Genomic DNA, 51,319 nt, shown 5'->3' with positions numbered 1-51,319 from the left:
GTTTGCCCTTTGAAAGAGAAATTGCTTCATGTCACTTTCATCAAAACCAAAGCTATGGAGATCATTACATCTTTCTCTTCCTGGTTCTGAAGATCTGTTAGATGGATTGCAGGAGAACGAGTCTGTGAATAGCAAAGTTCATCCGGTTGCGTTTCGCAACGTATGAGAAGCACAGTGGAAGGCTTGGAAATACGAAAAAGAAAGTATAATTGCATCCTCACTACCCTGTGTTGTTGCTCTACAGCCTTAATAATAATAATAATAATAATAATAATAATAATAATAATGACATCTATGTACACAACACTACAAAGAACAGGCTTGCCAATTTCAAACTCAATGCCATTCCTATGTTTCCTTGTTTTCCTTCTCCTGCTGCCTCTGGAATTGCTGCTTCCTCGTTACCCTTGTCCATTATTCACCAACCTGGTGCACTTTGTATGAGAGGTCTCTACTGGCAAGGGGGTTACAGTCTGAAATAAATATCGGGAAACAATAAGGTAACAATAAGGTAATACAGACTAGGACAGACAGTAAGGCAGGCATCCCCAAACTTGGCCCTCCAGATGTTTTGGGACTGCAACTCCCATCATCCCTGACCAACAGTTCTGTTAGCTAGGGATGATGGGAGTTGTAGTCCCAAAACATCTGGAGGGCCGAGCTTGGGGATGCCTGCAATAAGGTATACAGACAAGGACTTTGTCAACCTGGTGCCCTCCAGATGTTTTGGACTATAACTCCCACCAGTCCTAACCAGTGCTATGTGTGGCTGATAGGAGTTGTAGTCCAAAACATCTGGAGGGCAGCTGGTTGTCCAGTGCTAGTCTGGGGAGATGGGGGAGCAATAATTCCAGAGGCCAGAGGAAGCAGGGAGGGCTTTATATGAGTTCACATGGAGGATTTCTTTTTAGAAAGGTGTATATTATAACTATCAATTGTCTTGGCAACTACACAGTTATTGAAATAACCAAATCCTTTCCCCTAGTGTCATCCCTATTTTGAGCACTCGCTTTGGTTAGAATATCCTTTCAAACTCTGAATCATAGTGCTGTGTTTGCTGAATATCACATTGTAAATATCACGAAAACAGTGTGGCAAGGGCTCCACGCTGCTATTATTATCTTGGCAGTCCTGCGAGGAGCTAAGCATACTTTGCTGCATTTCTTCTTTGAGCCCCGGGGGTGGGGTGGGGGGAAGGAACACAAAGTGTTCTGTATGTTTTTCAGCTCTTGCAGAAGAGTTGCTGCAGATGTGAGCAGAACAAAACTTCCTGTTGTGGTTATCAGGTATCAGAAAATCCCTCATTATCCCCGCTTGGCATTTGCTCTGTTCTAAAAACTAGCCCACAAGTTGAAAACTTGCTGCCTAAGCAATTAAAGGCAAATGTAATGGGGGCAATGTCTGAGCTCAGTCCGAGCCTTTCATCACCTAATAGCTTCCGCAGGGTGCTTAATTAGTTTCTGAGCATTAGACCAGCAGCAATCCTTAACTTCTGCCCTTCCGAGTCACAACTTAACTCTCCCACCCAAAACACACACAGAGAACCACCCTCAGACTACTTCTTTGACTACCTATCAGTCATTTTGGGTGCAGGAATTACAGTATAGTGCTCATGTATACAACACATAATACTTTAATACTCCTATGAAGAAGCACTTTCTTTTCTCTCTCTCAAACCTTCAGCCTCATTGGATGTCCATGAGTTCTAGAATTATGAGAGAGGCAGGAGAAAACTTTTCTCTATCCACTTTCTCTATGCCTTGTATAATTTTATAAACTTCTGTCATGTCACTTTTTATGTGCCTTTTCTCTAAATTAAAAAGTCATGAACGTTGCAACTGTTCTTCCTAGAGGAGCGGCTTTATCCCCTTAGTCATTTTAATCGCCCTTTTCTGAATAGGTACTGCCATGTTTAGCAGTACACACTTCTTTCAGCGTCCTGATAGCAAGCAATTTTTTTTTGGCAAACCTTTAAGAAAGTACATCATAAAAGATTGACTTCAGTGTGTAATGAATCTTCATTGCCCCTGGTTCCCTAAAGTCCAAGTCCAATCTGCCAAGTTAGTGGGGAAATCCTCAATGTCGTCATGTCCCCAATGCAAAATCCTTAGGTTCTTTAGAGCCAAGCATATGGCAGATTATAGGGATATTGCTACTGGTGTTATTCTTCTCTGGGAAATTAACAGCACTAATATAAAGTGCTACTTTCTTAGCTTACATTAAAAGTAACGGCGGGGGGGGGGAGGTGGAAGAGGCAGATGCAAAAGTGATGACTGAGGATTTGCAGAAAACAAAACAAAACTCAGCAGCCCAATAAACTGTGTGTTTTATTATTTGGTATTCATCACATAAAAACAACACAAATGAAAAGGCCTGACCTTTTCACTGGCGGCAGCAAAGCTCTGACAATAGTCAATAGTTACAGCTAATAGTGGTGCAATTTAAGGACTGCTATGTAATGATCAGGACTGCAGCACAAAATCTGGAGTCTCCTGCAAGAGACCTTTCGGGGCCCATCATGCCAACTGAGCAATTCTTTTTACTGTCCTTTTATTTATTAAACTGTACGTTTTATGCAGCAACGGAATTTATATATTTGTGTAAATCCATGTTAGTGAGGCATGCCATCGCCTCTCCATGGCCGTTGCTGCTGGCCTCCTACCTTGGACAGCTCATAGTGGCTGCTGGAGAGCAGAGCACAACAATTCTTGTAGGTTTTCTTGTTTAAAAAATGCATTGTGTGTCTGCATCTAATCTTGCCCCCTTCTAAAATTTATTTATTGGTGTGTGTTTTTCTTTTTGTAAATCTACCAGAGAATAAAATAAAAACAAATCAGGATTAAGAGGAGGGTATGTGTGCTGTGTCCCTTTGGCATAGTGGTAGTTAGACTCATCCTTCTTCTGACAGGAAATGCTCTGTGGTGGGGGAACAAAAATGGGGGGCTGAGGAGGATCAGTTGGGAGAGAATGAGAAACGTCCCTATTTTCATCTGAGGAACATTGGAGGGTGTGAAGTAGGCCTGGGTCTGGTCACCGCATGCATGAGTTCCATGATGGAAGAAAGGTGGGATATAAATGTAAGGGAACAGGTTAAATAAATTAACTAGTCTTACATTCTCAAACATTTTTTCTACCCAACTCATGAAGTTCAGCATCCTGGAAATGTTGCTTTCTATTGAAGAAATTTGTTAAGCCAAATATTCTTGGGACACAGTAGATCTGAGATGTATTTATTAAGATTTGTGAAAAATTGGGAAGGGCCATAGCTCAGTAACAAAGCATGCAGAAAGCCCAAGTTTCCATCCTTAACATCTCTGGGGTAAAGCTGGGAGAGACGCCTGCCTGAAATCCTGGAGAGTCGCTGTAGACAATACTAAGCCAGATGGGCAGACTCAGTATAAGGCAGGTACCATTGAAACTTCTTTCCATATGTACCACAGAGACAGATGTTTGAGAACTGCTTGTGGATGAATACAGGTGTTTGGGAATGCTGCAGACAAACAGCTGTGTGAAAATGAATTCAAGACTACCAATTGAATTATATGGATATATACTTGGAAGTAAGGCCCATTTTTGCTTGGGGAGGGTTACTAACTATTGCAGTTATTAATATTGCGCAGTTTGGAGCAACTGGATGCACAAAAACTTACTCCTTTTGGAATGAAATGTTGGCCAGACCCATTATATTGTTCAAAACTTTACTTGCAGAACTTTCTTCAAAACAGAACAAAAACATCAAAGATACACCCAAATAATTCCCTAGAATATCTTGTGCTGTCCAGCACAGGTTCAGCATCTTAGAAATAAAATATACTTCCAAACAGACCTAGAAGCAGAAGTCTCTCTTTCTACAGCCTCCATTTTGCCCTGAGCTGTATCCACTCCCTTCAGGAGAGTCGTTTACACATCCTCGCGGTCACAGAGTACAAAGACTCAGCCACCACCCTTCCAAGATGGCAAATTTGCAATTCAATAGCTCTCATATGATCTCATGTGACACTCATGTGTTAGCTACTTAAGAACAACAACAGTTAATTATCAAACCAGTAGAGAGCTCAGAGAGCCCTTCTCGCTTTTCTTTAGGTTCAGTGGAATCTTCCAGTTAAACCCTTTCAGCAATACACATAGGCATTCTCCATTTTAGTGTCAATTAAACAATTATACTTAACAGTAACATGCATAACATTGGGCTGCATATATCTGTAAGTATACGTTTGTAAACATTTGACTCCCCACTCCATCCCTCTCTCCCCCCCCCCTCTCTCTCATAGTTGGTGGAGCGTAGGGAAGAACTGCTGCAAGAACTGTACCTCTTTTCTGTTGATATTTTGTCCCAGTACTGGGATTGTCTAAACCTGCTCTTCAGAGAATCAGATTAATTCAGGAAACCAGAGCAAGAGAGGCAAATGAAGCTGAGGAGGCTGCTTTGCTTTAGCTGATGGCATGAACACCCTGCTAAATCACCTGCGCCCTGCGCTTCACCTGCTTAAATGCTCCAGGGTTGCAAAAACACACTAACCTTTTGGAGGATATTGTGGCATTAAGGAGACTTAAAAAAAAAGTTGGGGGAGAAATGTCAAATGTAACATGATGTGCTGATGTTACCAGGCCTCTAATGCCATCCAGCTGCAACTCTCAAGCCTGGGGAAATGCAAAAACACATTTCATAACACTTTTGGGGGGTCTTGCTAGACCCTCTTTCTTTTATAATGAACGCATATACACCATACAACTAGATGCTTCTTCCTTATCCTTGTTTTTCAACCCCACACTTCAAATGCCCATCATTTTCCCTGTGGGTAGAAGCTGATAGTAGCTATTTCAGGACCTGCACATCTGGTGCCTCATAAAGGGATGCACCAGAACCATCAGAAATGTTTAAAACAGTGTTTAGACCAAATACCCACAATTAATTCAGGTGCTGAGAGAGAGAGAGAGACCAATTAAAATTAACGGTGGGGCCAAACCAGCAGATGTTCCATTGCCTCTGCTGACTGTATGGAGGCAATCAGAGGGCATGTATCTGGTTTAAAAAACATGCAAGCTTCCAGAAAGATTTTCTAAAGAATACACTTTGATGAAGCTTCATAGCTCCTTGCTTGACATTGACTTTTCCATTTTGAAAGGCCCAGATAGGATGTTTACATGTGCATGAAATGTTATTCTAGCACAGGGGGGTCCCAAACTGCAATCTGTGGACCACCAGTGGCAGACTAGCTTCATTTAGGTGATCCACAACATGGCTGAGGATTTGTGGTTAAATACGGGACACAGAATTAAGTATGCACATTGATTTTTAATTGTCTTTTAATGCTTCAATTATTTTTTCTACTGTATTTTATTGTATTGCACTTCTAATTCTATGGAATTCAAATTGTAATACAATAAAATATAATATATAAGAAATAAAAGCAGCAATAAAAAATCATACAGCATCTGGCACAGCACATTACAACTGCTGAAACAGGCGGAAAAATAATTAAGGGATCAAGTTGTTTGTGGGAAAACAAAAAGTTTGGGAGCTACTGTTTTCAATTTAAGGGGGAAAAGCTTCTTACTGCCACAGTTAAGGCACTCAACAAAAAGCACACACATTGATTTTGAAACTCAAGATGCTTGCCTTAACATCCACACCATGTAAGCAGTACAGTCTACAATTTCACATAATGTGTTCCTTGAGAAGGAACCCACCATTTTCCTTGGACTTTAAGCCCCAAATAGATAACCTGGAGTTATTCATAATTTTATAATGAACAAAATATTTACTTACTGATTGCATTCATATCTACCCTTTTCTCCCAGGGGTTCAAAATGGTGCACATAGTTCTCCACATTCATTAATCCCCACAACAACCCTGGGGGTAGTTTAGGCTGAGAGGCAATGATTAAGCTCAAGGGCACCCTAGTAAGCTTCATGGCTGAGTGGCAATTTGTACCCTGGTCTCCCAAGCCATAGTGTGACACTCTAACCCCCACCCTACACCCACACTTAGTCTCAGTTTGTATAATGAAACCATGCTGGGAAAGGTACACACATTAACTAATTCTTGCACTGTGCAAAAGCACACACACATTGTGGAGTTTTGCAGTAGGTGTTGTAGATTGTGGTGTGAGGTGGTGGGATGGAAACATAAAACTTTTCTCCTTTTATATGAAGTCTGCAGTTACCTTGAGTGTTAAAGCATCCAACTTGGCTGGCCCAACTTGCATGAGATTTAAAGTTTAGGATTCCTAGATCAGTCTATCCTTTGTATATTGAAAGATCACTTCCTTGCGTTTCTTCTGCATGTTAAGTAGTCATTGTTCTATGGAAGACTTCAAACAAATATGGCGGTGGCTTGTTGGCAGGTTGGGGAAGCAATGGTATCCTCATGGTGGAGGTGTTGTGTTTGCCAGGATGGTGATGGTTGGGATGAAGCAGCCACAGCAAGAGTAATAAAATGCTGGGATGGGAGCCATGTAAGTGTTTTTGCTCAGTGGACTTACATTTCAGCTTTGTAAAAGTCCAAGGTTTTTACACACACCTCCAATCAAGAGGCATTTTGACAGGTCAAGCACCCATTCCAGCCAGACAAAAGCACTTGAAGAAGAGGTGGCACAGGTCCAGGAAGAGGTAAGGTCTGGGGAAGAATCCTAAGGGTCAAAGAGAAAGGACCAGAGAGTCACATTTCATCCCTGTGCCTGAGGATGCCTGCCCCCAGACAAGGTGATCAAAAGCTCTCATCTAACTCCATAAAAATACCCAACTGCAGAAAACATGGTAGTTTTGATATGGAAGGAGGCAAACAAAATAGGTGAAGAGTCACCTCTGTTAAATTATTACTGACTTCTGACCGTTGTTGAATCCAAAGGTGTCTCTGCTTACCTAGATAAAGATAAGGGGGTCCATTGGTGGCAGTGCAAAATATGGATACTCTGCTCTTGTTCTTGAGTACTAAACGTCTCCCCTGAAGGTGACAAGCATGGAATTGGAATTGTGGAATGCCAAGCATTCCGATTAGTCTCTAGGACTGACTGCTGAGGCCAGTCTTGTTTCGGCTGCTGTCTTCCAACAAAGTGGGACTTGCATACAGTGGCACCTCAGGTTACAAACACTTCGGGTTACAAACACTTTGGGTTACAGACTCCGCTAACCCAGAAGTAGTACCTCGGGTTAAAAACTTTACCTCAGGATGAGAACAGAAATCGTGCAGCAGCGGCATAGTGGCAATGGGAGGCCCCATTAGCTAAAGTGGTACCTCAGGTTAAGAACAGTTTCTGGTTAAGAACGGACCTCTGGAACGAATTAAGTACTTAACCAGAGGTACCACTGTATATGCCTCTTGGTGTAGATTGGCTTATGCAACCCAGGGGAAAAACAATGGCCGATCTGTTTACTCCTGTACTACAAAGTGCTGAATAAGTTCTCTCTAAATCAGTTGCTATAATGTGTACTTATTGCCATAGTCAAAGCACAGAGTGGGTGGGCGGACCAGATGCAAGAAAACGATGTCGCTGATCTCCAACTGTCTTGAGGTCATTCCAAGGAAGTTTTGCAGCAGTTGATCATTAACTTAATTCAGTGATAAATTAGAATGTGTGTTCTATCCTGCTAAGATAGTAAAAAATGACTTCTCCTCCCTTTGTTCACAGCTGCAACTGGTAGAAAGAGAAATTAATATTGCTACAAAAAAAGTGGAGCTGGATAGAAGCCAAAAACACTAGGTAAGAGCAATATCTCCTTTATCTGTGACTATGATAGAACAAGAGATTTGTAGAATTGGTTTAGCACAGTATATTCACACACACACACACACACACACACACACACACACACACACACACTTTTCCTGCAGCTATTATATGATAATCTGATCATCTGAAACTTCAGTTATGCATTGACTGTCATGAATAGAACAAACAAAGCACCATATTTGATTCCTTCAGTCACTGTAAGATGCTGAAGTGTCAAGGCCTGTCAGAGTGAGCCGATTTTTGAGAATTTGAAATGCCATTCCTCTAAACCACACTTATTTACTAGGGAGTAAGTTCCATTGAACACACTGGGATATGCTTCTGAGCCCTCGACAATCTCTAATCCTTTCTGCAACAATGACATGTTCCTCAGGGTGGTTTGCAGTGAAATTCTAAGGTGCAAGCGCCTACTCACATGATGCACTTTCACAACCAGGTGTCCCAATCACATGGTGCGCCTAATCATAAACGTGTTTGTGCTCTGAAATTTCACTGCAGACAATCACACACAACACATAGTCATTGCAGAAAGCATTAGAGATGTTGGGGGCAAGGCTAAAAGTGTCTCCCCACTCCTGTCAACACAGCAAGACCCTGCACATGTATGAACAGAGTTCACAGGGTGTTCCACTTGTGTTCAAGTGATGCAAATTAAAGCCCATTGCAGACCTGACCCCCTCATCAACACAGGGAAGGTTGGGGACTGAGAGACTGAAGATGGTTTTTAGTTTGGAATAGTTGTCTACTATTGTGACTAGCAAAAAACAAAACAAAACAAAAACACAATTACAATGTTTACCTCTATACCACACTGCTCCTCTTGTGGATTTTCTTGCACGTTCACTGGTTTTTCTGCATTGTCAACATGGTTCTGCAGAATTCCTTAATAGGGGAAGTTTGTTTGTGTTAGTCAAAGTATGCACAGGGAGTGCATACCAGCCCCTAGAGAGCCATGCGAATCAGTTTGGTTTCTGTATTCCAACCCCTGGACATGGAGAGAGGTTTGGATGTGAAGGTCAAAGTTATGCTGTCCAGTTGGAGATCTAGATTTTTGTTTGTTTGTTTTTTTGCTGTTGATGAGTCAGTGAAGTTAATTAGTGCATTGATGCAAGCTGCTGTAATTTCCTGATACGGAGTAATCTAAAGCCTTTGCTATCCTTGAGGGGCTAATAAGGGGTTATTGAGTCTACTAAACAACTTAAGCTTTTAGAATAAAGTAGACAATCAGTAATTCAACATCAGGACTTAATTTGAACAGGACTCAGAACTGACCTGGTTTTCAGTGCCAGAACAACCTAGGCATGAGAAGCAACAATAAAGAAAATAGCATATTTGAGCATATAAAGAGTACATTTATTTTGTTCAATAGGAATCTGTATAAGTCTTGACAAAGACCATCCTGACATTTCTGAAATTTTGAGCTCAGAAATATATTTTTGTTAAAAAAAGAAATTGAGGGTTTTTTTACAACTCATTTTTTTAAATAAAAAAACACCAGAAGAACAGCACCTTGAGGTTATTATTATTATTGCTGTCTTTGTATTCCCATTGGTAAGCATCCCAAATTCTTTGTCCTATAAAGCGACTGGTCAGCTTACTGGGAGTGAACTCAGTGGGACTTAGGTTTGAGTAACCATGTATAGGACTGCACTATAACACTAAGAGGCCATCTAATGAAACAGGCTGGTGTTAGCTAGAGAGTTGCTCTCCTTCTTTGCTTAGTCCCGTTTATATTATACTAGTTATACTAGTTTTAGGATCACAACCTGTAGTCGCCAGAATGGGGCATGCATGTTTGAACTACTGTAACACACTCTATGTGGGGCTACCTTTGAAAGTGACTCAGAAACTACAACGAATCCAGAATGTGGCAGCTAGACCAGGAGCGCCCACTGGAACTATATAACACTGATCCTAAAGGATCTTCATTGGCTCCCAGTATGTTTCTGAGCACAATGCACAGTTAATGCTCTCCTGTAAAGCCCTTTAAAGCACAGGAGAAAAAGTATTCCTTGCACAAAGCTGGGAATGAAATCTCCAGTAATAGGTACTTCCTACAAGGTAGTTCATCTTTCACATCTGCTAACATTGTGCCACTTATGCTGCGAACCCAGAGTCTTTCCTTTAGCAATCCTGATGGGCTCACATCTGAGACATCTGAAAACTGAAAGCCTTACAGCACAATCTTATACATGCCTACTGAGAAATAAGCCCCATCGAATTCAGTGAGATTTTCTTCCAGGGAAATGTGCATAGGACCTCAGCCTTTCGGTTAACAATGGAATGCAAGAGTCTTTGAATGGCCTTGCTTATACACCACCAAAGGCGTGTATGGGGTGCAGCACTCATCTTGTTTCAGGCTGAGGGAGCCGGCGTTTGTCCACAGAGAGCTTTCTGGATCATGTGACTAGCATGACTAAACCGCTTCTGGCACAATGGAACACCGTGATGGAAGCCAGAGCACACAGAAACACTTTTTACCTTCACGCTGCTTATCTACTTGCACTGGTGTGCTTTTGAACTGCTAGGTTGGCAGAAGCTGGGACAGAGCAATGGGAGCTCACTCCGTTGTGGGGATTCGAACCACTGACCTTCCAATCGGCAAGCTCCAGAGGCTCAGTGGTTTTGACCACAGCGCCACTTGCATCCTAGGTAGCCCTGCTCCATAGGCCAAGAAATGCTGGTTTAGATTAAAAATCTAGTCTCTTTTAACTTGAAGGATTTTCATCCAGGGGTAGAATTGAAGGCTTTAAGATATATGACTGCAATTGATTCCTAACCTGTTTCTCAGTTTGTAAACCTGTGGGCCCAGGACACAAGGTGTTCTCAAATACCTACGAAACATGCATCTGTTCAAAAAATTGAATGTAGCATGACTCATATAGAGCAGTAGAAGTTCCAGGACTGCTACTGTACTTTACGTTTCTGAATCACAGCCTGCACAAAAGAAAATATTGAAACGCCACTGTTTTATGTCAGAAAAAATGAGAGTTCTTCCAAAGCACTCTATGGAGTAACCTGCTCTGAAGCAACCTGCTTGGCAGGGTTATTATTTCTGTCTTTTATGATCTGCAGATGGTTTTCACTGCACATAAAGCATACTGATCTTAGAGTATCAGATCAGAGAATACCTTTAGGTCTCCAACAGCTACAACAGTGTTAATAATTTGGAAGTACACACTTAAGCAAAGTATAACTGCTATGATGATCTAGGCTGTCTTCCTTTTCTTTTCTTTTCTTTTCTTTTTTAGGTCAGATAACTGAAGTCACTCTTGCTATAATGTTGAACATGAAATATATTTAGGTTCTATGCACATACATATGTCATATACTAGTATGTCAAAGCATCATAGGTTCTTCCGTACTGAAGAGCACGCAAACAACCAAGATTATAGCAGGTGGCTAGGTAGCTTGGCCAGAACAGAGCAGCTATCCCTTGCTGGTTTGAAGGCCACACGGAGGACTGGCCACCCCTCTGAGTGCATGCACACAGCCATTCTCATGTGCACACCTCCACATACAGCAGATACACACATGCAGTGGGGGGGGGGGTTGGAAACAAACTCAGCAGACATTTAACAGCACACACACATATACACAGCAGCAGCAAGACAATGCTGGTTTCTCTGTGTCTTGTTCCCAGAGCTGTTTACTGCAATGTCAGATGGAGAAGTCCTTTTAAAAGCAAGAAGAGGTGCTCGGTTGAGAGACTGAAGGTGTTTTAGATGCCCCAAGGCCTATTGTGGAAGAGGAGAAAGCAGAAAATAGGTTAATATTGGCTTTTTTAAAAAAGGCTATATTGGGGGGAGTTTGGGGAGGACGCAAAAAGCCTGCAGCCTAGCCTACAAGCACCAGATTTAGGGCAGTGCAGGCAGTTTCCCTGCACCAGGCACTGAGCTGAGGGATGCAAAATTGAGAAGATCCATAATTTGAGAAGATCCATTTGAAGGCACCAAATTTTGGCCATGCGCAGGGTGCCATATTATGAAAGATTACCAAAGTCCATCCCTCAGCCAACCCTGATGTGAATCAAAATACTGAAAAGAAGATGAATACAAGATTTTTTAAAATATGTTTTATTTTACAGATAGCATATAGCTACCTACCTACCTATCTCTGACCTTCTTGGGATTCTGATTCTAAACCAGAAGCAGAAATAACTTACCAAAACTTTTCATAACTTGCCTGTGGATGCTGGCTCCCTCTCTCCCCTTGTTAGAATGTTTCATCAAAATGGAAGTTGGCAAAGTGTGCTGCACTCTTTGGAAGTAATGAAAAAAGATGTCAAAGCTTGTTAAGGTCAGTGAGCAAAACAGTGTGGATTGCATAGCATTATGAAATTATTAATTTAAAAATTTATATATGAATAAAAGCATCTGGTGAATGAGTAAGAGTAATTTCTTTCACTTGGCTAATTTAAATGCCAGCTGTCTCTGTCCTCAACCATATTTTCCTCATAAAAGCTTTTACAGAGTGTCTGCTTATGAAAATGCAGAATTTATGGAGAGTGCAAGGGCTAGGTAGGTATACACAGATTTCTTTATAAGGGTATATCAGTTGATTGAAAAATTAAATGTTAAATTTGCAAAATGTCTGAAGGATATCTTTTGTCTCACTTTTGGGAAACACATGGGTTTGGAAAATTAAAGCATTCCACACGGGAATTAATCAGATCTTTTTTATTTCCTTTATAGTTATCAAGCTCCAGGGCACATTTTGGGGAACATTTATGTCCATTTGGAATATTGACCGATTCAATTATGTAGTTCACCTAGTCAGAACCAGTGCAAGGGCTCCTACTGGTGCAATGGGGCATTCCTTCCTCTCCTCTCCCTGTGTGCCTTCACAACCCCCCATCCCAACTGGCTATGGTGAGAGCAAGAGGGAGGGACCGGGAGGTAGCTGGGTTGAGCAGTCAAAAATGCTTGCATGGGCAGAACATTTTAGCATGACATTGGGTTCTTCTGATTGTGTGATGCCTTCTTATGATTACAGCCAAACGTAATTTGTAATTCAGTCTGCTATGTTCTGGTGTCAGGTGGACATTTTGGACACATACATACATGTTACTGTAAGAGTTGCCATAAGAGCAGGAGTGGCTCACCTGGTGAGGCAGAACTGCAGCAACAGAGCTTCAGGAGCAGCAGCATTGCTGCCACTCATCAAGAGGGGAAGGTTGAGATGGTGTTAATGTCAGGGCCGTGTGGATACTTTGGTGGAACCAATCCAGTGCTCCAGCTAGTGCATCTGGACCTCCCAAGCTTACTGCTGCCTCACTCCTCATGGTATAGGGCAGTGATGGTGCTGCCAGGAGCTTATTGCCCCATCGTTCAGCCCAGACACTGGGGTCCAGCTCCGAGGGCCTTTTGGCGGTTCCCTCACTGCGAGAAGTGAAGGTACAGGGAACCAGGCAGAGGGCCTTCTCAGTAGTTGCACCCACCCTGTGGAATGCCCTCCCATCAGATGTCAAGGAAATATATAACTATCTGACTTTTAGGAGACATCTGAAGACAACCCTATTTAGGAAAGTTTTTAATGTTTGATGTTTTATCATGTTTTTAATATTCTGTTGGGAGCCAGCCAGATGGGCGGGGTATAAATGTATCATCATCATCATCATCATCATCATCATTATCTCCATCCCACCAGACAATTCTTGCATAGAAGTGCTACTGTACTCATGTATGTGGGCAACGGTCAGCTTACTGGCCACTATGAAAACGTAATGTTAGAGTAGATACGGCTTGGGTTCCTAACCACTCCAGTAATAATAGGATAAGAGAAAGCATGTAGGAGGGAGTACGTCATGTGGTTCCCAAGCGAACTCCATCAGGAACTGGAGAGCTTATAATGGCACTTAGCCCATGATGTCTTCTTATCACTACCATCATTGTGATTTCCAAACATTACAGAAGTAGCATAGAATCCAATTTACTGCATTGATAAAAGATCAAGCTTGCCTTTCAACCTGAATTTTCAAGTTCTCAAAGTGAAGCTCTCCAAAGGGAGAACAATATTAAAATATACATTAAACGAACTAAACCATCAGTAGAATTAACTTGAGAGCAGGGAGAATAATGTGTAACCAACAGACCCCACACGATAACATAAATGCGAACTTTTTTAGACAATAAAGTTTTGAACTTTTGAATAAGTATGCAGAGGACAGGGTGATTAAAGTTGAAAATAAATCAGATACTTAGGAAAATAAAGTCAACAACTTTGATTAAGTTCAGCAAGTGATGATGGATAAGCAGCTAGACACAGATAAATGAATATTTCTGATTAGCAAGTAAATAATTAGACCAGGCTGATGAATTTGATAACAAGATTGATAAAAATTACCCCCAACTTTGTGGGTGCTTATGTGGGGTGTCAGTGAGAGTACAGGTGATGCAGCTCACATATTTTATCGAATGACAGATTTTTCTTTATGGGAAGGTTAGATGTTGTTGGAAGGAAATGTCAGTCATGATAAAATTTTGTTCATTAGGATTTGATAAACAAGTTCACAATATTCTGTTGTGTTTACCAGTAAAGTCTTAGAAAATTCCTTCAGCAGCAATCCTGGCAAAAACCAAGTATGATGACACACTAGTTGCATATATGGTTTTTTTCTGAAAATATTCTTAAGCCCCCTTCCCATGTTTTTTCACAGGAACAGACAATATGTGTTAAATTGTACCACGGGGTGGCATTTTTAACTCCATCTCTCATGTCACATGGCTCCTCTGAGACACACATTTGCCATCCATGCATGAGTGTAATGTCTGAGGTTAATATGAAGGCATCTATGTGCAGAGGCTTCATTAGATACAAGAACACTGATCATACATGGTTCCAGGAGAAATCTATGTGTGAAGGCTTTCTCACCTCACATGTCCATCAGACATCCATGCTGACGTGTGGATAATAAGAATGGGGCCAGGAGGAGCTGTGTGACTTTGAGTGGGATGGCTAACTTTGCAAGCCCCTTTCAATGTAATCTGCCTTTTTTGCAAGTAGCTGTCACGAACACACCAGCTGCAAGTGAAATCTTGCAGCCAGCTGCAGAATGCAGTCAGGAACAGGGAGGCTGGGCTTTCACGGCAACACATGAGAGCCCACAGCTGCCAGCGTCAAGTCTCCCTGACCTTGGATGGCCGGCTGATAAGGGAGGAAGGAGAGCAGATTGGAACACAGCCAAAGTTCCCTGGAAGCCCAAACAGGCACGGAAAGCCACAGAGACAGCTTTTTGGAAAGGGCTGCAGCTGACCAAATAAGTCCGAGGCGTAGGCGTATAGGAAGGCTGCTACACAGGAAGCAAAATAAGAAACGTAAAGGTTGAAGGGTCAATCTCTTCTGTCGACACAGGAAGAACTCCTCAGAAGGGTCAACTGAGTGATGGGGGCCAGAGGCTTGCTAGAGCCGTCTAGAGATAATTGCTTGTTTTTTGCAATAAATCCTCCTTTGTAATTACATGCACTTACTGTGTTATCAAGCCGGGAACCTGGACTCCTAACAGTAGCATATGAAGGGGTTTTATGAAAGTACATTTACTGAAACGTATTCCTTAGATTTTCTTGCACATTCCATGCAATTAACGTCACACCTAATTATGTGTGTTTGTGTGAGTATCCTTAGGTTTTTAAGGTGTGTATATTAAATCTGAGGCAGAAAGACAAATATTAGTAGATCAACTTTTAAAAAGGGGATAAGGTGTGTGTTGGGGGACTAACCATGTCGGCACTCTACTGAATCAATGGATATGTATATGTTTACAAAAGTTCCTTTGCTATCTTAATGTTACCACAGTTGGGGAGGCAGGATTTTATTTAGGAAAGAGAGGATCTGGACTAAGCTGGCCACTCCTCCACTAAATCCCTCTCTGTTGTCCCAACACTTGTGATTTCCGCATGCCATCATCACACGAAGTTGCACTGGCACATGGGGTTCAGTAGAAATCCTATCCCTGTCCAACTGGCAAAATTCTAGGATTGCCAGCAAGATGCCAGTCAGAGGAAACACAGCCCAGAATAACTAAGGAGATAGTACAAGAATACTTGGCTAGTCTAGATGTATTCAAGTCTCCAGGGCCAGATGAACTGCATCCAAGAGTATTAAAAGAACTGGCAGATGTGATTTCAGAACCACTGGCAGTCATCTTTGAGAATTCCTGGAGAACAGGCGAAGTCCCAGCAGACTGGAGGAGGGCAAATGTTGTCCCTATTTTCAAAAAGGGGAAAAGAGAGGACCCAAATAATTACCGCCCAGTCAGTCTGACATCAATACCAGGGAAGATTCTGGAGCAGATCATTAAGCAAACAGTCTGTGAGCACCTAGAAAGGAATGCTGTGATCACCAATAGTCAGCATGGATTTCTGAAAAATAAGTCATGTCAGACGAACCTGATCTCGTTTTTTGACAGAATTACAAGCCTGGTAGATGAAGGGAACGCAGTGGATGTAGCCTACCTTGATTTCAGCAAGGCATTTGACAAGGTGCCCCATGATATTCTTGTAAAGAAGCTGGTAAAATGCGGTATTGACTATGCTACCACTCAGTGGATTTGTAACTGGCTGACTGACCGAACCCAAAGGGTGCTCATCAATGGTTCCTCTTCATCCTGGAGAAGAGTGACTAGTGGGGTGCCACAGGGTTCTGTCTTGGGCCCGGTCTTATTCAACATCTTTATCAACGACTTGGATGATGGACTCAAGGGCATCCTGATCAAATTTGCAGATGACACCAAACTGGGAGGGGTGGCTAACACCCTAGAGGACAGGATCACACTTCAAAACGACCTTGACAGATTAGAGAACTGGGCCAAAACAAACAAGATGAATTTTAACAGGGAGAAATGTAAAGTATTGCACTTGGGCAAAAAAAATGAGAGGCACAAATACAAGATGGGTGACACCTGGCTTGAGAGCAGTACATGTGAAAAGGATCTAGGAGTCTTGGTTGACCACAAACTTGACATGAGCCAACAGTGTGATGCGGCAGCTAAAAAAGCCAATGCAATTCTGGGCTGCATCAATAGGAGTATAGCATCTAGATCAAGGGAAGTAATAGTGCCACTGTATTCTGCTCTGGTCAGACCTCACCTGGAGTACTGTGTCCAGTTCTGGGCACCACAGTTCAAGAAGGACACTGACAAACTGGAACGTGTCCAGAGGAGGGCAACCAAAATGGTCAAAGGCCTGGAAACGATGCCTTATGAGGAACGGCTAAGGGAGCTGGGCATGTTTAGCCTGGAGAAGAGGAGGTTAAGGGGTGATATGATAGCCATGTTCAAATATATAAAAGGATGTCACATAGAGGAGGGAGAAAGGTTGTTTTCTGCTGCTCCAGAGAGGCGGACACGGAGCAATGGATCCAAACTACAAGAAAGAAGATTCCACCTAAACATTAGGAAGAACTTCCTGACAGTAAGAGCTGTTCGACAGTGGAATTTGCTGCCAAGGAGTGTGGTGGAGTCTCCTTCTTTGGAGGTCTTTAAGCAGAGGCTTGACAACCATATGTCAGGAGTGCTCTGATGGTGTTTCCTGCTTGGCAGGGGGTTGGACTCGATGGCCCTTGTGGTCTCTTCCAACTCTATGATTCTATGATTCTATGATTCTAGATGCATAATCATACAGAGAGCTCCCTGCCTCCCCTCCATTTTTTGCTATTCATGATGCAGTGCAATCTCAGTAATATCTGTATGTTTTGATACTGTATATAGACAGCAGTTGTAAATAACTATTCTCCTTTTTTATCTTTGAACAGTCAACAAATGTAAATGCATTTATTTGCTTTTTGTGTTAAAAACTTCCAAGAATATATATATATATATATATATATATATATATATATATATAACACAATACTTTGTAACCAAATATATTGAAATGTTGAAATGTTCTGGGGGGAAATATCACTGAATTTATATGAATTTATATGATCACTATATGCGAGACAAAATGTGAGATTTCACGATTTTACAAGAAAAACACATTAGCTGCTTTTATACGAAAGAGAGAGGTTAATTTGATTCTGGGTTGTAATAGAGGTTAAGTATAAGCCTTTAATGTTCTCAAGATCATCTCCAAATAATAATTCTTCCACAGAAATGATTCACTTGCAATTCAGGCAGACAAAATGGAGAAAATGGTGAGACAATGTCTACAAGTAGTAGTGAAGATTTAAAACTCCTGAGGCAAACTTTAATATTCCCATTTTTTTTAAGAGCTGGAAATGTGTTTCAAAATAATGTAGGTGTTGGATTAGGTGCCTAAATCAAGGCTTCTCAGACAATGATGATGACTACAATCATAGATTGGCAAAAAGGTAGGAAAGTCATTTCTGCACTGGGTGAGGTGGAGTGCGGGTACAGCAGAGGGGTTTTAATTCACAAAAATGTGTGAGAAGATACTCTGCTATGCTAATTCCTGGATGGATTTGCTTAAATGAGACATTCTGTCCCTTACAGCCGCCACAATGGCATTATAGTTCATACCAAAATCAGCATAGAAAGCAAGTGGTTTAATTGGGAAGAAATCTGCCATCTGCTCTAGAAAGACATGGTCTTGAAACATATGCAAGACTGTGGAATAACAAATGCCATTACTGCCAGATATGTACATCAGAATTTCAGAAGTTTCTCAGCATGTTCTCACAAGAAGCTATTTATTTAAAGGAATATGTACACAGATATTCTTTTTTAAACCACCACCACCACTACCACCAAAAAACGTTGGATTATTTTATCTCAATTAAAAGTCCACAATGGTGACATTTTTCCAACCAAACTACATCATTATGAGAGAAACAGACAGGTTATGAATTACACATCTCTATCTCCAGCTTTTTAGTTTATTACATATGGTCTTAAAGTGACTTATATTGCCAATTATATGACTTATAATGGTAGTCAAATTCTGCTATGCATGGTTCAGGCTTCTCTAAGGTTACACAAATGTTTCTGAAGACAGATTTCTATCTTAATGCACTTTTTGCAATGCAAGAGTGCAATGCAATTTCCTTTCCCTGTATCAAAAGGCTTCCAAAATTCTGGTTATATTGGAAATGGAGTGTTGTAGTAACAGCTTATGCCACCTTAATATGTTACATCCTTGGAAAACTTGCCAGTCATACATTTACCCTAAGCATTTCTCTGCTACGTTTGCTTTCACTTCAGTGCCTTCTTATGCTGGAAAGGTATTCTGGCATAGCAGGGGAAAATGAGTCATTGCTATCCTGTGCTATCTGGAAACAAAATGTCATTGCAGCTGTTTGCTTTTCATTTCCTCACATAACCAAAGGCTAGCTAGGCTGCTGTTAAATTTCCTCTAAAATATATATTTTTTCCTCTGCTGGGAAGCTTCCTTTCTAATTCATTGGGGGAAATTACCACATTTGTGGCGTTCATTTTGCAGGAGCCACAGAGCTCTAATTTCCCATGTTGGTTTTCTTATGCTCTCCTGATTAGGGAAAACAAATTCATTATCGTGAGGGTAAGTACGTTTGTGTCACCTGACCATACAGGAGAGCACATTATGCCAAAAAGGGCAGAGTCACTCATACAAGTAATAAACAGACTTCACACTTCCCAATAAAGACGGGAATTTGTGTTGAAGCAAAAGGGGCGTAATTTACCCTGACAGCTGAGACAAGTAATATAGTGTGTGCACTTATTGACAAAGCTGGTGTTTGTTTGTTTGGTTGGTTTTTGTTGTTGCAAAAAAACAAAACTTGTTTCCTTGGCAACTGCTGCACTCTGTAATACTAATGCTAAAAAAAGTGTGGAACTTGCTTTACCAGGAAGAAACTATTCTGATACCTGTGTACAGTTTTTAGGCTTTTATTGGTTTGTCAACCTTGGAAGTTGTTTGGATACTTGGCTAATTATGTTTGAATATTGTTGCACGCCACCTCAGTCTCTGAGATTCCAGGGCTTCCATGTGCTTACTCAATGTTCGTTTTTTCTTTTGAGAGTGGAGACTGTGGTATCTTCAGGATATATGTATATACAACCTGAGCCTACAATGAAGGGGTTCACAGCACTGACACCCCAAGAGGGTCTTGTTTGTCTCAAATCTGAAGCCTTGGATTCAAACAGAATCCAGCGTGCAGTTTTCTTCCAGCTTCTGGTTCACATAACTCAACTCTGAACTCAGGCTTTGTCCCTCTAACTATCCCTGAGTTGAGGGGAACCTGCCATTTTTGAAAATAAAACCATATTCCTTTATTTTTATAAATACTAATTCTGATAATGAAGTATTTTCTGAGAACAATGTTGACAATAGGGACATAATCCAAAACTGGAGTAGAAGTGGGGTGGTTTTTTTTAAAAAAAGAAATGGATAACTGTGGGGTTATCAATTGGCTTACAGAAGTAGAAATTAACCTAAAATAGTTCTCCTGTCAAGTGATATGTAAAATGGCTGACTGGCGATGGGAACCAAGGGCATAAATAGGCCATTTTCTCCTTAAATTTAAAAAAGGGCCTTAGGTTCTGAAGTAAGGTGCTGCTTGTCTGTTGAAGATTGTGCTCCCTTTAAAGTATAGGGAAATTATGCATGAATCAGTGTAGCTGCCGTTTCAATATTAAAATTGTTCCTCTAGGCCAAAACCTTTCCAAGTTATCAGAACAAGCCTTTATAAGTTTCACTTCTGCCTTAAAAAAATGAGTTGAACATTTTGGAATGTTTATCTTCTTCTTCTTCTTCTTCTTCTTCTTCTTCTTCTTCTTCTTCTGCTGCTGCTGCTGCTGCTGCTGCTGCTTCAGGAGATTATAATGTCCATTGTTAGTTAAAATGGAAACATCATGGAGCATTAATAGGATTAGCAGAGAAGAATCAGAGCATTTAACTCTTTAAAAACAGTTAATAAAGTCAAGAACATTTTTTTTTTAAAAAATGTATAGGAGTGTAGAAGAGGTGCTAATGGTCTGGTCCATGGGTAGGCAAACTAAGGCCCGGGGCCCAGATCCGGCCCAATCGCCTTCTAAATCCGGTCCACAGACGGTCCGGGAATCAGCGTGTTTTTACACGAGTACAATGTGTCCTTTTATTTAAAATGTATCTCTGGGTTATTTGTGGGGCCTGCCTGGTGTGTTTACATGAATAGAATATGTGCTTTTATTTAAAATGTATCTCTAGGTTATTTGTGGGGCCTGCCTGGTGTTTCTACACGTGTAGAATGTGTGCTTTTATTTAAAATGTATCTTTAGGGATCTTACTAAGAAGTTTGCTGACCCCTGGTCTGGTCTATTGGGTCTTACCATTTGCTTGAATTTAACTCATGAGCAAACAGCATCAGATGGAATATTTATTTAATAGGGAATAATGAAAGGATATTATTAATTAATTAATAATATCCCACATTTTTCCTAGAACTGGGACAAGGTGGCTCACAAAAATTAAAGCAAACATGAATAAAACATATCAATATTAAAACATATAAAATATAATAGTTAAAAAGTAATTAAACTATAATATATATAAAGCAATACAAATCTACAACATTAAAAGAATTGGTTCCACAATTTGGAGCTCAACCACAAGTCTATTTCACTTTTATTTTCTGGAAACTAGATAAAAAGGAAGACTGCAAGGGAGAAATGGGGCAATGCTCCAGAAATCATAGCCACATTCTGGGTCAGAAGTTTCACTTACTTCAAACTAGTGACTGCAACTCTGAATATCTTTTTCTGTACACATGAAAATAAGATACTTTCCTGCCATAATACCATTTCAAAGAGCACAGACCTGCAGGTTGGGGTGGGTGACAAATGTGATGCAGTTTGAATTTAAAGGCAAACTTAACTTATTCATACTTTCCAAAACAATTTGAGAATCAAAACACAACCATCCTTCAAAATTTGCAGTTTTCTGAATTTTTGCAATGCAGTTCTCCAGTCCAGTAATGTATATAAGTCATTACTGACTCTTAGGAGGACATTTTAAACGTTCCTGTTTATCCAAGAATGGCTGGAAGATACCATTACAGAAATGGACTGTCCACCCTTACCTTCAGGAAAGCACATGGTAATTTTGCATGCAGAGAAGTTGCCCTGCATTCCCTATTTTCACACTTCAGCAACACCCTAATTTGGGGGTTGCACACCTCCCCTGTACAGCTAGATTTCAGTGGGATTGATGTGTGAGACTACATTTTACAACATCTTCCCTGCTGTGTGGGAATCCCTTACATAGATCACAGTGCCTGGAGACAGGCAATCAGGCCATGCATCTATATCAGTGACCAGAGGAGGAATGACCACTAAGAGGACTACAAACAGAATAAACACCATGGTGCATCTGCAGCAGTACTGTACACCAAATGCCTTCATCTGCCCCAGCTGCAATAAAACATATCTCTTCTGTATCGGTCTCTAAATTCACAGCAGACACTGTAACCTTTCAACTGTTTAGCTTCACTCTGTAAAGGTGCACTCTTCCACTGACTCCCGAGACAGATGAGTGCCAACAACTCCATTTGGCAGAATTGGTGTGATACAGGAAACAAACCTTGAAAGAACTATGAACACAAAAGAACTGCAGGTTGGAGAAACAACAGTACAGTGTTACCTCGGGTTACAAACACCTCGGGTTACAAACACTTCATGTTACAGACTCCGCTAACCTGGAAGTAGTACCTTGGGTTAAGAACTTTACCTCAGAACAGAAATCGCGTGGTGGCTGTGTGGCGGCAGTGGGAGGCCCCATTAGCTAAAGTAGTACCACAGGTTAAGAATGGACCTCCAGAACGAATTAAGTTCATAACCAGAGGTACCACTGTAGTGTAAATCTTCTTTCATTGCTGTTGCACAAGGAGAGGGAAGAATGCTAAATACAGAGGTATCATGTATCCCTTGGAGAAAGTGATAATTGGAACTTTATTGTCAGGGAAGTCACTTCAAGGGCCACAGCATTATCTTTGAAGCTGAAACAGAACGCATTTTTGCAAAATTACCAGCAGTTTGGTGAAATTGTGTTTCATTCATGACTTCTTAGAAATGCAACGGAAGCTGGAGGTAGAGAGAGAGAGAGAGAGAGAGAGAGAGAGAGAGAGAGAGAGAGCAGCCTAAGTGCAGAAAATGCGTGAACCTTGTAAAATCTCTTTGCTAAGTCAGCATAATTTACGCCAGTCAATTAACTTTATCTCGCTTAAGCATTTCCTTTGCTCCAGAGCTAACCATGTGAGAAGACACCAAATATAACCATTTAACTACACATCAATTTTATGTTTCTTCTGCTCTGAGTATCTTTGGCAGGCGAAAGGCCTGCTATGGCGCAGTAACTTGTAGTTTAAACAATTATTATTATTATTATTATTAGTAGTAGTAGTACTGTAAATATGTAAAATGAAGACACAAAACACATAATAAAACAGCCAACACCAACACCAACACCACAAACTAATATCCCCCCCTCCCACAAACACATTTAAAAGGACATAGGATGTTAATCAAAGGCCTGGCTATAGACAAATATTTTTGCCTGGCATCTAAAGATATAGAATGAAAGTGCCAGGTGAGCCTCCCTGGGGAGAGAGCATTCCACAAATGGGGAGCCATCACAGAAAATGCCCATTTTCATGTTGATACCCTCTGGACATCTGATGGAGGAGGCACACAAAGAAGGGCCTCAGATGTTGATTGCAGGGTCTGGGGAGTGGTGGTTCTATGATCTCTCAATAAGCTACACTTTCTTGGAAATACTCTCCATCTTCTACAAATATTAATATACCCCTCCTTTATTTTATGGGATTTGATTTCATCACTGACAAAAAAAAAAAGAATTATTAAAGGGAGTGGAGGGTTCAAGGTTGAGAACAGAATACCTCATTCTTATCTACAATCTGTAAGGGTTTCCATCATTTCTGTCACAGTAACTTGGACAAATCCTTATGATTAGCACATGAAATCCAGAGGAAAATGTCGTTTTTACAGCATGTAGGTTCTTGAAACTGACCTTAAATCTGTCTCTCTTTCATGGAGTAAAAAATAAAATAAAATCTTTGGCGGCGGCTGTGGATTATGGGATAGTTTCTCATGCCACAGACAGCAGTATTTATGCCCATCTCTGCAGTGCAATGGTACGCATAAATCAAAAGTTCTTCACAATAAATGGGTACTAATTGATGTTAATTCTAAATTAGAACACAATTCCTGTGGCAATACACATTATGCCCACATGAATGCCAAAAGAATTCCTTCTGATGGATGAGGCAACTGAAAATACTGAGGAAAACAATAATGACTTGCCACTGTTGTGTGAAGTGTTGGCCAAGAATCAGTGGAGTTCTCTGTATCAGCCCTTTCTACGTTCCTGTTCCTTAACAGTAGCAATTTGTTATGACAGACTTCCCTATTCAGCAAGACCACAAAGAATCAGTCATTTGTCAATAGGCATTCATACAATTACATACTAATACATTCACTTAAGGCGAACTGAATAGTGCAGCTGAAAATTAATCTCCTTGCATCAGCTGCTAACTGCAACACATTCCTATGTGTTTCAGATATGTGACATGAAATGTTGATTCATATTTTTATATAAACACATTTTTCCTCACATAGTTCCCCCCCCCATTCTGCTAGGGTGAATCATCAGCCCTGGTTTGAAGTTGTAGTACTAATTTTATGCAACCATTAAATAGGTTTAAATCCCTGCCCCCTGCTGCCCTGCTAAACTCCCACTGCTGTTTTGCTGGCAATGTGAAGTCAGTGACAAATGTGGGTGCATGAAACATTTTACCAGAGCTCCATAATATTTTGTTTGTACTCTTTGCTTGTCCGTTCCTGCCACTGGTTGCATGTATGTTTCATCACAGGTTGTCTTATAATGTTGATGATAATGCTATAGATTGCATCCTGCAGGTGAGAGAACTAGACCTCATAAGAAGTTCATTGCACTGAGGTATTTAATGTACAAATAAGCAGCAATTCATTTTCCCAATACATTGTAAAGTTCTATGATATTATTTACTGTTAGCAAAGTCACTTAAACAATGCAAGCAGAGTCCAGAGAGAAGGCAAATCCCAATAACACTGTAATGAGAAAACGTAACAAAACACAGTGTATAATCTGAGGAGAAACAGAGAGGTTTTGTCTTCCTTGGTTCTGAGAAACATTCAACAAAAAATATACAGAGGAAAACCTTCCTCAGAATGAATAACTCTTCGTGTCAAAACTAATGCTCACATTAATATGCTGAATAGAAGTAACAGTAGTATCAGTAGTACCCCACCTATCTGACTGGGTTGCCCCAACCACTCTGGGCGGTTTCCAACATAGGTAAAAACAAAATAAACATTACACATTAAAAGGCTTCCCTAAACAGGGCTGCATTCAGATATCTTCTAAAAGTCAAATAGTTGTTTATTTCTTTGACATCTGATGGGAGGGCATTCCATAGGGCAGGTACCACTGCCAAGAAGGCCCTCTGCCTGGTTCCCTGTAGCTTCACTACTTGCAGTGTGGGAACTGCCAGAAGGCCTTCGGTGCTGGATCTCAGTGTCTGGACTGAACATTGGGGGTGGAGACAGGTATATAGGTACGAGGGAATTTAGGATTCAAGCTGATGGCCTGTCTGTTTTAGAAAAGAATTTAGAGCATTCGACAAGAGCAGCAGTACCAGTTAAAACCAATTAAAACCATGCAAAACTCTGTTATCATAACTCTTAGAATAAAACATGAATGCAGCATTATTTGGGCATCACCTTTAATAATATTTCAGTGGTCATGGTGGCGGAGGTGTGGTGACACTGTGTTAGGTGAGGACGATGTCATAATTATTGGGATGAATTGTTTCAACAGCAATGCCCAAGATCCATGCCCAAAGGCATTCTTCATGAGCTTGCCACTTGGCAGACGTTGAGGTTTTTTTTAAATCAAATCCATCCAATTTGTCTTAAAAATGGTGCATTCTGGAAGTACATAAAATGCACCGATAGTGCCAAATACAATGAGCAAATTACTGCCAGGAGTACGAATACACAGAGATGGCAGTAATAGTCAATGCAAAGATATATGGCGTATAATGTACTGCCAAGTCAAGCTGACCCCCAAGTTCTTGTCAAATTCTAATGATGGCGATATATAACGGACAGGAATTGCACACTTCAGTGAAAAGTAAGCAGCTCTTCTTCACTCGGTGACTTCATTATTTCTCTCGTGTTATGATGCAGATGGGAATCCAATTATCAAAATATAATCTAGGTGGAAGTGTGAAGCAAAAGTAACATCTTGATCATGTTGCTGTGGCCAGTTGACTCTAAACTTGGGTTTACAGTGCTAGGTGAGGTCAGGAGTTGAACCTGTGGCAGTGGAACAATTCAGTCTATAATGTAAGGTGACATCCTCAAATATAAGCCAATTTGGTCACACTGAAGCGAGTGTCATAACCAGGTCACAACAGAGCAGGTTGGCAGCAGCACAGTAACGTGTTAAAAATTTGGACGATTCTGTGGTTGACACAAGCTATGGGATACTTGCCTGGTTGGAGATATAAATCATTCGCAATTCTATTCTTTTGATTTCAGCACTCAGCATGAGGTATTAAATCAATTCATAATATACAACAGTTTTCAGCATGCTAAATGAGTTTAGCTCCATCTTCTTCCTCCTCTTCATTTTTTTATTTTATTTTTTGGCAACCTTCTGCTGAAAAAAAGCCCTGGTTAAATGGACGATCCTTTGGGATGTTCCTTGGTGCAAACCTTTTTGGAATGAAATTACTAGGCCTTTACTTATTTGGGTATCTTTTCTTCCTTATTCTAAGGCCTTCAGGCAGGTAACAATATCCTATGCTCATTATGTCATTGTATAACAACTCTTTGAAGCAGGCTAGCCGATGTGACAGTAACTTGCTCAAGGCCAACCGACCTTGGCCTGCCACATTCATTCAGATTCATCCCCCAACTACTGCACTACACCAACTCCGAGTAGATATGTTTAAGATCAGGATGTCAGGCAATATCAAAAGCACAAGTCGGCTGAGATTTGCTTTGATGTCAGTGAATTTAGCTTTGCTTTAGAGGGACCAACCGATAAACAGGCATGCAAATGAAGGCTGTGCACGTATCTTCCGAGTAAGGTTGGAATAGGCCTCAAGCAAGCAGAATGGGCTCTTCAAAGCCTTGTGGTGAGAGGGTGAATATACATAATAAGTTGAGCAGAATGGATCTCTTCTACCCTATTTGTGCTGTCCCTGGCTGTAGTTCAGGTGTCTCCTGGTCCTTGGTATGCAGGCATCTTTACTTTTTCCACGATATCACAAATTTAAATATACTGTCATGTTTCACAGCAGGTGAGAGAGGTTTTATCCCTGCGTGAGTGGCTAACCTGCAAGTGGGCACGGCGTCTAGGTGGGGGCAGTGCTTCTCTTCTGGGGGGGGGGACACAGGCGTACAAATACCCCCAAATATTTTGTGAATCTTTGTACTTTTGTCCATTTACTGTATTTATTTTTCTCGATTTGAACTATGAAATGGTGATTTTTTTGAGTCAAAATGAGAGTACCCCTAAACATTATTTTTTTTAAGCACTGGGTGGGGGCATCTGTTCCCTTCTCCTGAGGCAGTGTCTGGTCCTGGGAGAGAGCACTTGATCTGTCTCTCTGAATGCTGCTCAGTCACTCTAGACTGAGGCTCTGCACCACCCCCCTCAGGAGAGGTGAAGTCCCATTTCCATACTAGAGCCAGATGGGATTGGTGAGGGCAGTGGGTAGGGTTTCTATCTGTTCAAGTTTCACCTTCCCATTCCTCCTTATCTCCTTCTAGCGTTCTCCATCCCAGGCCTGATTCTTACACTGCTGGAGGAGTCGTGATGATAACAGAAACAAAACTTGGTGGAATCACTGAGGAGGGGAGGGACATTGGAAAAGTGCCAGAGGACAGTAGAAGGCACCAAGATATATGAAGTAGCTGGGATAATGGGAATGGACTCAAACCTCAAGTTTGTGTCTGCATTTCACTCCCCAGTGCTCAGTCCCTACATTTTGGAATCTTGTCAGCATTGGACTTTTGAAGCAGAACAAATTGGATTGTACAGTTGATAAATTCGGAATTAAAGGTCCTGTTTTGGGCTCATATGCAGTGTGATTCCGGGTCTAAGGAGAACGGTGTCCTTTTTATCATATTAACAAATGTTGATTATAGTTATATAATTTATAGTGCTGAATCATCCCTGTAATACACAAAATAGAAAGCACATCACTCTGTAATAGATTATGTTGATTGGTTTTGCTGGCAGATGTGAGAGAGCATCATTGCTCATTATATAGCAGGCTTAATTGGTTTTCTCCTGAATTACGTAGACAATATTCTCTTAATCTGCTCACACAGAGGGTACTTAAATTCAAAATCTCTGAATTATTGTTTAATTGTTAACATTTTTCAGATAGCAGTTATACTCAAGGATTGATTTATAAACCAAAAAGGGAAAAGGCATGTCCTTTATGAAAAATACTGTAATAGGCATAAAGGTCACATGGGATATAGTTAATGTTACCAGCATGTTCTTCTTGAAATCTGTTGAAAGAAAAAGGTTACAGAATACAAAAGAAACTCCCACTTCCTGTCACTGAACTATTTCCAGTAGGGTGACCAAATATTAACCAAACACAATATTCTTGCTTTAAGAGAGCATGAATTGTCTTTCTAGAGACAGTGCATTTCAGTTAATGCCCATGTGTCACTTCTATCTATCTTCTATTTATCAACTATCTATCTAGGCTGAATTATCCCACAGTTTTTTGGTTTCTTAGAATTTCTGAGCAACATTGGGTACAAGGCTGCTTGTATCTATAAAAGGAGAGATGCTAGTGCTCCGTCACGTTTAGAAACAAAACTCCCTATACTTAAGACACTTCCTACCAAACAAATTTATGGAGTCGAATTGTGGCAATTTAGGGTAGAAGGCAGATCAGGCAAATCTCATCTGTGGAGCATATTATTTGCAATCCTTAAAAACATCCCTAGCTATAAGAATGTCAGTAGCTGTTCCAGCAGAGCACCCAGAAATTCCTCCCAAATATTGTCAGTTCTTAAAGTGTGAGCACAGCAGCTTTGTGAACCTGTTTAGGAAAAACAGTACGTACACTTAAAAATGAATAAATTCACAAAGGAAATTTCCCAAAGGAAATTGTGCTGAGGTGATAAATCGTATTGGCCAGAATCCTGTTTGAAATGGCAGCAGTTCAGCAGGTGAGTAGTGAACATTAAAAACTACACAGATATTTTCCACAAGGATGTGAAGGTTGCAATTCCTTTTTAAGTTTGAATGGCTATAGCTGCCCCCCCCCATATATCTATATCACAGAACAGCATAAGCAATGTTGTTCTGCCTACTGAATTTCAGCATCTGCAAGTTTTCAGCTCTGCACACTTGTCTGTGTGTTTTGCGGATGAGTCCAAAGGGAAAAAGAGAATTCCAAACTGTGCTCAGAATAGTCTACAGCGTCTCCACGCACCTTTTCCTTTCCCACATGTCTGCTGGGGAGCTCTGAGGTAAGATTTCATTGAATGGCAAGTTGGGGGGAAATTATCACTTTAGGTTGAAGGGCATTAATACCTTGGAATTACTTGACATAACCATGGTAACAAGCTCTGCAGTAATGGCAGTTACTCATATTTCCATAGAAACAGGACTTTAAAAGTGGAAATTACCTTTAATTTATTTCTGTTGCTTACAGTGACAATAGCATAATGTGCATTTTCCCCCACAAGATACAAACATATTTTGGCTACAAAACTGTCAAAAAGTTGTTCAAAAATACAGAAGGATATTCTAAGATACAGGTTTCTTCTTTGTTGTTTACTGCTTATTACTAGTCAGGTGAAGAAAGAAGCATATAAAATGGCATTTATTAAAAATATTAAATTTAGCAGGAACCAGCAAACAAGAAAAAAACAGCAGGTGTATTTTTTTTTGTACCATTATTTGCCAATAGCCTCCATTTCTGGACTGAAGATTACTATATCTGAGGTAACCCGCCGCTGCCAAGTATATAGGTGTATAGTTGGGCATTGTCAACTGGAGGCTGGGTTGAGATATTATAGGTATTTCTTGGATGGGATGGTTTTTAATGTTGCATTGTTTCTGTTGCTTTGCTTTATATTTTGCCTGTTTATTTTCTGTAAGTTGCCTTGAGACTATCTTAATTTGCCTCCAGACTGTCAGTATTATTATGAATTTTTGGAGGGTGGGCAGGGAAAGGAAATAGGCTTTATGCTGAGACCCTTCTAACCCCTGGATCCAGCAAGTGTTAATATATAAGCCAGTAGGGTTGCCTTGGGGGGGGGGCAAAGTTGGGTGGGACCACTACCTCAGCTTTCAGTTAGTTAGGAAGACAAAGTCAGGGTTTGGAGCAGAGTAGCAGTGATGTGACCTAGAAGTAAAAGCAGCGAACAGGAGAGAGAATGAAAGCAATGTCTGATTTCTGTTTGAATCCAAGGCTGTCATTATGGGAGAAACATAGTGTTGATGCTGTGAACCCCTTATCGTAAGGTTAGATTGTATATATATGTGTGTGTGTAAATAAACTGTATATCATAAATACATCATTGTACCTCATTCCAAAAGGAAACATGAACCCTGGGTAAGTGCCTGGAACCCTTGGAATCGCACACTGCTTCAAGATTAGGATGGTGTGCAAAAGTATTTTGCAGGATGGATTCAAGTGTATGCCAGAAATTTGTCACACTGGCACATCAAATTCACTTCAAAAAAGCAAAGGATTTTGTGTGTGTGTGTGTTAATAAAGGACACGCCTGTGCCATACATTGTGCTTTCTCTTAAGAATTCTGGGAACAGTAGTTTATACCTCACAGAGCTAAGATTCCCAGCACTCTTAGCAAGCTACAGCCTGTGCTTCACTTAAATAAATCATGATGTTAACTCCTCCCATGGGACTTTTTTTTTTTCCATACCAGGGAGTGCTGGCAGCTAGGGAGGCTGCTGAGTGCTGGGGAAATGTTTAACAGAAAATAAAATAGCCACACCACCCATAGACACATCTCAACAATAAGGTAAGCTCAACCCTGCACCCATCAAAATTATAAAGTGCTCCCAGAAAGAGGCAGAAAAACAGAAGCCTTTTTCACAGAGGAAGAAAACATTTGAGAAACCAGAGGGAAGGTTTCTGCACAGCACTAATCTCCGCACAGCTTTTGTGGTATTCTTCTTTTATGTGCAGACATGGTCAGTGTTTTTTTCTACAAAAATGTTTAGGGGTACTCTCATTTTCTACTCATATTGAAATACTGTCCCTCAATGAGGCCAAACTTAGATTCACAAAATGTTTAGGGGTATGCGTACCCCTGTGTCCCCCCAGAAAAAAAAGCACTGGACATGGTACTTAACGGTTGGTATGGTTATCTTTGCTTGCAACTTTGTTACATTTCTAGAAAGTGATTAACAAGAAACTCTGGCTCCAACTAACAGTTAAAATTAATAAATTGGGCCATGCAAAGTGGTCCAAGCAACCCCATAGGTGCAGCTGTGCAGGGGAAGGAGTATTTGCCCTTGGGCTCACGAGAATCCCTTTTGGGGTGCAACACTGATATCTGTGGATGCTTAGCATCACATGCTACTTCCTGCCTCCATTGCCAGTCCGTTTAACGTGGACTGGCAATGCATCTCTTAGTAACAGTTACAAATCCAAAAAATGTGTCAGTTGAAGCATAGGATTTCATTCTGTCCAGAAACCTGAAGCAAGGCCTATCTGCATTCTTGAGGAATTGAATATGATCCATGTTTTTAAATTCTCTATAGTTGTTTAAATAAGTATCCTCCCCAAATATCCCTGTCTGGCACAAGACACTTAAGGAGAGGGAAAAATTACTGGCACAAGTCTATTCCCATGCTCGGAAAGAGAGATTTCAGGTTGATAATTCACCCAGCATTTTATAAACTGCATGTATTTATGTAGTAATGGAAAAAAAATAAACCTGCACATATTTCATCGTAAGGGAAACAAATGAAGCCAAATCTGAGGAGGCTTGTATTTAATCATGAAATGTGCAACATTTGGCTGTGCTGAATTAGCCATTTGTCTTCCTAATGCAATGCCTCCAGAGAGCTGGAGGCACAGTGGACACATTCAGAGCTTTGTGTATGCATGCCCTCAAGGGACCTTGGGATGAATTCAGAGGGGGAGCACAAAGCCCAGCTCCCCCCTCCCCCGGTCCAGGGTTATATCTTTGTCAGTGTGGTCTCAATGAAAAGAATTAGCATATCAATCTGGAATGACACACTGCTTGGGTCACTGAGAAAATGAATGAGGCACAAAAATGATGATTTGTCATATGGCTGCTCCAGATAAGTAAGTAATCTGTAGTGGCTCTCATCCTACTTACAGCCATTATCACACAAGCTATGGCCTCTCCTCTGCACATTTCACAGGGTTGGTCATGCCAAAGTTACTCATGTGCAAGGCAAGGATGAGGAAACAATTGCCTTATTATTATTTTTAAAAAATCACATCAATTTGAAAAAAGTGACAAGTGGGGTGCCACAGGGTTCTGTCCTGGGCCCATTGTTGTTCAACATATTTATAAATGACTTGGATGAAGGAATTGAGGGAAGCTAATCCAATCTGCAGATGACACCAAACTGGAGGGGTAGCTAATGCCGCAGAAGACAGAATCAGAATTCAAAATGACCTTAGCAGATTGGAGAACTGGGTGCAAGCTAACAAAATGAACTTCAATAGGGACAAATGTAAGGTTCTGCACTTAGGCAGGAAGAACCAGATGTGCAAATATAGGATGGGGGACATCTGGCTTACTAGCAGTACATGTGAAAAGCATCTAGCGGTCTTGGTGGACCACAAGCTTAACAAGCATCAACAGTGTGATGCAGCAGCAAAAAATGCTAATGCTATTCTAGGCTGCATCAAGAGAAGTATATTGTCCAGATCAAGGGAAGTAATAGTACCACTCTATTCTGCCTTAGTCACTTGGAATACTGTGTCCAATTCTGGGCACCACAATTTAAGAAGGATGTTGACAAGCTGGAACGTGTGCAGAGGAGGGCAACCAAGATGATCAAGGGTCTGGAAACTAAGCCTTATGAGAAGCGCTTGAAGGAGCTGGCTATGTTTAGCCTGGAAAAGAGGAGACTGAGAAGAGATATGATAGCCATCTTCAAATATCTTAAGGGCTGTCACATGGAGGAGGGAGCATGCTTGCTTGTCTTTTCCTGCTCTGGAAGGTAGGACACGAACCAATGGCCTCAAGTTGCAAGAAAGGAGATTCCGACTCAACATTTGGAAAAACTTTCTGACAGTAAGAGCTGTTTAGCTTTGGAACACACTCCCATGAGAGGTGGTAGACTCTCCTTCCTTGGAAGTTTTCAAACAGAGATTGGATGGCCATCTGTCATGGATACTTTAGCTGAGATTCCCGCATTGCAGGGGGTTGAAGTAGATGACCCTTGGGGTCCCTTCCAACTCTAAGATTCTATGATAACCACAGAGTGTTTTTAAAGGAGTTTGAGGTGAATCAAAGCGAATCATTTAGTGAACTCCTTCTCTTATTAACAAAAACCTGTATCAATCAAAGCAGCTCATTGCTGAAAATATCATTAATATTTGAAACTCTTTAGATAAGAAGCCATCAGCTATATTAATCTTTTTAATCTGTACAGTACTAGATATATCATTTCTACTCTTTTCTTTTCTGCTAGGCCCTAATTAAATTCAATTCATGCATCATGACATTACCAAATCATTCTGGCTTAAGTTAAGCAAACATAGTCTCACATTCCTTGTGGATCTTTCAGAGTTAGTATTGGCAGGGCACCTCATCCCAGCAATTTTGTTTCAGCTTGCTTACGAGATGCTAATCTCCACCTGCTTGTTCCTGTAATTTCACAACTTATTATATTTACCAAATGAGTTATGGAAACTAGCTATTAAAAGCCCCATTCCATGCCCAATAAGCACAGGACACCCTTACCCGGCAGTGCTGTGGCCCATAGATTGCAGCAAAATACTGGGCAAGGTTTTGCGCACTATCTTCTCTGTGTGATGGGCTCATCATAGGAAAAAACTGTCCCATGAGCCCTTGCTGCAAAGGGGAGGGGAAGCCCATATAAGGCTGCTTCCCCTGGAGCTCACAGCCATTTTGCTTTGAGAGCTTCCTGGCCACACACCCTCATGTTAGAGCCTTCATTGAGCAATTTTGGGTTGCTGGTTGACAGGGCCAGAAATGAATTTGTTTCTCTCTCAACCTGATTGGCACTTGGTTGGGGTTTTTTTTTTTTTGCCTTTCCCTCAGTGAAATTATGGCTTTCCTTTGTTAGATGGAAGAATGTTATTTGTAAGAGAGCGGAAATGGCATTGGTCAGGATCAACATAGTATATGGGCCCCCCATAAGGAGCCTGAGGCGAGGATGGGCCACAGCAAACCCAAGCGTGGGTTTGGTATCTGCCTGGTTGGAATCTGTACCCTGGTCCCTCAGTGAGACCTTGCTTGCTTGACTTGCACAATGGCAAGTTTCAACCCTGGCCAACTCCATGGTACAAGTTTGGAATGATCCAAACCCAGTTGATCCATTCCATCAACATGGGGCTTGTGGAATGATGAATTGATCCTGGGACCCAGTGCTATGCCAACCCTTGCCCTGCCTGCTGCTGTCAATAAAGCTTTGACCGGATTTTATCCCATCACCGTTGTACAGTTATTTTGCTGCTCTCATGGGTCACATAATGCGCCTGCCTGGGCAATGTGTGATTCCTGTTCATCAAAGTGGCTTACCTTAGATGTTTGTTTTAGAATACTTGCCCACTTGATGCAAACATCACTGAATCCAGATGGTGTTTGCATTGCAATGAAACATCGGGAAAGGGAGACACAATTAGAACAAGAGGAAAGGTTGAGAAGAAGATTTTAACCTTGCTATCAATTAATCTTTTCCCTCTCCCATGGAGATACAATTACTGGAGTATAGGCGGAGCTGCTTTGCATCTGTGACCGAAAGCATGGCAGGTGTTTGTGCTGTGTATTTGTGTAAGAGTCATAAATGTAGACAGTCTAAGATCTCTGAAAGTGAAGTGATGGCCATGGTGGACCATAGCTGCTCATTTATTGGGCAGTTTGTTTAAAGTCATCTTGTAACATATGTTTCTTTGAGTAACTCCCACCTGCAGGTTGGTAAGAAGATGACTCAGAATGTCTCTTAGGGGACCTATCAGTCTAAATATATTCAAATTTGCTTCCACACTAGCTCTTTTTTTCTTCTGGAAATGCCACACTTTGTTGATTTAATTTTTATGGGTAATTTAGGTGAGATAATCCTAGCATTTTTGGTGCTGGTTTCCTGTTATTGTTTTTCCATACCTGGTTTGAACCTAGCTCTCTTCATGTGTTAATCATGAGGTGGGTGCTAAATAAAAGGAAAAGGGTGTGTGCTGCCGGCCTTACCACCAATATTGCCTCCCAGATCTGCTTCTCAGCCTCAGCTTGTAGCAAAGGTCAGAAGGAGGAAATGGCTACACTCATGGAGTCTCCTCCATGTGATTAGCTGGCCTGATTGGGCAGGGCTCCAGTTTATCTGTATGTATAGTGGTACCCCGGGTTACAGATGCTTCAGGTTACAGACTCTGCTAACCCAGAAATAGTACAGAAATAGCACAGAAATGAGAACAGAAATCGCGTGGCGGCGGCAGCGGGAGGCCCCATTAGCTAAAGTGGTACTTCAGGTTAAGAACAGTTTCAGGTTAAGAATGGACCTCCAGAACGAATTAAGTACTTAACCTGAGGTACCACTGTACTTCCATGAGTACAGCTGGCTTCCTCTTCAGACTTTCACTCAATGATTGCAGGGGGAAGGACTGCTGCCATCTTGGGGGCGCAGCAGTGTGGCCTGCTTCCATTTACAGATGGGATTTGATAAATTTGTGAAGTAGACTCCAGTTTATTCTTTTCTGGTAAATGTATGTGAGGGTGTAGAGGCAAATAGCCTGCGAATTGCTCCTTGAATACCTCTCATAATTGCCCCATTGCCATTTTCTGTTCCTGCAGGGCAGCGAAGCATACATTCTCTCTCATTTATTTTTCTTTTCATTTTTACAATGAAATGGTATGGTTTCTTAAAAAGAAACAAAAAACAAGGAAAGGAAATCAGTAATTTGAGCTTCCTCTCCCCCCACAGGAACAGAAATTAAAGGAAATTGGGGGAATTAAGAGAGTATGTGCATCTGCACTCACCAGAAAGCCATAAAATGAGCTGAACCTTTGAAAAGGAAACTTGTAATTAACATTACTGGGATCTTTGCTACATGGGATTTACTTGGAGGGTAATGTAACGCCATTGGTGGGATTTCCAGTTCAATTCTGCTTCCAGGTAATTGTGAAAAAGCAGTGCCATTGCTGTAGCATGGCAGCAACTGAAAATAGGGTGGGGTGGGGGGAGTGAGAGATTTTTAAAAAACATTTTCTCTTTTTTGTCCACGCGGCTGCAATTATGCAATTCCACTCAAGCAGCTGTTGACACCTGAGACCTATCGTGGGCAGATTCTTTTATTGATGTGGAGACAGATTGTTTTCTTGGGTGTTTTGTTTCTCTTGCGTGTGACGAGAAGCAGCTTGAGCAATTTGTATTTTCACCAGCTGTCTTTTTGTTATAAAGCAGAAGAATAAGTGAAGATATGAGAAATTTTAAAAATACAAATAACAAATGGGCACACAGGCTTATGGAACACCACACACAAGCATTTATTTCTTCTGACAACCGAAGATTGCAAAGACTCTCAATGAAATTAAAAGGTGACATGTATAAAAGGGATGAAGGGAAATGACTTTTAATACTAATATATAATTGTTGGACTCATTTCTACAGGATGCTTTAGACATGACAGCTTAGTGTGTCTATAAGAAAAAGACATCACTATAAATAAGAAAATGGATGACATATGCTGTAACAATTCTGCAGGTATCAATTCAAGAATGAGTTTGCATTTCTTTGCACCAGTTTCTACCTGTGCCTAGCCAACTAGAGAAGCATTTCTGTTAAGTAAGCAAGAAAACATTACTGAATATAAATTTAATACACTGGTGTGTGTTCACACATTAAACACAATCCAGCAAATATTACCCTTGACTAAATCCCATTGTCATCAATAGAGTCGGACTACCCTAGAAATTATCCCATTGATTTCAGTGGATCTTTCACTCTAACACTTTTCATATTTGGGCTTAATTCTAATTGAGTAAATTGATTTTAGTCTTGGCCCCAACTCTTGTGCTGGAGGAGACTCTTGAGAGTCCCATGGACTGCAAGAAGATCAAACCTATCCATTCTTAAGGAAATCAGCCCTGAGTGCTCAGTGGAAGGACAGATTGTGAAGCTGAGGCTCCAATACTTTGGCCACCTCATGAGAAGAGAAGACTCCCTGGAAAAGACCCTGATGTTGGGAAAGATTGAGGGCACAAGGAGAAGGGGACGATAGAGGATGAGTTGGTTGGACAGCGTTCTCGAAGCTACAAACATGAGTCTGACCAAACTGCAGGAGGCAGTGGAAGACAGGAGTGCCTGGCGTGCTCTGGTCCATGGGGTCACAAAGAGTCGGACACGACTAAACAACTAAACAACAACAACAGCAACAACAACAACTCTTTACTGGATTGTGCCCATTACATTTCTAGGATCTCCTTTGGCTACCTCATCTAGAACTCCCCTCTCCCAAGTCTGGCTACTTATCAACAGGGCCATATGGGAATTAGACTCGTATTTAGCTAACTCATAATGTGTATATAATTCTGATCAAATTTCTCTCTGAATTGCTGTTGAGCAAAACAAGAGCTAGAGATTACACATTCTTTATAAACATAATGAAATATGATTGAGAGGTACTAAATTCTTACCAGCCATTACTATTGCTTTGCTTTTAGTCCACCACTATACTTGAGATGCTGGTCACACAATGTTAATTTTCATAGCTCTATTCGCCAGAGGCTGGGTAGTCTCTCAAGTAGCTAGTTCAGCCATATTTTATTCGTATATGATAGGTAGCATTGCATTTATGGTTTTGTTTTTTAAATCAGAAGCCGGTACCAGTCAGGGCCAATTCGACCCTGGAATAAAAATTGTCCCACACCTCAAATACAGTGAGGTTGGTTCAAAAACTTCAAAAGGTAGAAGCAACATAAAATTGAACACAACACATTCTCTAAAGCCTTAACCATCAAGCAGAAGAGAATACTGAAATAAGTGGTGAAAAATCCCCCAATTTAAATTTTCTACGTGGCAGATCATAGCTAGGGAGCATCATAAAATTAATTTCAAACACGAATTTAAAATGTTACAATCACTCATTGTATCAAAGCAAGATGTTTCTGCCTGTTCTGGAGATAATGTCCAAGATATCTGTCCACTTTCACCAACCAGATGGCATATTGGCATTAAAAAGTTTCATCAAATATTGTTTTGTGTGTCAAAACAAAAAATTTTTTTTCCTTCCAGTAGCACCTTAAAGACCAACTAAGTTAGTTCTTGGTATGAGCTTTCGTGTGCATGCACACTTCTTCAGATACACTGAAACTTCTGTTCAGTGTATCTGAAGAAGTGTGCATGCACACGAAAGCTCATACCAAGAACTAACTTAGTTGGTCTTTAAGGTGCTACTGGAAGGAGAAAAAAAAATTTGTTTTGACTATGGCAGACCAAAACGGCTACCTATCTGTTTTGTGTGTGTGTGTGTACACACAAAATAACCTGTGACATAAACAACCTATGCAAATATTCAGTGTTTATGTTGCATGAAAATCTACTCCTATAACGGACTATCTTGTATCTTTTACACTCCAAAGCACAAGATCCTTCAAAAACCTAAGAAGCTTGTTTCCTTACAGTAGGCTGATTTTCCAAGGACCAGTTCAGGTATTTACAAATACACTCAAAGTGGAGTAGACACCAGCATGCCCAAGGATGCAGCTGGACACATGAAATAATACCTGCCCTGTTTTGTCCTGCACCACCCGTATTTATGCCCCTCTGCTCATGTGATTTTCTGATTGGAAGTGACAGTTGTTTCAAGGGATATGTAGGGTCAGATTTTATCTTCCTCCAGGTGGCTGAATCTCCAGGAAGTAACAGTCCATTCTCTATAGAGCGATTTGTAAACATCTCAACCAGCTCCTAGGGACATTGAAGTTTAATATTCCTCTCTTCTAGTTCACTGAAAGTGGTTTTTTATTTTATTTTATTATGACACAAGAGAAGTAGATATGACCTGCTATTTTTCTTCATTTTAGCTCAGAACAATAAACTGTGACTATTGCCAAGTGTTTCTCATTTTGTTTTTGCTTCTGCTGACATCACAAACAAAGATGATGAGTGCAAAACAAAGTTTATCAAACACCAATGAATTTTGAGCACATGTTTTTTTGTAGCGAATGCAGCTCTTTCGTTTCCCTCATATGCACCTGTGCCAGGACTGTGTACCCCCCATTCTACAATAATGAAACTGAGGGTAGCAATGGCTTTTTCCAGGCAATCCAGTTTCTGCAAGTTGAATTATGTGACTGTTATGAGAATGGGACAAATGTATGTAATGCATTTTATTTTCCATTCAGTCGGCCATTGTTTCAGTTTTGCCTAGTGCTGTTTGTGCTAGTCCTGGCCAGGAGTTGCATGCTGTTCAAGATATTAAATTACCAACCACTGGAAATTTTATTCCATGACCTCTTTGGATGCTGTGATATGAATAGGCATTATATTCCCTACACATTTTCATGTATACATTAACCATCATAAGGATATTTTCCATCATAACCCCAAACAGAGGACATGTTCCCCAAAGCATTCTTCCTTTCTTTTACAAAACCTGAGATTTTTGAGGTGTGCCATTATGCACCCAGTACTATATTCTATACTCTTCTTCTTGCTTATTTCCTGCAGAATCATAACATGCACCCACTGCAGGCTCTCACACTTGTTTGTCTTAGCCACATCTGATGTTTTGCAATATCAAGTGAAATGCTTTGTAAACTTGGTTGCTACCGATGTTACTTTCATACAGTGTTTTCCACCTATTCAACACATTTGTATCCTGCATATAAGGTTAAGCTACTTTACCCTCACAAAACCCAAATAAGTTAAATTAATTTGAGAGAGAAACAGTTTGCCCAAAGGCCAGTCAGTGAATTTCATTGTTGTGTAAGGATTTGAACCATATTCCCCACATCCCAAACCAACATTCCTGTTGAACTCATCAGTTCTCTGTGAAATTATAAAGCGTTTCATAATTATCTATAACACAAGTGACCCAAACTTCTTCCTCTTTTTTTTTTTAAAAAATATACTTTTCAATTTTATACATTTCACTAATTTTACAATCATTTTGACATTTCGAAGCTTGACTTCTTCCCCTTCTTTCTGCGGTTCCTTAAATTTATTTTTAATATCTTCTGCATATCCACATTAACTTAATTTGCTCATTTATTCATCTTCTGTAAATATATACTCTTATGAAACTGCAGATTATTACAATAAATTGTAAAGAGGTAAATTGCAAACAGATAAATTATAAATCGATCCAAACTTCTTCTTATCCCTCCCCACAACAACAGTGTTCATTATTTATACTTTAGCACCCCCCCCCCATAAAACTAAATCTAATTAACTGGAAGCTGGGAACTCTCCGTTCAAATGTCTCCCCTCAGCCATGAATTCAATAGATGGCCTTAGCATCTGTCTGTCTGTCTGTCTCCCCCCTCCCTCCTGCAGTGCAGTTCCAGGTTTGAAGGGGTCATCACCAAAATCTATACTGTGTTTGGGCCCCTCCAACATCAATGGTTATCAATGGGTATCTGATAGATGCCGTGAGCATCAGTAATGCTGCAATGAATGCAAGGTGACTTAGACCTGCCATTTCAATTTTCTGCAAAGCGTGTTCTCCATAACAGAGAGCATGTGTTGCGGTTGGGGGATACAAGCCACCCTGTTGTTGCTGGGCAGATTTGGATAAACCCAAGCCATAAGTGGTTAAAATTGGGTTGCTGGGGAGTTTTGATTGTTGCCAATTTGGAGGAGGGGTCCGAGTCTTTAAATACAGGACGCCCAACGCTGGGGGGGTTTCTTGATCGCTTGACCTTGCTATGCCTGTCATGGGGTCGTCTGCCTTGGTGCAGGGGCCTGGTAGGAATTTTGCCATCTGGCTGATTGGCTGGTGCCATTTGGTTTTTGCCTACTGCGTAGCAAATCGTCACAACTTGTAAGGTTGGTGGTTAGGCATTGGTTATAATTGGTTGGTGGAGGGGTAAGTGCCTACCCCTCCAATGGTGGTGCGGAAAGGGAATTCCGTTAAAGGAATCCAGGGGCTTGCCATTTTTTTGTCCTTGTCCCTGACATCAGACTTGGGCCGTGCAAGCCCCACAGGAACATGAGGGTGAGAAGTGAGGGACCGATGCCCAGCTTCATTTTCTCACCCAATACTTGTTTCCCACGCTGGCTTCCGCTGGAATCCGGAAGTCAGTTCTGGCCCTGGGGCAAGGACAGATAGTCATAACCAATGCCTAAGCAACCACTCACATTTTTTTGTATTGGAATAAAGTTGTGGCCAAAATTATGCCAAAAAACCTTAAACAAAAATTGATGTGTGATGTGTTAATTTTTTGGGGGGTGGCATTGTGGGACTGAACACGCAATGCCCTGGAGTTACTCTACATTAGGGGCATTGTGGAAAATTAAAATGGCAGGTTCAGAGTAGGCATTAGCTATCTGGAAAAGCTATGCACTGGTGGTAGGCCTATTGATCTGTAAGATGTGTATCATATTATAACTACTGAAATGATGGATATGAATTGTTCCAAGCACTTAAAAGCATAATATAAATACAAAGCATTAGTACTAAGAGAGAAAAAATGATGCATTCGGAATCTATAAAAATGTTCAACCCACATCTTTTTGTTTCTGATTTCCAATTCAGCCATGATACTTTTTTCCAACATAGAAAAGAGCCAGCTATTCTCTTTAATCTTTCCTTATTGATTGCCTCTGCGGAAATTCTCTAGTACAAAGACTGTTTGTTGCACATGTATATGTTGTTTCTGCTATTGTGAATGTCTTCATGTGGGCCTTACAGGGATGCCTGACACAAAGCAAATGCGATACTTTCATCAGGTATTGATTTCATGAGAGTACCCATAATTCCGCTCTCATCTGATGATGACACCTGTTGTCCCATGGAAGACCAGGCCAGCCATGATCTTTTTGGTTGAAGAGAGAATAATGAGGATATTGTGGGTGGCAAACATCAGCATTTCTGCTGCTGTAACAGCAGAACTAAAGGTTGGGGAAAGAGCAAGCTAAAGGCCAGGCCATGGACAGACATGATGTGAGGCACCAGATGGTAACAGAAGACAGGAGCCAACAATATCCTTTTGAGATACTGGAATATCACTGAACCTTGATGACCTTGCATAATGCCGTAAAAACTTTGGAAGAAGAGTGACAACAATTTAAATGGAAAGTGGAGGGGGGGGAGGAGTGAGAAGCGGTGTGTTTAGGAAGCTGTTAACTGTGCAATGAATTGATTTTACCTTGACAACAAATAAACCTCCCTCTCCCTTACAGAGAAGATCATTCCAACTAAAGGCAAGTGCTTGAACTGTGCATATTTACTTCAGAGATATTCTGTACATACCTGTTTTGGGGAACTTTTTCAGTCTGAGGGCCACATTGCCTTCTGGGCAAACTTATGGGGGCCACATGCCAGTGGGACCAGAAGTAAAAGTTGACAGAACAACACATGTCAGTTTTGCTTTTGTGCTGTGGGACACTTTCACTACATTCTTACACACCCCTCTCTGCCCTCTGGGTAGCAAATAGGCAATCTCAGAGTTCAAAGATAGCTAGTCACCCAAGGAGGGTGAAAAATTGGGACACTTGGAGGGTATATTATCTGAATGTAGTCTTAATGAAGAGCTGACCCCCTCTCTAGGCTTTCGGATATCCTCTTAAGTATTGTGAGCCAATAGGTAGTTGCATAATTGGCAGTTTGGCTGCTGGAATTTACCTTTTAGTTACCTTTTTCCCAAAGGGAAGTTGTCTGGGTCTTGCACCTCTCTCGGCACAGGGAAGGGGGAGTGCTGGACAACTGATCATCTCTTCAAAATCAATTTTTGAGACCTGTCTCTGTTCTCATTATTTCTACAAAATTAGGATTTGAGATTTAACACCTGGGAGCTTCAGAAGGCCTCTGGAGCCTTCAGGAGAGACAAGGATTTCAATTTTCAGGTTAGCAGCAAAAGCAGGGACACATGTGTCCTATTCCAGTCTGCCTCCATACAGAACTAAGCTGAAGTTCAGTAGCAGAGAAGTCTCAATGAACCAACCTGGCTTTCCATGAAAACTGTTTGATAAATAGACTGATAGAAGCCTTTGGGGAAGTGCTTTGTCACTTTCAAGAGAAATAAGTGAATTTTTAATTAAGTTCATAATTTTAATGCCAAGGGTGTTTTGGGGTGTGTCTAGTGTTTTTTATATAAAAAAACATGATTATGAGCCATCAAAGACAAGACAGAAAAATGATGAAGCAGTTGGAGTTCTATAACTTAGGTTCTGATGATTCGTTGCTGATATTGTTTATTAAATACTGTCCTACATTTTCACTGATAATTAGTAGGGCAATGAATATTTTTTTTTAAAAAAAACTATGACCAGAGAAGCATCAGTGACACTGCAGCTCCTCAGTTCATTAAACTGAACAATGTTTTTTCTATATTCCCCTTCCCAGCTTCTTCTTTTTTAAAAAAAATTATTTGAGAGGCTCCAAGACAAATAGTTCCGGTGGTTGCTTTTGTGTTAGAGCTGCCTGATGAAAATACAGATAACTTTCCCGTCTTTAGATTCCCTGCACAGTGGGAGACAAAGCAACCACAGTGCAGGGCATTTGGAGACCAGCTCCTTAAAGCAGACAGAGGGAAGGGGTTGCAGCAGCAGGAGCCAGGAGTGTAAGGATGGAAGAGACCAAGGCTGACTCTTCAGCAAGGAATTTAATTTTAAAGTCATATGCTTGTTCTCCTGGTTGCTACTCCACCTTGTTCCAAAACATGAAAACAGGTATGCTAACAGAAAATGGAGGAAGGTGGACCAAACAGGAAGAAGAAGAAGAAGAAGAAGAAGAAGAAGAAGAAGAAGAAGAAGAAGAAGAAGAGAGGAGGAGGAGGAGGAGGAGGAGGAGGAGGAGGAGGAGGAGTAGTTTGGATTTGATATCCTGCTTTATGACTACCCAAAGGAGTCTCAAAGCAGCTAACATTCTCCTTTCCCTTCCTCCCCCACAACAGACACCCTGAGAGGTGAGTGAGGCTGAGAGACTTCGGAGAAGTGTGACAAGGTCACCCAGCAGCTGCATGTGGAGGAGCAGAGATGCGAACCCGGTTCACCAGATTACAAGTCCACCACTCTTAACCACTACAACACACTGACTTTGATGTTATATACAACGGTTACCTTTTTTTTGTCAGGGCACTTTAACACTGGATAAGAGGCAGTAAATTCTTTCCTTATTTGAAATCATTTTTATTTGATTTTACAAATATAAATTAATTACAATACCTGTTATATATCCATAAAGTGAGATTTATCTGAACCTCGAGACTTCCCCCTCAGACTTCCCCCTCATCCCCTCTATGGGTCCTATTGTCAACATTTCCAACTGCATATTGTTTCATAGTCTATGTTTTATATCTATCCATATTGTCCATGATATTTGTTACGTTACAAGTGAGATTAAAATCCAGCTATTGTTTTCACCTGCTCACAGTGGTCTCCTAAATAAATTAGAATTTTTTCCCATTCTTTCTTGAATTTCTGGTCTTCTTGGTCTCTGAGTTTCCTGGTCAGTTTTGCCATTTCAGCATAGTCTAACAGCTTAATTTGCCATTCCTCTCTGGTAGGGACTCTTTCTTCTAAAAGGCAGTCAATTCAACAGACACTCCTTTACCTAACTGTGATGGAGAAAGCTTTATATTAGAATATTTGTCTGTCATGGGGCAGTCCTGGAAAAAGGGATTGTTATGGTGTAGCTGCGAGATTATTGGACTTTGATGGGGTGTCTTGGGTCCTAATTTCTGTGATCAACACAAAGCTCACTGAGCAACTTTGATGCAGACATTTTTGCATCAGCTCCTGGCTTATGTATTCCTTATGTAAATGCCTGAGGGATCCTGAATTACACCAGCGGGTGTAGCCAGTCGTCAAGCTACATGGTCCATGGGTGCCCTTCCACTACCCCTCATGCATTCAGTAAATGTTTGAGGACATTCATTTCATCACCCCTGTGGGGACTGAAATATAGAAAGGCATTTACAATAGGAAAGAGACAGACTGAGAGGGTTTAAGAAGAGCTGCTTGGTGTTAATGCAGGGAGTGGCAGACCACTGGTGTAAACTAGGTTTAAGCAGAGGGGAGGACATAATAATCAGAGAAGAGGAAGATGAATGTGGCAAAAATGTTTTGATATGACTGAAGTGGGCAGGAATACAGCAAGAGATTATAATCATTTGAACCGTTGAAATGTAGTGGCTAAAAGAGTGTGCTATAAATGAGGAAATTCCCAGGCCTCTGCCCTGAACCCTGAACTTGACCTTAGGCAAGCTGCTTTCTCTCAGTCCTCCCACCTGCAATCAGGGGGGATAATAATACTGACTTACATTGTAAGCATTGCAACTAGATAATGAACACGAGGCATTCTGAACGCTATATGAATGCTAAGTTATCTGTATTTAGATGAGAGATGGTAATGCGACAGACCAAGGTTTGAGATGTTGAGTGTAGGGATGAACACTGAAAACACAGGAAAGAAATATGTCCTGGTCACAATTGCATTGAAATGGTAACATTTTTCTTTCTTTGTCCATGGCTACATTGTGTCATGGAAGATGAAAGGTACCAAGTACAATTCTCAGCAAATACAGATGGCAATGATGTCTGATTCCTTAGCTGAGCTTATATTCATTGCCAGAATATCGACCAAAGTCTGGGTGAGAATCAGCAGTATTTTTGCATTGTTAAAAGCTGCAGGTTTCAATGTGCAAGTTGCTGGCATTGTGGAGCAACTATCTCAACAGCAATTATTTCCAGGCCACCATCTCTGCGGCATGCTTCTCCTTGTGAAATGTGCTATGAGGCACCAGCGCGCATCTCTCAACTATCCTGTCTGATGTACAATGAACCATTGAATAATACAGTTGGAAGAGTCTAATTCCATTTGCTGCTCAATGCAGGATCTGCAGCAATGTCAACCCCTGACAGACACCCTCTACTTCTAGTGAAAGAGAACCCACTCCCTTATGGGGCATTCTGTTTCATTGTCAAACACACATACCATTAGGAAACTGCTCCCAATGGCCAGTCAAAATCTGTATCCATGCAGTCATTGGTTCCTGTCTTGCTGTCAAGAGCAACAGAACGAAAGTCTGTGCCATCTTCTGCAGGACAGTCCTTCAGATATTTCAGAGGTGGGAAACCTTTGGCTTTCCAGCTGTCACTGAACTACAGTTCCCATCAGCTCTAGCAAACGTGACCAGTGGTCAGTGCCGGATTTACGTATAAGCTAAACAAGCTATAGCTTAGGGCCCCACTCTCTTGGGGGCCCCAAAATAATTTAAAGGGGAAAAAACTGGGTGTACTTTGATGAAATACATGTTTTGTTATGTGCAAATGGCTTTAGATACCTATTAGGTCTATAAATGACCATATAGCATATATTCAACACAAGAAACAGCGACAATTTGTTGCTGACAAAGGACAGCTGGACATATAAAGGGCCCCATTACCTTCAGTAGCTTAGGGCCTTATCGAACCTAAATCTGGCCCTGCCGGTAGCCAGGGATCATGGGAGTTGTAATTCAGCACCATCTGGAGGGCTAGAGCTTCCCCACACCTAAAGTATTTGAAGACAGCTGTCACGTCTCGCCTTAATCTTGTCTTCTCCAGGCTAAACAAAGTCAGCTGTTCCGATTTTTCCTGGTAGGACTTGGGTTCCCAGATTCACACCAATTCACTGTCAAGATTGCCCATCTCTGATACATGCTAGTCAATGTCTTTTTTAAAAATGTGCACCCAAAGCTGGGCACAGTACTCCAGATGTGGCCTGATTAGTTCAGAAGGGAGAAGAATTACATGGTTTTTTAAAAATCTGGACACTATGCCTGTTAGTGCAGTGTAAGGCCGCATAGTTTTAGTAGTTGCATTACACTGATGGTTCACCTCCAACCTGTGATCCGTTAAGACAGCTAGATCCTTTGTTTCACATGTACACGCAGGGCTTGACCTTCATGCCTGTTTAACTTCATCTTGTTGGTCTTCACTCAGCCTGTGGAGACTGTTTTGGTTGCATTAAGGGGGTTATTTGATCATCCTCATGTGGAGGCTGCTGAAAACTGCTCCTGTCTCCATGCCAGCACCACACGTTCTGGTGGCTGCCGGCGTGAAGACTCTGGGTGGCAAGATATGGAAGCATTGGAGGTGCTTCTGTGCGTAAGAAGCAGGAATCCATTGCACGCAGATTTCCCTAGCACAGGGATAACAGCGATGGAAAAAAGCATTGACTACTGAATAATTCCTTGGCTGTTGTACAACTGCTAGATACAGAGGAGATCTCTAAAGGAAAAATGATGGCTAACCCACTCCCTGTGCTTCCTATTATTTCAAAATAAGCCTCAAAATTATTTAGTGTGATGCCTTCATACCTAATGGGAACATCTTGACAGTATAGATCTCATTCGCCCTCTCTCAACCTTAGATGCCCATTAATGTTCTCCAGCTATATTCCTTTTGTCTGGAGAGAGAGAGAGAGAGAGAGAGAGAGAGAGAGAGAGAGAGAAAGAGAGAGAGAGAGAGAGAGAGGAGTGTGTGTGAGAGAGAGAGGGGGATTCACTCAGAATGGAGCTGATTAGGCAGGAAAACAGCAGATGTAAATGTCAAATTTTCTTACATTTTTTCACAATATAAAAATAGCTTGTCAGTATCTTGATTTGGCTTTTGTTGTGTGTGCCTTGTCTGTTTTTACTGAGAAGTTAAGCTCATGTAAATTGCCCAGGAAACCTATGACTTTAGCAATAACCTGAAAAATAAAACCATCTGACACTGGTTGATATTATTTCTCTTTCATTTCTATGGAGGGAGGGAAAATGCCTGATCTGGATGCTAGTAATTGTTCTTGTGGATTTGGCAGAAAGTTCAGAAAAAGGTGATGCAATCCTCCACACCTTCTGTCATCAAACACAGAGGTTACCACTTATAGCTAGATGTTATGGCACTATCCCATTTTAAGTATTCCTGTCTCTGCAATTGTTGAGCGCTTATAAATGGCATCTGGTAAAGTCACTTTTTATTATATAAAACAATATTTGGGCTCAATAAGAAGCTTACAAGCTATACTGTATGAGGGATTAGTTATTTAATTTTCTTTCTTCTCAGGTGTCAATGCTTATATATATCAGCTTTTTCAACTTCGAATGATTCCTGCCTGAGCTTAGTGGCTTGTTTTCTTTAATTATTATTGTTAAAGAGGATTTCATATCGTTGGAAGTGCACGAGGCCAGCCATTCAGAGCATGAACTTTACCCCGCAGTACAGTATTTTGTATGCTAGGAAAGATGCTGTTAAGCAAATAGGAGCAGGAACAGTGAAAATGTTAACTCCATAACGTTTCATGGATTTTAGTAGTGCTTATGGCCTGCTCTACATATGCAACTAAATAGATGGCTGAATCCTGGGGTGGTTGAGTAGTAGAGGCTGCTAGTGGTAGAGGCTGCTGTTTTGAAAGGCTTTCCCATGAAAGGAAAGATGAAAGAAAGAAAGAAAGAAAGAAAGAAAGAAAGAAAGAAAGAAAGAAAGAAAGATTCAAGCCCAACCCACACTATGAAAAAGTTAACCTGACAATAGCCAGGTTCACATCTCACTTTAATCTGTAGTTTAAAAGAAATACTAATTTAAGTGGAACTTGAGCTTCGCTCCTCCCCCACTTCATCCATCAATGTGTCTGGTAGGACAAAACCCAGAGACTGCCTTCACATCGTGCGAGAACTGGGAAATTGCAGTCAAACGTAACTAGGAATGAGTACTAGTTAGTGCATGAAGGTGTTAAGACCAGAGAGGCCTATTCCTAGACACAGCTACATCACATCCCATTACCTCTGTGAGGGAGGAAGTGAAACTTCTTTCATTCCTTTCCTCCCTCTCCATGTCATGTAACCAACCAGGACAGACGTGTTTGAACTTGCTTCAAGATCAGACCACATGTTTGAAACTACATTATGTATTTCACACCCCAAAGTAATCTACCTGTTTTCTTGCTGCTGCTGCATGGAGTAACACAGAATCAGACCTTTGGATTTAGTAAGTAAAGCTTTTAAACTTACTCAACAGTGTGTGGTCTGTTCATTGCTAGGGGATAGAGAGAGGAGAGGCAAGAGCTCTAAAGCAGACTAAATGGGATATGCAAGAGGGTTTAACAACCTATATTCCATATTATGCTGCTGATTAACTCTGGGAGTGTTGTTAATTCTGCTGCAGGGCTCTATCCTGTTGGAGGGTGCAAAACCCTGTGTTTTGAACGCAGCTGCCCAACTGATACTTTTGACCCACATGTGGGTCAGATCTATTTTCCTCCCCCACGAACCAGTACTCATGGTTTGCTTTCCGCAAACAAACTACCAATGGCAAGCCCAAACAAAGTTTGCATGGTCACATGAACTTTCCAGGAAGCTCTTCTGGGATGAGTTCTTGTGTGCAAAGAGCCTCACACCAAGGAACATATGCAAAACATTTCTAAAATGCTTAAAGAAAAATAGAAAAGGCCTCAGTCACATTGTAAACACCACTTTCTGCCCCCTGTATTGAATTTTCTCTCTCACAGAAACTCTCATACACCCTGTGGAGAAGGAAGAAATAACAATGTCTCTCTGAAAATCTTGGTGGGGGGAAAACAACAACCATTGTTCAGCACTGTACTAGTTTAAAGTGACACGTGAAGCAGCTAAATGCATCACGGATTTCCATGATGCTTAGGCCTAGTTTACGCAAGGAGCCCATATGAGGTTGCAGAATTCAGAAACAGCAGGATGATGGTACCACATCAGTTTGCAGGGGTATGTGTCTCATATTTTAATGTCTCCAAATTGATAACAGCAGAGAGAAGGTTTCTGGGCGTAGTCTATTTTCTGCTGTGCTATATTCTGCTTTGCTTCCCCCCTTTTCATTAATCATTAATTAATTTAAAAATGGGATCATCTGTTGCAATCTGAAATGGTAGAATCCATTCCACCACCTCAAGACTTTAGCACTGTGTTGCTCAAACTTGGTTGGATTACAATTCCCATCATCCCTGACCTGCTAACTAGGGATGATGGGAGTTGTAGTCCAACAACAGCTGGGGAGCCAAGTTTGAGAAACACTGCTTCAAGCACTTGATTTTGCTGTATTTGTAAGCTTCATCTTCCTCCCGAGGATATCTGCTTATTGCATTTTTCTGGCTGGACTACAGTGCCTTTTACTGTTTTCTGACCAGCAGAAGTTCAATGGGTGCTGCTTTTCCCAGAATGAAAAATGTCTGTTGAATTTCTGATTGTAACACAGTTATTACAGGCAAAGGAGTCCTTCCATAGTGTAAAAATAGGTGGCAATAATTTATATCTCTGGAAGAAATTATGCCTCCAGACGGTGTTTAAAACTTAAGTCATCAATTCTCAGACATTTCCCCCCTGCAAAGTGGCCCACTTTCCTTTTCAAATTTTAAATCCCATTTCGTAGTTTTTATACATATACCAAATTACAGTGCTGGTCATTCTGTATTACTGGCTTCAAGGGGATTCTTGGAACTAGGGAACAGGCGTCATGGCAACTGAAGGAAAGGCATCTCCTGATGTTACACACTCAGCAGTGCCTGGTATGACCAGCCTTACTGATTTAAATTGTCATTATGAAAATCACTCCCTATCCTGTAGTAGCCTTCTGAAGTCACAGCCTCCAGTACTACACACAACCTTCTTGAAAACATGAACACCCTTCAAAAAGAACAAATTTATTAGATGCATGAGAAATATGGAAAGGCCAACGATCCTCCCTTGCATCCACGACTCTTCCATGTGTCAGTTATTTTGGGTCTGATCCAGATAACAAACAAGTTTCTTTCTGTTTATTTCAGGGAGCTTTGGCTCAGGTTCATGCACCAATCCACTTTGGGCATGCCTGGGTCACACATTGTCAGGTTTGGAGTCAGATGCAGGTCAGCCTTAAAGGAAGCAGATCTCTGTTGTCAGTGAAGTTAACTCTTTATTCAAGGAAATGAACATGCAACTCGGCTTAGTGGTCTCAGCCACACTTCCCAGTAGGACTTGGCTCTATGGAGTAGTTGCCATGACTGAAGGACCCTGCCTTGCACCCCTTCTACCTGGACGCTTCTCAAGCATTCTCAAACTGCGTCTGCGCACCTCTGACCTCTGTTCTGCTCTTCTAATTACTCTGCACATGCTTGGAGACCTGGGAGGATAGGAGCTTGTTGCAGCAGCAGAGGGAGACTCCCTGGATTCTTCAGCAGTCCCTTGCCCCCCCCCTGCTTCAGGCCCAGAGTCTGAACTGCTCCCTGTCACAGGCTCTTC

The 51,319-nt window shown here is 41.1% G+C and overlaps 1 long non-coding RNA gene across 2 annotated transcripts; it reads left to right on the top strand.

Annotated features, from left to right (window-relative positions):
• Positions 1-3,445: 3,445 nt before the first annotated feature.
• On the top strand, positions 3,446-27,645 carry LOC310759088. Of its 2 annotated transcripts, none has more exons than XR_014546204.1 (3): positions 3,446-3,560; positions 7,633-7,704; positions 27,488-27,645. It is a non-coding gene; the product is annotated as an uncharacterized lncRNA (long non-coding RNA). The 2 variants fall into 2 exon arrangements; XR_014546205.1 differs by lacking the exon at positions 27,488-27,645 and adding an exon at positions 11,378-12,049.
• Positions 27,646-51,319: the final 23,674 nt, after the last annotated feature.

The sequence above is a fragment of the Podarcis filfolensis genome (genome assembly GCF_964270895.1).
Source record: "Podarcis filfolensis genome assembly, chromosome: 3".
Taxonomy (NCBI): Eukaryota; Metazoa; Chordata; class Lepidosauria; order Squamata; family Lacertidae; genus Podarcis; species Podarcis filfolensis.
Note: the sequence above shows the minus strand (reverse complement) of the source record. Positions and strands in the feature narration are given on the sequence as shown.